Below are 60,948 nucleotides of genomic sequence, written 5' to 3'. Positions count from 1 at the left end.
AATGCAGACACCTGCCTGTGGTCTTATTCAAGCAAAAGGTAATGGCTCTTCTACAGTTCTCCAGGCCACACACTTCTCAGAATCCAATATCGACACTTATTTAGGGGACAGAAGCGAGTCCTCCACCTTTGGCAGAGTTTTCGTGTTTCCCCTGCAGTTAATTTAATACTGGGCCGGTTCTGCAAGGAAGAAGGGCAGTGGTAGGGGCATCCACTTTGCAAACAGAAAGCCTCAGGTTTAATCCCATCCCAACGAGATCTACAGTTTGAGAGCAGGCGATGTGGAAGTTGCAAAATTGTTCTGGGGGTGTGTGGGAAGGAGGAGGTGGGTTCACAGGCACCGGCCAAAGAGTGGATCTTCCACATTCAAGCTCCACAGAGTTTAAAGTTTACATAGCAGAATGTATTGCACATTAGAGCTTGCCCGAGAACAGACAAGCGACGTCTCTTTGCAAAAAGCAAGGCTGGCTACACCACTTTCACAGCACAATGTATTTGTACGTACGCAAATTCAACCAGTGCTGGAGGCAACATTGCAGCTCCTTTGCTCCTCACTGGCCATTCTGCTGCTCCATCACACTGAGAGCTAAGCCATGGATTGCTTGCACATGTTGCTTGAACCCAGGCTTGTGGTATAGCTCTTCCACACAACCCGTAAGCTGTAAACCACAGAACAGACCTTAGGGTACAGCTTGTGGTTAGTCTGGACCAACCATAGGCAAACTCAGCGCTCCAGATGTTTTGGGACTACAAGTCCCATCATCCCTGACCACTGGGTCCTGTTAGCTAGGGATGATGGGAGTTGTAGTCTCAAAACATCTGGAGGGCAGAGTTTGCCTATGCCTGGTCTGGACAGAGCTTAGCCATAAGACTAGGTTTGGAAGACATGCTAATCCAAACTATGGTTTAGTTCAGCACAGCAGCTGAATGACTCCGGAGGAGCAATGCAGCTGCGATATCCGCTCCCACACCCAAGCATTCATGCTAAGCCAGTTTGGGCTCAGTGTGACATGTGAACTTGGGCAATGTATTGGAGAGAGATTGAGAGAAACAGCAACAGCAGGCCTCTAGAAAATACGCAGGGCCGATGTGATGTGGCACAGCAACCAGAATCTCCACCATTTGCTCTTCTTCGTGTTTGTTGTTTTACCAGCAATCACAACAGGCCCACTGTTCTGCTGGAGCCTTTCCAAATTTCTGAGAACCAGGCTTTTCGAACAAAAGAGCAAGCAGACCCTTAAGCAGTAACAAAAAAGGAGTTAAGTCTACTTTTGCCATCAACTCCCCCCCTTTAAATCTCTACAAAGTACAAACACTTCACATTGCATATCGGGTTGGCTGCAAAGCTTTTCAGAGGTAGAAAATGGTGTGGTGTGTACATTTTACATTGATTTTCATTTTATCTTAAAGGATAAAGGGCTATGCCCTTGTAAGCTACCGATTCTAAAAATGTCTTCGGTATAAATATCTATTGTAAACAAAACCCAGAGCGGGAAGTAGTTCAACAGCTTCAGCCTAATCATGGTGTTTTAATTTCTCTAGGCTTTGAAACCAGAGACATTTCAAACAAAACAAATTTGAATTTCCTAAGCAGAATAAGGATTCTCCCCAGTTGCTTGCACTCAGATTCTTACAAAGCATCATATATTTACAGTGTTTACACATTTATCAGTTCAGTTGGAAGGCCATATTCTCAAAAAGAGTTCAATGCCACTGAATAATGACTCCCTTCGCCTCCTAAAATCCTCTTGTCCTCTTGACTCAGGAACTCCAAAGCCGTAATATTTACACACATTATACAGGTTGAGCGGGCCTGTTCGGCAGTATAAAGTGTCCCATCAGAATAGCAAAATATTTACACAGTGAAATTACTTGGGGATTCAAAATCTGAACAAGTTGATGAAGTCCTGGGGTGAAAGAGAAGTCAAGCAGCCCTCTGGGTTGTTAGCCGTGCATGGATGATCGGTGCCCTGAAAAGGAAGAAAATCTGGTTGTATAGAGATGGTACCAATGTTGATGGCATATCTGTAAGGTAGCTTAGCGACAATAAAACAGATTACTTGCAGTAAGGGGAGTTTTGCTGCTGCTGCTGGAGCACAAGCTGCAAGCTCACCCAAGTCACTCATGCCGTCAACGTAGTACAAGTGGCTGTTGGTCCACATGCATCAGAGATGGGGAACTAGGACCCTTGTACCTACGGGACCACCTCTCCTGGTATGCCCCGCGGAGGACCATAAGGTCCATAAATACCACCACTTTGGAGATCCTGAGCCTCAAGGAGGTTAGATTGGTTTCAACTAGGGCCAGGGCCTTTTCAGCACTGGCCCTGACTTGGTGGAACGCTCTGTCACAAGAGACTAGGGCCCTGCAGGATTTGACATCTTTCCGCAGGGCCTGCAAGATGGAGCTGTTCCGCCTGGCCTTCGGCTTAGACTCACTCTGACCCCTTATACGGGATTTGGTATACAAATTTTCCCTTGGCTTTTTTGCTGGCCCATGTAGGACCAGGATGGATAGCTGGCTCAGGTGAATATCTGACGTTTCCTCCCTTTATGGTCTTGATTTATGGGCTACTACTAAAATGAGGCTGCATTTTAAGCTGTATTTGAATTAACTGGTTGTTGTTGTTTTTCTATTACGTTTTATTATAATTTATATTTGGTGTTAGCCGTCCTGAGCCCGGCCCTGGCCAGGGAGGGCGGGGTATAAATAAAAATTAATTAATTAATTAATTAATTATCATCATCATCATCCCAGACCATTGGCCATGCTGGCTGGGGCTGATGGGACTTGGAGTCCAACAACAGCTGCATGCCCACAGCTTCCCTTTTCCCCACCGTGGTCTTTAAAGTTTTAGGAAGTGCACCAAAACCTGTCATTGTGGGCTATTCCGCCCACATCACAGCAACAAACGTGGGCTTAAGGATGCTGAGAGGAGTCAGGAAACCCCTCGCAGAGCTACAATTCCCAGCACCCCTAATAAACTACAGTTCTCAAGATTCTTTGGAGGGTGCCATGACTGTTAAAGTGATATAAGACTGCTTAAATGTATGGTGGGGACTGTCAGTTTAGTGCAGAAAGTATTGATTTGATGTGTAGCAATCTTTCCTATTCTACTTCATTCAAGAGGGTTCTGGAAGCTTCTCTGTGTGAAAGAAACAAGCAGACGGTTCATGATGTTTGGGTTATTCCTTCAGAGAAGCTCAGTACAGCTGCCTTAAACTACAGTCATTCCTCATGTTAACGTCTGCTTTAGGTTGCGTGTTTTCATCTTGCACCCTGCGGCAACCCGGAAGTACCGAAACGGGTTACTTCTGGGTTTGCCGCATGCGCAGAAGCGCCAAATTGCGCCGCATGCCTGCGCAGATGCGGCACTTTGAGTTGCGGGCTTTTCATGTTACGGGCAGGCCTCTGGAACAGATCCTGTCCGTAACATGAGGTACCGCTGTAGTTCTCTTATCTCTTTCTGTCAAGGTCATGCTGACTATCAAAGTAAGGCCAGAAGGAGCCTGGGTTTCACTTTCCTTTTCTATCTCTTCTTTCTGGTGTGGTGTTCTGTACATAGTATGCTTAGTGCTAAGGTTTAGACGTACTGTAAGTTATTGTAAGTTTAACTTAATTCTGCTGCAAGTGGATTTCTTACGGACAGTGGCAATCCTGAATGTATTGGGTTTGTGCTACTCATTTGCCTTCAGTAGCAATAAAGCTCTGCTGGATGAAATATTAATTGTCTATTTTTGGGGAATCCTGCAACGTGTTTAAGTTTTTACTCTGTTAACTATACATTGGAATCTACTCTGGATCAATATGGAGTAGAATTTCACGGCAGGGATTGCCAGCTCACACTGATCTGTCTAGCGTTCAGTTTATTGTGTGGCTGAGATCTCCAGCCGACAGAAATGCTTCCACCATTGTAACACCGTGAAAGCGATCAACATCTTGCGGACTAGGCAAAGAAAGCAGAGGACAGGAGTCACCTAACCAGCCCCTGCGCAAGGACTTATGCTCATGCAATGGGGTTCTTGCACCTCCATGAAACTGGCTCTGGTTGAAGTCAGGAGAACAATGCATTGAGGAGAGGGGAGATTGTGTCATCTAGCAAGCAGAACAGCTGGGAGAGTGCAGCACTGAATTCCACCCAGAGTCCAAGAGCTCAAGCTTTAAGACCCTTCAAGCGAGATGCTGCAATTGCAGTCCATGCAACATATCCTCTGCCCCAAGCTTAAATCTCCAGCCGTCAAGAGGATTTGGGACTGGCCACCTACCTTCCAAGACAAGATATGGCAGTGTCTACAGAGCTGCAAAGAATCGCCGTACTGCTCCTTCCTTGGGTAGCACCTCACAAGCTTGAAATACATCTTCTTCCAATCCAAATGCCCCTTCTCCGACATGATTAGCCGTTTACGAATCTGAAACGTAAGAAAGTCCCACAATGGAATCACAGGCCTGGGAAATTTGTCCAAGGACTGGCTAGTTTAGGGCAGCTGCCACAGCTCAGTGAGAGAGCCCCTGCTATGCATGCGGAAAGTCCCAGGTTCAAATCCTTGGCATCTCCAGATTTGGCTAGGGGGAGACCCTGAATGAAGCCCCAAAGAGCTGTCGGCAATCCTCACAGGCAATCCTCAGCTGGGTGGATCCCAATGATCTGACTCTGTATATGGCAGCTTCCTATTCTCCTATGAGCCACACAACAGTGAAATGAGGATCTGGCAAATCCAAGACCCCCCCAGAGAGAATATACGCCACAACCAAGCAAATTAAACACCCAAGTGTGGCATAAGTAGGAGACAGTAATAGTAGTAACATTTACACAAATTCATATTGATAAAACTAGGACTGCTGCCTGCTCAATAGTGAGAATTGTTCAGCATAGGATACGAACTAGGATCTGAAGCAGATCCTACGCAGGAGGGGGGAAATTCAGGAGCTTTTCGTGGTGAGTTTTGCAGCAAGCCGCTTTTTCAAATGGGGGGGGGTCTTGTCTCTTTGGGGGCAGAAAATGCAGATATCTTGTTTCTTTGGATCCCCACCGTAGGACTTAAGAATGGTACAGGCATGCTCTCAGGAATTTTGCAGAAAGCTGGCAAGTACCTTCAAGACCCAAGACTGGTCTGGGCAGTATGGATGGACTAATCTCTCAAGTTAGGTTGCTCATATTTCCAGTCTTAAATTTAGTTATTCACATTAAAGTTTACTCGTGTGTGTGTGTGTGTGTGTGTGTGTGTGTGTGTGTTTTAAAGTCCTCCTGAAAATCCATCAGCATGTAAGTGCTAATTTCGCCTAACACACACACTTTTATCTGCAATTTTGACTCATTGACACTTTTTTTGCAAATCAGTTTTTTACTAATGCAATGCAACTCTGCATGTTACCATCACTAACACATTCATTTCTGCGAACATTTGTTTGGTTGAAGAGCTGCACAGCAAAATTCAGAACAGTGATTTTTGAAAGATGGTTATGCTCTGGTTTGTGTATTGTTTCAGAAACTGAGTGTTACATAGGTTCGGCCTTTAAACGCCTAATTTCTCCTGCTGCACGACTGGGCAGTAAAACTAAACAAAACCATGGTCTTATTTTCAGTATTTCTGCAGCTTCTGTGATCATCACTCTCCCCATAGTTTCAAGATTACAGCAGCCTATTATTATTACCTGTCTGTCTGTGAAATGGTAGTGGCAAAGCTTTTTCCACAGCAGCCGGTCCTCACTGAGCACCTGAAGACTTGGAGCTACTTGCCCAAGGCTCACCAGGTCTCTGCCATCTGTCAGGCGTTGCATGATGTTCAGTTGCAAACACAAGGGCAAGTCTGTAAAAGTCAAGCCCTTAAAGGCAGGCTGGGAGGGAAAAGACAGAGCGTGCAAAAAAATAAGGGTGAAAAGAGCTTCGAGAAAGAGCAAAGAAGCAACGTTTTCAACAAGAAAACAAACAAGGCAGGATACTCCACTCACCCTGGTGATTTGGATATTGTTCAGCTGCTGCTGCCAGTGAAGAATCGTCTCCATCCTATGGACCCACATGTTGATGTTGCCAACCAGGACAGACTTGCCAACGCTTTGGACCAAAGTGCACAGAGACAGATACAGAGTCTGCAGCAATTCCCTGATTAGCCGGATATTCTGCTGATCCTCCAAGACTTTTTGAATAGGAAAAGAAAAGAGGAGCGAAATGAGACACAAAGATGACAAAAAATACTAAAGAAGCATGCATTCTATTCTTAGCAGTGAGACCATGTTTGCTTATTGCAGGGGTAGGCAACCTAAGGCCCGTGGGCAGAAGCGGCCCACGAAGACCGTTTAACCAGCCATGAGCCGCCCGCTTGGTGAGTCCCCGCGCGCTGCGCTAAACCAGCACAGCACAGCACAGGGACTCTCTTCCGCGGCTCTGGACATTGCTTCTGCACATGCCCAGATACTGGAAATCACATCTGTGCATGTCCGCGGTGCTGGAAATTGCTTCTGCGAATGCCCAGACACCCAAAATTGCTTCTGCACAGGCGAGATTTTTGGCATCTGGGCATGTGCAAAAGCAATTTGCGGCGCCACAGACATGCACAGACGTGATTTCTGGCATTGCGCTGCGCTGGTCCGGCCCACGGAGGATCTCTGCAGGAGTGATCCACCCCATGCCCAGTAAGCCTTGCCGATCCTTGGCTTATTGTCCTTTGACTCCAGCAAGATGTGGCTCCACCTCAGACAGCAGGGGATAGCTATTCCAAAGCCATTCCTCCTAAACTCTCTTGTCCATGAAAAACACGAGTTGTGCATCCCACACTTCTGGCCCTGAACATCCTAAGTGAGCCTGTAGTGCAGGTACCAGCACTAAGTAAGGGCCCAATCTGCACTATACATTTAAAGCGCTAGCATAGCGCTTTAAACCGTCATGGCTTCCCCCAGAGAATCCTGGGAACTGTGGTTTAATGGTACTGAGAGCTGTTAAAAGGTAAAGGGACCCCTGACTGTTAGGTCCAATTGCGGACGACTGTGGGGTTGCGGCGCTCATCTCGCTTTATTGGCCAAGGGAGCCGGTGTACAACTTCCGGGTCATGTGGCCAGCCTGACAAAGGCGCTTCTGGCGAACCAGAGCAGCCATTTACCTTCCCGCCGGAGCGGTACCTATTTATCTACTTGCACTTTGACGTGCTTTCGAACTGCTAGGTGGGCAGGAGCTGGGATGGAGCAATGGGAGCTCACCCTGTCGCAGGGATTCGAACCGCCGACCTTCTGATCGGCAAGTCCTAGGTTCTGTGGTTTTAACCCACATTAAAACATCAAACAAAACCAGACAAAACAAACTCAAGCTTCAAGGAAAATATTTCAGATCTCTCTCTGACATTTTGCTTTCCCCAGTCGCCAACCAGGCATCCCGAGATCTCCACATGGTCGCAAACTGGACCTGCGCCAGTTGTAAAACACGCCTGGCTCCTGGCTAATTTCTAACACTGGCAATGGGGATTTGAACCGTGGTCTCTCAGGTCATCATCCAACACTCTGGCTCTGCGGAAATGCGCTGAGAAGTGTGGGATGAATAAGGGAAGACATAGCCATCGCACAACAAACCAGGACGAATGTTCATCATTGAATGACCTCTATTTGAACAAATCAAATGTTCAACAAACAGCTTATCTGGAGGAACCCACAGCCTATTGCTTGCGAAGTTGGTAACCTTAGGTTTTCACCTCCCCGCCTTTTGCCTTTACCTTTCTGCACTACTTTTTCCAAGATGTTCATAAAGTTTTTCTGGGCAATTCCGCTCAGTGACGTTAGCTGAGACTTTGCTATCAGCTCCAACAGCTGTGGATAAAAATAAAGACATTCAGCCTTAAAGAGCACAAAGGCACTTTTCTAATCTTAGCTTCCTGGTCATGTGATGCACAGTAAAACAGTTCAGATGCTTGTTTGTTGCTTGACACACTCTCTCTCTCTCTCTCTCTCTTTTTGGAGGAGGGAGGGAGGGAATGGATAGACAAGAGAGCCAGAAAGGAAAGACAGATGCAGCAGCTTAAGCGATAGCAATCTTTCTGCCTCTTCTCGTTGGCTTAATTACTAAGCCAAGTCATTAAAACTGACAGCAGAGGAGAAAAATAGATTGTGGTCATCTAAGCTGCTTTGCTGAACATGGGAGCATCTTAACCACAAAGAGCGATGTGGGCAATTGCTTTTGCTACAGCAAGCAACTATATTTTGAGGTTCAGCTGCAGCCACCAAGGGCAGCTACATTAAAAAAAACTTGGGGGACACACTCGTTTCCAAAACATCCTTTCATATTTGCTATAGCACTAAGCATAACTTCATGCACACCAGGGTCCCTGCCCCCTGGGAGCTTGCAATCTGAATTTCACAGTAGGAAATGCAACAGGATGTGGAGGGAGTGACACGTGTAGCAATGGATTGTTATGAGCAAATGCGGTGAGATAACATGTAAACTCAGTTGGAGGACCAAGGGTCAGGCTTCCAAGGCAATGGAAGATATTGGTCCTGATTCAGTAGGGCATGCACACATTGCCAGCACGGATCAGATGCAGATACGTTGCTGGTGTCTGCCGTCCCCATTCAGGTCTGCACAACATAGATGGTGATAGGTCCTCTCATTTGTCTTGTGACACAGGGAGTGTGCAATAATGTGTGTATTGGCCCAAACTGCATTAAAAAGTGTGCCCATTGGGAGAAATCCACAACGTTAACAACAACATTTATACACCACCTTTTAATAAAATATTTCAGGGTGGTGTACAACATTAAAAATATTTTATGGAACATAACAAAAACATAAAACAAAGCATAGTAATGGACAGCAATATGATAAATAAAATAAAATAATAAAAAAATAAAAAATAAAATAATAATAATAATAATAATAATAATAATAATAATAATTTATACCCCACCCATCTGGCTGGGTTTCCTCAGCCACTCTGGGTGGCTTCCAACAGAACACTAAAATACAATAACCTATTAAACATTAAAAGCTTCCCTAAACAGGGCTGCCTTCAGATGTCTTCTAAAAGTTTGGTAGTTATTTTTCTCTTTGACATCTGATGGGAGAGTGTTCCACAGGGTGGGTGCCACTACCGAGAAGGCCCTCTGCCTGGTTCCCTGTAACTTCGCTTCTCGTAGTGAGGGAACCACCAGAAGGCCCTCGGAGCTGGACCTCAGTGTCCGGGCAGAACGATGGAGGTGGAGACGCTCCTTCAGGTATACTGGGCTGAGGCCGTTTAGGGCTTTAAAGGTCAGCACCAACACTTTGAATAATCAAAATAACAGCCCCTCCCAACACCTTCAACCTGGCCATAGGTTATTCAATCGCTAAAGGCCTAGGTAGAGAGAAATGTTTTTGCCTGGCACCTAAATACATGTAACGATGTAACCAGGCGAGCCTCTCTGGGGAGAGCATTCCTCTGATGGGGAGCCACCACCGAAAAGGCCCATTCTCATGTTGCCACCCTCTGAACCCCTCAGGGAGGGGCCTCGGATGAGAAGAGCAGGGTCTGGGTCAGTTTATATAGAGAGAGGCAGTCCTTAAGGTATTGAGATCCTGAGCCGTGTGAGGCACTACAAATGCTGTTGAATTTCCACAAGGACCTTTTAAAGGAAAAAAATCCAAAACTCGCTGTGGTGATCACACAGGGTCCCCGGAAGTTTCACCGCCTATTGAACCCTGTGCCACCACTTTATTTCTCGCTGCCACCACCCAGGCTCTACCTGGTACAATACTGAGTCCAGTCAGGGTTAAATTGGAACATAAACTTCTGTTTATTTATTGCAGTTTAACAAGCGTGTGATTTCATAAACTGTATCGGTCAATTACAATCATGGGGTGCCTATCCAGACCTATAACTTCCGCTACCTGCTCTCACTCACTAAACCACCTCTCAGATATTTACTTGTCTTCCTACCTCCTAACTGTTCCTGACTCAGCTTATTTCACTACACTAACACAACCTACCCACAGACTCTATCCCAATTCACTCCCACTGCAACCAAACACCCAACTCCCAACGAACTCCTCTTTCACCCCTCCCAGAGCTTGTTTTATAGTCCCTCTGACTCCACCCCCCTGGGTTCTGATTGGGTAACATGTTTAACTATTTCACCTCCAGCACTCTCATATGTTAATGTCACACTTGCAAACTGGTTTGGAAGTGTGGAGATATGAACCTACGATTAGAAAAATGAGAAAATGTACTTGACCGATTCACTTATCCCTAGTGAGAAGGGATTTCCCCTCTTTTCTAACCCTCTAGAGATGCTACTGCAGGCACAGGTAGTTGCAGTGGAAAACAGAGAACAGGTAAGTTTCCTTCCTTGAACCTCCCCAGGATTTGACTCAGGATTTGAGCCAGTGTCAAACATGCAAGATCTCTGCTGAAAGAGCTAAAAGGAACCTGCATGTACAGATACAATATACCTTCACGCCCCCCAAAACCCCATGTCCTGTTCATGAATTGTCACCTTGCTCTCCGTCGCTGGAACAACAACAAGAACGCCAGGCAGTTTGGACTTGTCATGAACCCGGCCAGAAAATTCTGACCATGTTATAATGATAAAACACATCAAGTCATGGGTTGAAAAGTGCTTTGCCCAGTAGGAAGAATGATAAGAATTTGTTTGCACTTATCAACGCCTTTCTATAAAGCCAGAACACATGCGACAAGGAGGAAAAGGGGGGGCGTGGAGGCGAAGAACAGGAGAAGGAGATCGCTTCAGCTGCTCTCTCCTCTTACACAGCGCTGTCACCACCGTGTGACTATCAGCTCAAGGCGGGGAAGTGGCCGAGGGTGACTGATCCACCCGTCTGTTTATCTCCCCAGCCAACTTTGAACGCCAACAGATGGCTCTCCTACGTGAGCGTTCTATTAATACCTTGCGTGTGGCCACATGACTGGTAGAAAAACCAAGGGAGACCAGGGTGGGGAAGGAGCCCTGGCTAATTTGCTAAGCCGTCTAACCCTGGCTAATCGCCTTCATTTCTATGACTCACAATTCAGGGGAAGTTAAAAATAAAAAAACACATGAATACGCACACAGGTGTGCATTTTTCAAATAGCTCCCGATGTGCTAACTAATCGCGCACACAGACACGACAAGCGGAGTGATACACAAGCACATGACATCGAGATGCTTTCAAACACAAAATCACATTTCCGTGTGGTACAGCCCTTCACAACTTGGGGCCTGTATACCTGTGAGACTGCCTCACCCCATGCACGCCCAATCAAATTCCTTGATCAGAGGAATCAGCACTATTACAGGTGCCACATAACACCTGTTCTGCATCTGTAAGGACCTATTGATATCATTTGTATTGCCTTCATTTGTATGCACTGCCTAAAAACATTTTTGAAAACACAAGACTACCTGGATGTTTAGAAAGCTGATGAGAGTCTTGATCTGTTTCTTAGGTCTATTGCCATTTTTACTTTTCAAACGTTTTAAATTGTTGTTAATTTTGCTTAGCCGTTAATTTTATTGCTTGGCCTTTTTTTGGGGAAACTGAGGATTTTTGACAATCCGGCGGTGTATACGTTTTATGAAATCAACAAAAAGTCCTGGGGAACTGTGGTACATGACCTGCTTGGGATTTGAAGCTGCTCCAAGAATGGTGGTGTTGTGGTGGTGTTTTTTAATTAAGCTTTTAGACCTTAAGATTGTGGGGTGGGGAAATGTCCTGTATGGCTTGGTACCAGGATATCCTGACCCCACACAAACATGCCTGGGTTTCTAAGAGCTTATTCACACTTACATTTTCCCCGCTCTTTCCAGGCCTAGTCCACTTTCCTCGTCCCAAGTGCCCACTCTTTTTGTTTTTGCTCCAGAGCTTCCCCTGTGAAAATCCCCTCTTTACAGCTGAATAGGGAGGAAATGTCAAGTCGTGGAAAAAACCTAATTGCTGTTTGCTCCGATTCAGCTTTAAAGAGCAGGTTTTTGTGGGGAAAGCTCCGGAGCAAAAAAGGGGGGGGCAATGGGGTGGTGCTCAGACAAGGATATTTAAAGCCCAGACCTGTGCCTAGAAAGATTAGTGCAAAAGGTAGGTGTAGATAAGCCCCAAGATCACCACCTGAGGTCCTTTTCCAGATACGCAGCTATCAGAAATTAGGTGAGCAGTAAAACAAGAAAGAGCCATGGCAGCCTGCCTTTGAAGGGGAGCCTCCCCAATTACTTTTGCATATCACACAAAGATCTCTAAATTTGCTCAGACCTTTTCATGTTCTTTCTGCTGCTACTCACTGATATTTTACTAGTAAATTTTATAGGTTTATTTTTTTAAAAAAATGTTTACTTTCTTAAGACACCAAGACTTCCAAGTTCACCGAATCCCAAGAGAGGATAAAGGGGTACCTTAAACAAAAGTCAGTAGAGCATGAGTCTCTTAATCACAGGGTTGTGAGTTCGAGTTCCACACTGGGCAAATGATTCCTGCATTGCAGGGGGGGGGTTGTACTAGATGACCTTCGTGGTCCCTTCCAACTATCATTCTTTGATTCTATGAAAACAACATTTTTATTCCATCTTATATCCTGTATGGGGACGTGGGTGGCGCTGTGGGTTAAACCACAGAGCCTAGGACTTGTCGATCAGAAGGTTGGCGGTACGAATCCCTGTGACGGGGTGAGCTCCCGTTGCTCGGTCCCTGCTCCTGCCAACCTAGCAGTTTGAAAGCAGACAGTGCAAGTAGATAAATAGGTACCGCTCCAGCGGGAAGGAAAACGGCGTTTCCGTGCGCTGCTCTGGCTCGCCAGAAGCGGCTTAGTCATGCTGGCCACATGACCCGGAAGCTGTATGTCGGCTCCCTCAGCCAATAAAGCGAGATGAGTGCCGCAACCCCAGAGTCGGCCACAACTGGACCTAATGGTCAGAGGTCCCTTTACCTTTTTATATCCTGTATGATCATTGCAGCAAATATTGTGTTCTGCTAGATAAAGACCCCATACATTGTCTTCTTTTGCCTCTGGCCCCACCCATCACTCTTACACGGTGCCCAGAAAGTTGTCCAAATGGGAATGTGAGCCTTGTTATGGAAAAGGCTCTCTGCCCCTGTTGTCCTAAAACTGTAGAAGCCAATTTGGCCCACAGGATCCTGGGGTATGTGACTGGAGCCTCCAGCGAATGGTGTTAGCCTGCATGTAAACAAAAAGTGAGCCAAGACCTTCTCCCCGTAACACAACACCTCTGGAATAAGTTCTGTTGGATTTCCCCTTGTAAATTAAGACACACATTCTTTCTCCTGCGGTGCGGGTGAGTGAGTGCTTGCAGAACATTGATTAAGAGCGTATCACACGGCAAATTCTTCTGGAGTAAGGAATCTGTCACTGTCATCTGCCTGTACATAACACCCCAGACAGCGAGCAAAGCTGTCTGAAACGGGACAGTTTTGCAGGGCAGCGGGAAGAAGAAAAGAAAAGGATACACTCGGGCTCAGGTTCAAATAAAGTGGCCTCCATTCTAGCTAACTGGCTTTATTTCTAGGACTCAAAACAGGAGAGGTACCTATGCGTGCACACGCATGGAGGTGTGATTACCTTGCCCAACAGGCTTTCATCTTTGAGTCTGGCCTGTTAAGTATAATTGCTCAATTCACACTGAAATGGAGCATGACTGTGTGTATTACTGAAGGTTTCAACATGTGGATTTTCCATTAAGTCCTCCGAGCTCCTAGATGGTTTGATAATTAACTACTGTTGTTCTCTGCTAGCTAACACGTGAGTGTTTAACCTTAGATCACATGAGAGGTACTGAATTGCAAATCACCATCTTGGGGAGCTGGTCTTTGTCTTTTGTTCCCGGGCTGCGTGGGAGAAGGAGGTGCAAATGAATCACTCCAGGAGCTCAACAGCCTTGGGGCTGGAATGCAGGCTAATGGCACCTGTGTGAAAGAGAGCTATGTTTCTCAGCTCTGATTATACGTTATTTTATTCCTAGGAAGATGCTGAACCTGTGCCTTGGAAGGCATGTGTCCGATGGAATTATTTGTAAATATCTTTGATTGCTTTTGTTCTCTTTTGAAGAAAGTTCAGCAAGTAAAGCTTTTAATAATATCTAGTGGGTCTGGACAAAGTTTTATTCCAAAAGGAGTCAGTTTACATGCATCCAGCTGCTTCAAGCTGCACAATATTAACGCCTGCAATATGGCCTTTTAAGTTATACATTTGCTATTAATGCACAGGGAAATTGTGTAAGAATGCTTTTAAGCATGCAACTTGATGGACACATGTTTGAAGTGGTAAAATCTTGCATGGACTGTTCTCTATTGCCCTGCTCAACAAACATGAACTCTAAGTATGCAGATATAGAAACAGATACAGATATAGATATATAGAAGCAGCTTTTAGTTGTGGGGTGGGTGGGGAATGTATTTATTTCATAAAATTTATACATTACTTGATTGTTTAAAAAGAGAGAGAGAAACTTCAAAGTGGTTTGCAAAAAGATAAAACCATCAACTATTTGCAACCATTTGCATTCCTCCAAATCATACTCCTTATTCAAATTGCACCAGAAGCACCGGAAAAGTGCCAGAACTTTGCTTCTTTTAAAACTATGCCTCCCCCCCCGCCAAACCCCGCCCCCTCTGGCCCAACAGCTAAAGACAGCCCGGTAGTCCCATAGACACGGCTTGAGCCAAAGGAGGGTCACTAGTCACAAAATAGCAGTCATTTGCTTCTTCTTCTGACTTGGAAGTGAATGACTCCAGGCATAGCAGAGGTTTTCCAGACACACACACACACACACACACACACACACCCTGCTCAGCCATTAATGTGGTATCTATGACGTGAGCTATTATTCACCAGGGACTTGGCTGATAGGATCAATTCATTTTTAACACAGTGTTCTTGTTTGAGTTGCGGTGCTTGGATGGAAGGTTTCGTTTTCTCCCTGCCAAACCGACAGCCAGTTTGAATTAAAGAGTTTTTAACTTCTAGGTACCACTCAGTATCCGAGGCTCCAGAAAGTTAGAGGATTGGCTGGAGAAACACACGCTTTTATGAATTCTTAAATGGTGCAATTTCTACATGTATTAATCTTAGTGCGGAGAAAAATAAAGGACTTCGGAAATGGCCTAAACGAAGATCCATTCCACACATTACATGCCGCTAATCTTGTCCTCAATTTTATTTTTTAATGTTGCTTGAACTTTCCCCTGCAGCTTAATTTTTATCTATTGCTATATTATTCTGTTTCTTATGACTGCTGCTGTTTTAATATTTTTTAAAAATTGTTTTCTAAGCCATTTTGAGGGCTCTTTGGGGCAGCCTATACATTTGAAAACAGTGGCACCTTGGTACTCGAACGGCTTGGCTCCCGAACACCGCAAACCCGAAAGTAAGTGTTCCAGTTTGCGAATGTTTTTCGGAAGCCAAACTTTGGACGCTGCTTCCACTTGTGTGCAGGAAGCTCCTGCAGCTAATTGGAAGCCGCACCTTGGTTTTCGAATGGTTTCGGGAGTTGAATGGACTCCTGGAACAGATTAAGTTCAAGAACCAAGGTGCCACTGTACAGAGAAATTAATCTTCTGGAGAATTAAGAAACTGGATTTCTGGACGGTACCTTTTCAAACCGCAGTGGAAGTAGTGTGTGTGTGTGTGTGTGTGTGTGTGTGTGTGTGTGAGAGAGAGAGAGAGAGAGAGAGAGAGAGAGAGAGAGAGGGGGAGAGAGAGTTGGTGCTGACCTTTAAAGCCCTAAACGGCCTCGGTCCTGTATACCTGAAGGAGCGTCTCCACCCCCACCGTTCTGCCCGGACACTGAGGTCCAGCGCCAAGGGCCTTCTAGCGGTACCCTTGCTGTGAGAAGTGAGGTTACAGGGAAGCAGGCAGAGGGCCTTCTCGGTAGTGGCGCCTGCCCTGTGGAACGCTCCCCCACCAGATAGATGTCAAGGAGATAAACAACTATTTTACTTTTAAAAGACAACTGAAGGCAGCCCTGTTTAGGAGTTTTTAATGTCTGACGCTGTATTGTTTTTAATATTCGGTTGGAAGCCGCCCAGAGTGGCTGAGGAAACTCAGCCAGATAGGCGGGGTATAAATAAAATAATAATAATAATAATAATAATAATAATAATAATAATAATAGCAGAGACAGAGATGTAAGGCAGGATTATTGCTTTGCTGGCTGATAGGAGTTGCAGTCCAACACATCCAGAGGGCACTAGATTGGGAAAGGCTGGTGTATTCCCTTATTACACCAAAGCCAATCTTCTCTGCTCAATTCTGATCTGAAAAGCAGGTGGCGGGCAAGCTGTTTCCTAAAACGCCATGCCCTTCCTGTTGTTCTGCCAACTCAATTTTTAAAAAGATCACATGTCAGTGAAAAAGGGCAGTAGTTGAACTGAAGAGTTAGGAGTCAGAGTGACACCAAGATGGATCATGGCAAGTTTCCAGTCAGACAAGGGGGGAGCAAATTGCCTGCTTGGTATATATTGTGCAGTTCTCCACTGTAAGCAACTTTGTTGTGTTCACGCAACACACAAAAAGAAAGGAATATTTTTTTAAAATTCCAGGGGGTAGCCATGTTAAGTTTTTTGCAGCAAAAGGCAAGAGAGAGTCTTGTGGACCTTAAGGACTAACACAGTTTCTTACGGGCAAAAGCTTTTGTTAACTAGAACCCACTTCATGAGATGCATGGAGTTTGACCCTCAGCTACTAGGTACATACTAAAGGTAAAGGTAAAGGGACCCCTGACCATTAGGTCCTGTCGCGGACGACTCTGGGTACATACTACAAATGGGTAAAAAAGCAGTGGAGGGGTTATAAAGGATGGAGTTAAGTGGCAATGGATTTTTTTTTAATTGTAAGGTAAAGGTAAAGGGACCCCTGACCATTAGGTCCAGTCACGGACGACTCTGGGGTTGTGGCGCTCATCTCGCTTTATTGGCCGAGGGAGCCGACGTACAGCTTCCGGGTCATGTGGCCAGCATGACTAAGCCGCTTCTGGAGAACCAGAGCAGCGCATGGAAACGCTGTTTACCTTTCCACTGGAGCGGTACCTATTTATCTACTTGCACTTTGATGTGCTTTTGAACTGCTAGGTTGGCAGGAGCAGGGACCGAGCCACGGGAGCTCACCCCGTCGTGGGAATTCGAACCGCCAACCTTTTGATTGGCAAGTCCTAGGCTCTGTGGTTTAACCCACAGCGCTACCCGCGTCCCTTTTTTAATTGTAGCCTGTGGCAATTCAGTTAAGACTCAACACATGCAAAGTTTGTCTCAAGCGCACACTGGTGATCTTAAATCGAGGATGGTGTCCACAAAAATCAAAGAGACTACTCTTAAAAAGAAAAACACAATTTAAAAGGCTATGCTATGCAGACACAGGTTTTTTTCTGTCTCGCCCCTGGATTACCTGAAAGCCGCAGTTAGATTTAACAATTCAGCGGTGCAAGCCGTTGGTGAACACTCACCCGGACAACGTAGTTGAATCTCCTTGAGTCCAAGATGGCACTTGAGAAATCCAGCCTATTGAACGCTTCTCCAAGAGTGCAATAGCCATGTCGCTGAGAGGAGGGAGGGTGGGAAAAGAGAGGAATACCACAAGTGATTCATTTGTACTCAGGATCTGGAACAGAGGCAGTAGCGGCATGCTCTTAAAACTAACACTACAGGCCGAGTTTGGATTCCAAAGGAATTGGATTCCTTGCTTGGCCTCACCAGAGACTGACCAAGTGCTTGCGCCCGCCTCCCAACACCTTAATATGGTCCAAGAATTCCTAGGGCAGAGATATTCTTTCAAGCTCCACATCTGGAGAATTGGATATAAACTTATCTTCTCTCTGAGTCAAACCAGAAATAGAAGCTACCTTATAGCGGGTGACATTATTTGTCCTCTTAGCCCAGTATCTTTCATTCCGACTGGAAACGGCCCTCCAGGATCTCAGATACTGAATGATCTTATGCATAACCTTCTACACATTCATTTAACTGGAGACTTCAGGATTTGAACCCATGGCCTTCTGCAAGCAGATCACGCGGCTCTTCAACTGAGCTATGGTGCCATCGCATCAGCCTCTAGTGTCCATTAACTTAAGGCATATCCACACTTCCTCTTGTTCCTCTGCTCCCTTCCTAGGGAAAACCACTCTTTAGTGCTCAACTGGAGCAAACAGCAATTTGGGGTTTCTCTGGACTGACAATTGCTCCGATATAGAGCTCCAAGAGTGGGTTTTCGCTGGGAAAGGAGCAGGACAAGGAGGAAACCCCTCGCACGGGGGTCAAGCAGGAGTGCAGATGAACCCTTAAACAGATGATCTATAATTTTAGCGAATAGGATAAAAAAAGGCAATCCAGAAGCACCAAAAGAATAATGCATTTCTGGGCTGAACTGGTAAAGTTGCGATCTCCTTGCAGTGGGTAGTTCTCTAGATATGCCAAGTCAAAAGTCAAAATATGATGCAACAGGCCACAGTCGCTTCTACCTTTACTCATACTTAGGTTTGTTGAGAAATGACCCAGAACATGCCAAGAATGATTGTTGACTCAGCCCTAAGCCATTTTGGTTATGGTAAATGGGCTATTTTAGGCAGTTTTAAATAACAATTTTGAGCAAAACTACTATGTTTCATGTAATAAGGGATACTCACCTCTTTTGTGCTTCCTTTGTGCACATAAATCCACTTTTCTTGGTGAAAATCTGTGGAAATGAAACCACATTTTCTTGATTTAAAGCCATGCAAATTATGACCCTCGCCTCAATTTGCTTCAGTCTGTCATTGGTTGCCAACAGTCACCACCACCCTGGTTTACATCAGGCCTCATGGACGAATGAGTTTAATAAATGGATCAGATTGGAAGCATATCTGAAACACCACCACATCCTTCCACACAGACCCTCTGGGGTGTTTAGATTGGCAGAGAGGGCCTTCTTGATAGTTCCCCTGCCCTCAAAATTTGGAGAGGAGGAGTGGCCTAGAAGAGGGCATTCCCTGTGGCAACACCTTGGCTGCAGAATTCCCATTGGTGCTTACATTTTAACAAGAACAAAATAATAATAATAAACAGGAGAGGTGGCGGGGCTTTGGGATTCCTCAAAGGCAGACCATGAGCCTTTGGAAGCACTTTTTCTTTGGGCATGGTGTGTTGGGAAACCACTCTGGGTTGTAGGCGCAAAAGCTTTGACCTCCATGGTGAGTCAACCCTCCCTAAGCCAAGCTCAAAGCTGGAAGATATTTAGCTCTCTCAGGAATTGCAGAAACACTGGCACATATCCAACACAGCACTAAATAATCATACTGCCAGCACAAGGATTCCTTCCACAAGGGGCCATCTCCTCTCTTCTCCTCAAATACATCCCCAATGTATTTTCTGGAATTCCCCCAACCCCTGGGAGATTTGGGGAGGATGTGGGGGCAAGGAGAGTGGGGGGAAAGTCCCATTGCGCAAGTGGGGATCCTTGCACAGCACTGCAACTGGATAAGAGGCATTAAATAAGACTCCAGGCCAGCGGTTCTCAACCTGCGGGTCCCCAGATGTTGTTGGACTACAACTCCCATCATCCCTGAGCTCTGGCCTTGCTAGCTAGGGGTGATGGGAGTTGTAGTTCAACAACATCTGGGGACCCACAGGTTGAGAAAGGCTGCTCTGGGCAGTCTGATTAGAAAGGGAGTCCCCCACTTTGAAAGGGTTCAAGTGAATGGTTTTATTCCCTCTCCCCCATCTGGTTTTAGACACCATCTTGTGGTTGGGAGGTGCATGTTTAAAGAACAGTGGGGAAGGGGACTGGTTCAAGCTGTGGGGTTATGTACCTGCCAAGTGGGCTGGGGGGAGAAGAAGTTGGAAACAGATTGCTCCCCCCCACACCAAATACAAGTGATAAACACAGAGGAAAGATCCCAGGCATAAGATTCCACATTGCAACGGATCCAAGTTCTCCGGCTAAGGGTCAAAGCAAAAGTGCAAAGCCTATCCAGGGTCAGAGGTCAATTCACTGAGTGAGAAATTTGGGTTTTCTCCCACCCCCTCTCCAAACACAGCTGTTTATTGTTATTAAAATAAAAAAATCTCCCCAGCCTTACACTGAATCTTTGTCTTGTTGTTCAGCTGGTCCTTCTTTCTCTTCTTCACAGCAACATCACAGTTCATGCTATTCAAAATATTCTCCTTATTGTAGTCCTCTTTTCGGCAGTAACTAGGGATGAGACCAGAAAATGAAGGAAAAAGGTTTAATCTCTTCTGCAATCTGACTAATCTCTTCCCCAGCTCCATTAAGAGGAGTCTGGAGTACAAACACCAACAGTTAAGTCAATATATGATACAAGATTGCCTCAGCAGCCTATTAACTTTTGGGTCTGGTTCAAAGAGATCTAGTTTCTAAAAGCAGGGTTGGGGAACCTGTGCTAGGGATGGAAGAGAAATTTGATCCAGTTCACATTGAAAGCTGGCTCTACCTAATTCACATTTTCTGAAACAATACGAGAAGCACTGCAGAACCAGTTTCTAAGATTCACAGTTCTCTGAATTTTGCAGCGTGTATAAAGCAATGACAAACCTAGACAGCATCTTAAAAAGCAGAGACATCACCTTGCCAACAAAGGTCCGTATAGTTCAAGCTATGGTTTTCCCAGTACTGATGTATGAAAGTGAGAGCTGGACCATAAAGAAGGCTGATCACCGAAGAATTGATGCTTTTCAATTATGGAGCTGGAGGAGACTCTTTAGACTCCCATGGACAGCAAGAAGATCAAACCTATCCATTCTGAAGGAAATCAGCCCTGAGTGCTCACTGGAAGGACAGATCCTGAAGCTGAGGCCCCAATACTTTGACCACCTCATGAGAAGAGAAGACTCCCTGGAAAAGACCCTGATGTTGGGAAAGATGGAGGGCACAAGGAGAAGGAGACGACAGAGGATGACATGGTTGGACAGTGTTCTCGAAGCTACCAGCATGAGTTTGACCAAACTGCAGGAGGCAGTGGAAGATAGGAGGGCCTGGCGTGCTCTGGTCCATGGGGTCACGAAGAGTCGGACACGACTAAACAACAAAATGTGTGCAAAAATGAATATGCTGGGGGGGAAAGTGTGCGTCAAAATGCACACATAAGTGAAATTTAACATACAAAAATGTATTACGTTCAGGGAAATGGCTTTTGCCAAAATGTGTCTAGTAGGCAAAATTGCACACAAACCTGCCTATGTGAAGGAGAGAGTCACTCTAAAATGCTGAATTTTCAAACAGATTAATTTTTTTAAAAAAAATGCAAGTTGATGCAGAAATGTGAAGAACCGAATTTAAGACTGGGGGAAATGAGGAAACCCAGAGAAACCAAAATGGACAAATTTGACCATCTCTCCAGGTAGCCGTCCAGAAATTTCTGGACCACTGCTCCTATATTGCTGGTGGGAGTTGCAGTCCAGCAACACCAGGAAGGACAGATCCCTTCCCTAAAATTTGGGTTTTGAATACTCGAGGAAACATCTCCTCCTTCTCCCACACCTTAAGAATATCATGTGAGGCTCTGGTTTGTGGTCCAGTCACTTATGTGGGTGAGATCATCAAAGGCAGTGAGCAGCAGCAGCCTTGCAATGACTGACGTCAACTGCTCTCTGGGAATTCCCCACCTAGAGCACCCAGAGAGGTTACCTTCCCCTATGCTTCCTTCTGCCAGTTTGATATTATTATTATTATCAATTATTGAGTTTATATACCGCCCTATACCCGGAGATCTCAGGGCAGTTCACAGAAAAGATCACAACATATATAATCAGAATAACAACAACAAGAACCCAATAACACCCACCCACCCCAGAAAAGAGCCACATTTTAAAAGGGTATAGGATGTAGGAATCAAGCCTAGTCAGAGGAATTGGCCACTCTCCAGGCACCCGGCTTGAGTTCCTTGTTGACCTCCCCGTCTGCGACTCCCGGCAAAATCAGGCGAGATCTCAATCGGCGATCCTCCTCTAACGTGAGAAGAACACACCACTCCTCCCCTCTTCCCTGCCATCCCCAGGGAGGGGAAAGAGACAGACAGAAATGTATTTACATGCCTTTATTTCTGTCTTTCCAGCAGTACAGAGAAACGTGTCTGCACTCTCTTAACACCAACAGCAGAGAGAGAGACCTCCTCCCCTGTACTTCCAGTACAGGTCAGATGACACTCTGAGCTAACATCCGGTGCTCAGTACAGTGAATAGACTGTTCCTTTGTTCCCACGGTACAGCCCCAAGCATCAACATCCTGTTTGGCTTTCCAGCCATCTGGAGCTCGCTGCTGCATTGCCAAACAAATCAACCAAAGGCCTGGTTAAAAAGGAACGTTTTTGCCTGGCGCCTAAAGGTGTATAATGAAGGCGCCTGGCGAACTTCCCTGGGGAGAGCATTCCACAGACAGGGAGCCACTGCACAGAAGGGCCGCTCTCGTGTTGTCACCCTTCGCACCTCTCAAGGAGGAGGCACACGAAGGAGGGCCTCAGAAGATGATCTCAGGGTCCGGGGAGGTTCATATGGAAAGAGGTGGTCCATGAGGTATTGTGGTCCTGAGCCATTATCCTGAGATAATGGATTGGACCCCGTCCAAGTTAACTGAACTTCTGTCCTTCTGAAATCAGTAGGTTGAGTTAACCATAACTTAGGCCACTAACTTCTTAAGGAGTTCTACTCCTGTGTTAAAGCAACATGCAAATAGGGAGAAAGGCAAGGAGGACACTCTGCGCTGCTCTCCGCTCCCTCCCCCTAAAAGGTTCAGTCTCTCTGTCTGATTTAGGTCTAGGTCCTTCAAGGGTTCACTCCAATGGGGCCTCCGCTGAGTACAAGAGGCTCCCCACTTCAGAAGATCACCCTCCAATTCAAGGAAGCTTCCCACCAAATGTTTAGAAGTTGTTGCTGCTGCTGCTGACATTTATCCATCCCTCACCCTACGCTCATAGCATTAAAACACAGTACTAAAAGCAGTTTAAAACAACTTACAATCATAGAAATAAGGTGGGTCCTAATATATACACATTGAGGGTCGGGGGGAAAAAAGAGGGTCTGGGTAAATTACTGGGTAAAGTACTGAAGATACTGGCTGAATCTGTTGGAAGAGCTTTCCACAAGACTGGGCCACAAGGCAGAAGGCTCAATTTTGTACTGCCATTAGGCAAGTCTCACCAATCCAGGAAGACACCCAAAGATGCTCCTATATATTATCTCAGAAACTTAGTGTTAGAATTCCTGCTCCGTGATTGCAGTCATGGGATTGTTGTCTATCACATGATGGTGTATGTTTTGACTCCACAGAGTGGGAAGTGACGGAGACAGGATGTTTGTGTTACTGTGTTCCGTGAAGTGGGACTATTGTCCTTTGTTCTCACTCTTTGCTGTCTGATGCTAGAGAGAGAGGGAGCCATGTTGCAGTGCTCCGTGTGGGTTTATATGTAAATAAAGTAGATTAGCCAAAATGCTGAGTTGCTGAGTTCTGTTACGCGAACTACAGATCCCTGAGTGTGCCAATGTCTGTTGGCATCGGTTGCTGTGATGTTCGGGCAGAAGAAAGCTTGTGAAGCTCCCGAATGAATGACCAGGAGGGAGAGAACATGCCAGTCAGGCATGTGTCTCTGCCAGGGTCCTACTCTGCCAGGGTCCTACTCTAAGCTAACACTTAGTTGGTAAGTAAATATTATTGGGGTAGAATGGGAAGAAGAGAAATGGCTTCTGGGCAGCTACTGCAATATACAGTAGAACCTCATGTTACGGACGGGATCCGTTCCGGAGGCCCGTCCATAACAAGGAACTGACGCAAGCTGAAGCGCTGCGTCTGCACACACATGCAACACGATTTATCGCTTCTCGCATGCGTGAGCAGCGAAACCCAGAAGTAACCCATTCTGGTGCTTCTGGGTTGCCACGGGACACAACACGAAAACACATAACCTGAAGCGGACGCAACATGTACACAGTTTTTAAGTTGGTACATTGGACCCTAAGGGACCAAACAGATTTCTATAGGAAATTAAGTCTGCTCCAAATCTGTTTCAGTCTGCTAGATGTTGGCACCAACCTTGTCCTACACATCTGAAAGAATTTTATTTAAATGCTCTTTTATATAAACAAGATGAACCGTAGAGCAAACTTCCTTTCCTGTACACACCCTTGCACGTTCAGGAAATGTACCAGGAACGGTCACTTTCAGGACTAGCTCAGTGACACTTTTATAGGCTGTCTTGATGAAAAATGGAACGTGGAGGCAATTACACCCATAATTAAGTGGCAGTTGCATAACAAACCTCGTGACCTGGGTGCAACATCAGTGCCCTTTCTTTAGCCTTCTCCTGCTCACCTGATGTCATTGCTTCCTGCTTGTGTCATGAGATGTCCTCAGGCAGGGACACACTCAGGTTACAGGCATCTGTCTATTGTCAGACATATTTTGCAAGGCCTGCAAATAATACTGTGTCGGGAGAGGAGCTTCAGCAGGTCAAGGATGGCTAAGGAGAGCAATGTGGGAATGTGAAAAGTTCTATACACTGCAAAGCATATGAAGATAATAAATGATCAATGCCCAAACGGAACTTGGATGCGAGGAAGTAATGTTCTGGTGTAGTCTTCTACCCTCCGTGCTACTTTTTTCTAATCGCAGGGAGTTTATTCCCTATGGGAAACACTAAAAACATACTATTCCCATTTTCAGCCTAAAGTGATTCTGACAGAGATCTCTGTACTACAAGCTGAACTGCACTTGTAGAACGGCTTTAAGGCTGCAGTTTCCAAACCATTTTTCTATAGAGGTCTGTCTCACTTGGCCACAAGGCAATTTAAGAATGGTCCTCACCATTCACAAGTCTGTTGTGGGGTTGAATTGCCTCTCTGAATCTAGCCTAGCATGGTTGTCTTAAACATCCTGCCAAGCTCACACCCTGCGGGCCAACGCGAGTAAGGAGCAAAAGCAAGGTTGTAGACAGGTGAGCCAAATCCAAAATGGAGGTTCACAGTACAAATCTACATCTGGGAGACTACAGATAAGGATTTCCAGCAATTGTTTCCCAGACGGTTGTGGGGCAGGAAGATTTTGTTTGTTGCTGCTAAACGTTGAACAATTGGGAGTCAGAAATCTTTCCCAATCTGTGGCTGATCATCTATCGGGGGGGGGGGATTATTGATCAGTAGATCTCAATCTAATGTCCTTTTCTTAGACCACCATACCCTTCGGATCAGGCATAGGCAAACTCAGCCCTCCAGATGTTTTGGGACTACAACTCCCATCATCCCTGACCACTGGTCCTGTTAGCTAGGGATGATGGGAGTTGTAGTCCCAAAACATCTGGAGGGCCGAGTTTGACTATGCCTGCCGTAGATTAACATTACAAGGGGGTAGGCATAGGCAAACTCAGCACTCCAGATGTTTTGGGACTACAACTCCCATCATCCATAGTTTGCATGGCTTTTCCATTACACTTTATTACTTTATACTACAAAGGCAGTGAAGAATTGCTCTGAAATGGAGGTTGGGTTCAGCCAATAAAGTGACAGAACTGAAGGTTTCAACACAGCCTTGACTGCAGTGTTGCTCCCAAAGATTTCAGTTAACCACCTGCAAAATGTGTGCCCATGTACACACACACACACACACACACACACACACACAGAATAATTGTGTCAGGGTAACCACATTGCAGTTCTATCTACAATTTTACAGCTTCATGCACAAGTTGTACTTATTTACATAGCGATCTGTTTCATTACCCCATGCTTAATGCTTGGGTCGTAAACTATTTTAAAAACTTGTCTAAACGGAGAGGGGGGCAGGCGGGCAGTACAACAAAATAATGCTCTGCTGCAGAAAGATATCACATTCCTTCTTGTATTTGTAACAAGATCCTGTTCAGAGTCATCTTTAGACAGCTGCCTCTACTGCAGAATCTCCTGGCCAGAGCTGGAGTTTTATATTAAATTTCATTCTTGACTGCCTCAAAGTAATACAAACAAATACCCAAAGAAAATGACTTGGTCCTTTACTAACGTACAGCATGGCAGAGATCGGTCAGCTCATACTGAAGATCTTGCTTGTTTGGGCAACAACTGAATAATCTTAATTTCACATAAGCGCTCATGGGGTCTGAAGTGTCCAGCGACTCACCAGGAACAAGACCTCGGGGTCGTAGTAGTGAATATATTGACCCAGTGTGTGGCAGCTGTGAAAAAGGTGAATGCTCTTGCTAGGGATCAATAGGAAGGAAACTGTAAATAAAGCTACCAATTTCATAATGCCGTTATACAAATCTATGGCGCAACTAGATTTTCACCCACGCTCTTTAAGGCAGAGGTGCGCAACCTGTGGCTGTGCAGATTTTGTGGACTTCAACTCCCACCATTCCGGAGTACTGGCCATTCTGGCTGGGGCTGACCGAAGTTGGGGTCCAACAATATCGAGAAGGCCACAGGTTGTCCACTTCTGCATTAAGCTAGTGAAGCTCTGAACTGCATGGGATCAGCACTTTTAGTACTGGCTTCCAGTGAAGCAAGGGATTCAAACTTGTGTTGATGCAGCCATGTGCATATTAAAATGACACTGTGGAACACAATGTGGTCAGCAGGATGCCTTGAAGCTCCGTAACTGTAAGGTGTAAATTCAGAAGCAGGTATACTCTGTGTAAAATCCAGCTCCTCACCCCCATCCTGCCCAGTTTCTTCTAGTCCTTAAGGCTGAAGAAGAAAAAAGGAATGAAATGTAAATATCAGATGACATTCCTGGTTGGGAAGGAGGGCTGAGCTGGATTTCTAGCGGTCAGGAAAAACGTTTTGGCTCCTGAACGCTGCAAACCCGGAAGTGACTGTTCTGGTTTGTGAACTATTTTTGGAAGCTGAACGTCCGATGGGGCTTCCGATTGGCTGCAGGAGCTTGCTGCAGCCAATCAGAAGCCACACTTTGGTTTCCAGACATTTTGGAAGTGGAGCGGAATTCCGGAACGGATTCCGTTCGACTTCCAAGGTACGACTTTATATAATTTGGTTGTAGCTCAACTGTTCTGCTGGAAGGCGGAATTGTGGATTTATAGCAGCGATCCCTGACCCTTGGACACAACTAGATGTGCACCTCTGTTCTTAGGAGCCAGAGTCCAATATATTTACATGGGCTCCAATTCCACAAAAGTTTATGTCCCAATAAACCCATTGGTCTTTCAAATCAAGACTCTGTTATTCTTGTAGTAACAGACTTAAGACGGCTTCCTTACTAGAAAGAGCCTGATCTGCAAATCACAGTACAGTGGTACCTTGGTTTAAGAACAGCTTAGTTTATGAATTAACTTGGATTAAGAATGCTGCAAATCCGGAAGTAGGTGTTTTAGTTTGTGAAATTTGCCTTGGAAGCAGAACATGTTTCACTTCCTGTTGAGTATGTTCCATTTGTAAATTGAGTCCCTTGCTGCTATGGGGAAGAAAGCCTTGGTTTAAGAACGGACTTCAGGAACGGATTAAGTGCATAAACCAAGGTACCACTGTATAAAGTGTTTAGGGTTATTTCCAGCCCTTCGTTTAGGCAATCACAGGAGGAATCAAATTATCCGATCAAATACAGAACAGAAAATACCTAACACTACAGGTGTGGGGAACTGACCAGGTCTATGCGTATGCACAGGGAAATTCCTAACACCACAGGTGTGAGGAATAGATTCTGGCTAATCCAGAAAGGCACTGTTTTCAGACAGCTCCTCAGAAAATGCCCAGAAAGCAGAGGTATTTCTGGAAGTGTCCAGTAATATACTCTTTAAAGGTAAAGGTAAAGGGACCCCTGACCATTAGGTCCAGTCGTGACCCGCTCTGGGGTTGCGACACTCATCTCGCTTTATTGGCCAAGGGAGCTGGCATACAGCTTCCGGGTCATGACAAAGCCACTTCTGGCAAACCAGAGCAGCACACGGAAATGCTGTTTACCTTCCCGCCGGAGCGGTACCTATTTATCTATTTGCACTTTGACGTGCTTTCAAACTGCTAGGTTGGCAGGAGCAGAGACTGAGGAACGGGAGCTCACCCCATTGCGGAGATTCGAACTGCCGACCTTCTGCTTAGCAAGTCCTAGGCTCCGTGGTTTAACCCACAGAAGCTTAGCTTATAAACTGCATGCTCTTGATTGTGCAGCAACAGAGAACAACTGAAGAGAACAGGTGCTATTTGAAACCTAAAGGAGCTACAGCTCTGCTGTGTTGTCTAAGGAACCCTCACCCTTCCCCCATCCCCTTCTCATCTCTTTGTGTTTTCCCCAAAGCAAGCATCACCCAATCCTTATCTTCAGTAGAAACTGTATCTCTGTTTACTGGGCTACGTTACTAGGACATAGAAATGTCACCGGATCAGATGATTCAACAGCGCTTTATTGCCCAATGTCATGTGATGTGACCTGGAACTTGTTAACAGTCCCATCTTGAGGTGCCAAGGGCAAATTTATGCCGCAGAGGTTACTGAGAAGGTTTCTACCGAGATTTCAATGCGCAGGGAAGCAACGTGAATCACGAGAAGCAGACTGAGTAGCATCTATCAATTACCCCAGGGTTGCTTACTTGGGTTTGCAGCAACTCTGGAGAGCTCTTTCCCAATAAATGCCACCTGATTCCTTGAGCTGCAGATGCCAGGCTTTGAAACTGTGGTTTTCTGCATGTAGTATGTGCTCGACCCACCACACAAGCTACAGTTCCTTCCCCTATATTTCCAAAGAGGAAATCCTGCCTCTCAGGGCCAGGCGGGCGAGGAAGACCCCCCTCCAGGGGCACAGGCAAAGAGGGGGGCGTAATATCTGCTGAAAATATTTCCCTAAATATGTCTATAAATAAAAATATCAATTATTGCCTCATAAGAAAAAGGTTTTAAATAGAGGGTCTTCCCAGTGTATGTTGGGACGTGGGTGGCACTGTGGGTTAAACCACAGAGCCTAGGACTTGCCAATCAGAAGGTCGGCGGTTCGAATCCCCATGATGGGGTGAGCTCCTGTTGCTCGGTCCCTGCTCCTGCCAACCTAGCAGTTCAAAAGCACCTCAAAATGCAAGTAGATAAATAGGTACCTCTCTGGCGGGAAGGCAAACGGCGTTTCCGTGCGCTGCTCTGGTTCGCCAGAAGCGGCTTAGTCATGCTGGCCACATGACCCAGAAGCTGTACGCCGGCTCCCTCGGCCAATAAAGCGAGATGAGCGCCGCAACCCCAGAGTCGGTCATGACTGGACCTAATCATCAGGGGTCCCTTTACCTTACAGTATATGTTATGAAGGGGCCCTGTTTTTCCCTATTTTTTTTCTGTGCCACATTCCCTAGGGGGTGCAATCTGGACGGTTCTGCTAGGGGCGCAAGATCACCTAGCTACAGTTCTGGTTAGAACCAGGGGCAAGCAGTGGTCTCTCCAAACAGCCAGCCATAATTCCTTCCTCATCCCTAGCAATGCCGCCACAATGTACTCTAACTTTGATATAGAGATTTAATACTTTGGCAGCTGTGCACCTAACTTCTCTTGTTGTGCAAGAGCCCACATCTAGCCAGTTTTCTTTTTCTAACTGTGAAAATCAGCACAGCCCCAAGGCAAGGCTTTTCCTTCCAGTCTATTTCATATGGATGAGCTACTGTTGCACAAGGAGTCGGTGGAGCATCACACAAGGGCTCAAAGGCTGGTGTGTCAAGGCATGCTTTGACAGATGGCATGTTTAAGCAGTGAGAGATGCCAAGCGAATGACAAAGAAATGATCAGGGCACCGTTCCCATGTGCTATGTCATACTGTTGCCACTCACGTCTAATCCAAAAGTGGTTGCATTTAGTTTTGCCTTTGCAGTTTCAAAAGCCAGGAATTAAAAACAAAGCGAAACAAAAAACCTGGGTTCACTTTCTCAGTAGAGGTAGTAATATTTAGCAATGCAAACTTTTAGCAAAATGAGCAGCCTAGACAAAAAAAGCTTGGGCTACAGCTTACTGACAGTAGAATTGTTTTTAATTTGGTTGTGAAATCCCCTGCGTGCTGCACAAGCAAACTGAAAGATCCTGAAACCAGTAGTTGGTCCAACCAAATCTATCATGTAACTTGTTTACAGTTGCCACTAGTTTCGTGGGAGAATGTAAACAGGCTGCTCTGTGGCATTTCAGTATCGGTCCCTGCTGAAGACAGGATAGCGGAACTTGATGGCCCATTGCTTAACAACATTTCATTTGGGGGGGGGGAAGAAGCCTTTAATATGCAACGAATACAGGCCTCTGCTTAAGTGGCCAACATTCTGTTAGATGCCAAGCAAAATAAACCAGAATGCCCTGCCATACCCGAGGCTTTTGTTAACTAAACACAGTAAACCAAGAGAGCTCTGAGTTTAAAAATAGACTCAGCCCATTTTGTTAAGTTCCACATCTCAACTACTGCATGTTCTGAAGCCACTTGAACTGTCAGTATTGATTTCTTGTAATTAAACAGATACCCGTCTGAGCGAAAGTTTTGAAGCACAACTCCGCTAATGGGGACGCAGTGTTCCCGTTGCCACAAATTTATGTTTCAACCAAAGAACCACCCACCGAGGATTTTGCAAAACTAACCCATACATTACTCAAACTGATGTTTTCCTGGAAAGCATAAACAGAAGTTACAAGAAACAAGCCTTCCAAAATTATCAGGCAGGAGTCTCAATCTATATTTGCTTGTTAGATCTGACATACTTCCTTCCCAGATAACGTAATGCTAATTTAAAAGCCCCACTAAATTCAGGGCTTGCATTTAGTTTTGCAACTCCGTTTCCAAAAAGCAGGTATTCCAAAATAAATTCAGCAAGCCTAGCTACCCGAATGAGCAACTTTGGCAGTCCAATTCTATCCCTTACTCAGAAGTAAACTCCACTGTGTTCAGTGGGATCTACAGGCATGTTGGCGTGCAAAGGATTGCAACCCCATTAAATGGAAGGGGATTTGTGTCAGTTTAAATCCAAACATTGTGGCCTAACTAGGCTGCAGACTGGGTTGAATCTGTTTTCTCTTCATTTTCTTGCTTGCTCAGCGAACGCATCCAAGAAGCTCCAAAACCCTAATAACAAAAAATCTGGCTCTCATACAGAAACCATCCATCTAAAATCCTGGTTTGCTGAGCATTTTAGGCAGAAGCAGGGGGGAAATATCTGTGCGCCAAGCAAAATCCTCACCGTGAACTGCATAATGTAACATGCACATGCTTCCATCAAAAGAATCCTCACTATGCGGGCTGGTGGGTGTTTTAATTCATGAATAAACTTCATACAAATCGTAGAATTTTAGAGTTGGAAGGCACCACGAGGGTCATCTAGTCCAACCCCCTACATTGCAGAAATCTTGTGCCCAATGTGGGGCTCGAACCCAGGAACCTGAGATTCCTGAGAGTCTAATGCTTTGCCAACTGAGCTATCCAGCATTCATGCTTAGCAGATAACCTGCTTCCTCAGTAGCTGACATACTATCTGTTGCTGTTCCAACTCCTCTGTTCTTTGGTGTGCCAATTTATTATTTAAGTTTCTCATTAAGTGCTAGGAGGAGTTGGTTTTCGAGGAAAACAATTTGCAGGATTGCCCGCTTCCCTGAACCAAAGCAACAACATTTTGAGAATATTAGACTTTCAAGCACTTTTGCCCAGCTGTACGCTGTGACTGAGGGAATCTGGGTAGGGATGGAGGCAGAGCAGCACAAACTCTGTGTGTGTGTGTGTTTGTTTGTGTGTGTGTGTGTGCGTGTGTGTGTGTGTTGCATCAGACCAAACAGTCTCCAGGAACATGGAGAGATTTAGCAGCATCCTGGACAAAACCTGGGGGAGAAGACAAAGGTTGGATAGAGTATGAGAGGTGGGGAAATGGGTGGAGGTGGGACAGAATTGGTACTTATTTTTAAAAGGTACTTTATGGCTGAGTGTCTCTGAGCATGCACAGAATTATTTTCCCAAAGGGAATGCTTCCTTGCCTATTCAGAAACAGTCTGTCCTGCTATGCTTTGGAATCTGGTGTCACACCATCTTCTGGTAGTGGTCCCATGAGATCCCTGTTGCAAAGCAGCCTGAAAACCTCCAGGTGTTATTGGACACCAACTCCCATCAGCCCCAGCCAGCCTTGCCAATGGTCAGGCATGATGTGAGTTGTAGTCCGGCAACATCCAGAGACCAGCAGATTGGGGATGCCTGCTCTAGGTCATCTCAAACTCGGCCCTCCAGATTTTTGGGACTACAACTCCCATCATCGCTAGCTAATAGGACCAGTGGGAATTGTAGTCCCAAAACATCTGGAGGGGTGAGTTTGGGGATGCCTGACCTAGTGCACAAGGGCAAGCAGGTGGTGTCTGATACCCACTGCGACTGATAGGGTGGAGGGAAGGGAGATGAACATTAGGTGGCGCCAGAGCCAATGAGTGGCAATGTAGTTCACTCTAGTTCTTCTGTCCCCATCCTCCTCCCTGCTGAGTTCTGCAAGGACAACCTGAGGCTGAGGAGGAGGAAATTGATGAGCACTAGAACCCCCTGGGTTGGATGCTCGTAAGAAGGTGGGCAGATGAGGGCTGGCAGAAGGCCATGGGGGAGAGAGGCCGAGGTTCTGGGGTGGCTGGTGTGTCTGCACAGCAGCTAGGAGAATCACACACACACAATGACAGAGCCATAGCATGCAAACCAACTGCAATCAACCACCTCCATCATCCTCTTATCAAGGGGCAGAGTTTGAAACAGCAACAGAGCACATATGCATGCACTTAGGTTCACAACACACCTGCTTTGGAAGGCACAAAAGTTGCAACATGGTGCCAAAGATACGACCAGAACAGGTGACACCTAAGATCACTAACAACAATAACTGTCCGGCAAGGGCTTATTGTCCAGCTTTGAGTCTCACATTTCCGATGATCAAATTCAAACTGGCCCAATAAAAATTCTGGGTGGGTGGCAACCTCATGGAAAGAATGGGAGAAGATGAGAGAAGAGGGCCCAAACAGAACTGATGAAGGTTTATGCCTGCTTTTTAAAGAGCCATTGTTGCTTTTGCCAGAATATGCCTCTAGGACAACTGAAGATTTCTGGAGACTTTTTTTTAGGGCTCGGGATTTTTGGAAACACCAGGTCCTACTGCTTATCACTTAATGTCAAATTGTTCTTGGGGCCATATATGAACAACCCTTACACACACACACACACACACACACACACACACACACACAGTTCCATCCAACTATACTCAGAGAAGCCCAATGAAGTTAATGGACCCAAGGTTAGTAATGCCCATTATTTTTAATAGGTCTGCTCCGAGTAGGACCAACCTTAAGATACAGCCCTCCACTCCCTCCATATCGCGATAATAAAATGGTGGTTCTCCGACCCACAATCCCACAGATTTGCTTCCACTCTCCAACCAACCCCAAATATAATAGACGGGTGGGCAAGACGGACATTTCGCTTTTAAGAAATCCGGAGCAAATGCGCGAACGCATTTAACGGGCCGAGAGTCACATCTGGAGAGCTGGAAGCGGCACGTTCCTGGTAGCGCCGCAGGAGGTGGGCGCTGCGCTCTCGCTCCTGCCTCCGCCTCCGGGTTCCTGGAGAGGGTTTAGCTCGCCAGATGATCCTCCTTCCCGCAATGACGCCACAACCCCAAGAACAACACAAACCGAGGCGTTGCAGTCTCGCACGGGCAGAGATGCACTCGGGGAAACAACGGCCTCGTTAAGAAAACAACCGCCATGTCTGCGCGTTCTTTGCAAAAAGCAAGGCTTGCCAATTTTTTATTTTTTATTTTGCAAAGATGCAAACTGGTGTGTGTGTTTGATCCGCCACGTATCTCTCTGCCTGCTACCACTCGGCAGCCCCAACAACAGCTACAACAACAGCATTTGCTAGCAACTATGTCCGGGGTTGGGGGGACGACACCCCACCTGCAAGTGGGGCAAGCCTCTCCAAAGGCGCACGCAGCGCGCAAGGCACCCGGCTCTCTCCGCGCCGGTCTCACCTGTTCCGCTCGCTGGCGAAGCTGCCGCTGCTGTTCTCCCTCTCGGCCAGAAACCTCGTCCAACCATCCGCCGTCTTCACCCAGTTCTGCCCCGGGGAGCGCCAGTCCTGGCCCAGAAAAGGCATCCTCGCCAGCCAAAGAAATCCAGCAACCAAAGTTGTCCTTGCGCTCCCTTGCGCCTTCTTCTCCCAAGCGAAGATACCTATAAGAAGCGAAATGTCCCTAGCCAAAGGACTACACAGAAATTATTACTATTATTCTTTGCTCTCCTCTACTATGATCTCCTTCGCCCTTGCTCCTCCACTCCGATCCTTGTCTCTGCCCTCGCTCCGGCCGCCTCCGTATTTATCTGCGGGCTGCAGGGGCTCTTTGTTGCCGGAAGAGCGCCTGCAAGCTCCGCCTCTCGCCCGGGGAGGGAGGAGAGACACGTGGCTTTGTTTATTGCTGCGCTCTTTCCTCGGGAGGAGCGGCGGTTGTTGCTCGGGCTGCTCCTTGCCTGTTGCGCAATCCCTGGAAATGGAAACTTGTGCCCTGGCGTCGGGGTCCCCTCTCTCAGCTGCCCGGCTTCGGTTTATTTATAGGGTCCCCGAGCCAAGTAAAAAAAACAAAACCCCACAGAACAACAGCAAAGGCCCCCAGCAGAAGTAAAGGGTAGGAATATGCATTAATTGTGCTTGTTGTGTTCCACCTTTTTCCTCCAACGAGGGCAAGGCAGGGGCTCTGTTCCACCTCGTTTTTGGTCCTGCACAACAACCCTGCGAGGTAGGGTAGGCCGAGAGGCTGGCCCAAGGCCACCCAGTGAGCTTCATGGCTCAGGGGGGATTTGAACCCAGAGCTCCCAGGTATCCAGTAAGACACTCCGGCACAGGCTGAGTTGTTTGTGCAGCTGTTACTCAACTGTAACTAAGGGGTGGGTAACCTGAGGCCTGGGAGCCAAATGCGGCCCTCAAAGCCTTTCTGTCTGGCCCTTGTAGGTCTTCCCAGGCCGCACCTGCTACTGACCTTGCTTTTCTCCCGCCTGGAGTGTTTTTGACTGTCTGGAGTGTGTCCTTCAGCTCTGATAAATGCCTCTTGCTTCCCTGGAAGGAGATTTGGGTGTGTGGGAGGGAGTGAATGCAGAGCAGCAAATTTAAAATTTGCTTTTGTAGGATAATTTCTACATGTGCTCATAAACTCCTCTCTACCCTCCATTGGAGCAAGCAATAGCCAGGAACACACTCCAGGAACACATAGAATCATAGAATTGTAAGGGACCGCGAGGGCCATCTAGTCCAACCCTCTGCAATTCAGGAATCTTCTGCCCAGTATGGGGCATGAACCCTTAACCCTGAGATTAAGAGTATCATGCTCTACCGCGCGCATAGGCAAACTCGGCCCTCCAGATGTTTTGGGACTACAACTCCCATGATCCCTGACCACTGGTCCTGTTAACTAGGGATGATGGGAGTTGTAGTCCCAAAACACCTGGAGGGCCGAGTTTCCCTATGCCTGCTCTACCAACTGAACTATCAGCCACACATCTGTGAAAATAGCTACTGAGATTTCCCCACAGTGGACACAGATGGAGGGACCTGAAAACTACTTCTAAGTAAGGCATAGGCAAACTCGGCCCTCCAGATGTTTTGGGACTACAATTTCCACCACCTCTGACCACTGGTCCTATTAGCTAGGGATGATGGGAGCTGTAGTCCCAAAACTTCTAGAGGGCCAAGTTTGCCTATGCCTGTCCTAAACATAAGTAAAAATGTAAAGGTACCCCTGACCATTATGTCCCGTCGTGACTGACTCTGGGGTTGCGGCGCTCATCTCGCTTTATTGAGAGAAAATCCAGCCTAGGAAATACAGGTGTTCCAATCATAGACTCGTAGATTTGGGACCATGAGGATCATCTTGTCCAGGGGTCTTTTGCCCAACATTGGTCTAGAACCCACAACCCTGAGTTTCATGCTCTGAGCATGAATTTTGCGCTTAAGCACCTGCACATTACCCACGTAAACTAAAAGGGCAAATTAGCCCCTGCTCCTTTAATTTGCTTTCCATTGATTATTTACCAAGGACCGTATGAAACTAAGTTAGAGTAGACCTGCTGAGCCTAGTTTAGTCACGTTCATTCATTTCACTGGGTCTGTTCTGAGTAAAACTTAGTTGAATGCCTCCCTTCACCCCCCCCAAATAATTAAAATGTATACCCATGTTTTTCTCTTCCACAAAGGGCTTGCTCAAAGGAACTTACAAATAAAAAGCAAACATAAAAACAGTTCTACACGCAGGCCATGGGGTGTCTGCATGTCACAACAGGACACCCCCTCGACATGCGTGAGTGATGTTGGCATGCCCTGGGCACCCTCTGTTGCAGGGGCAAGGCAGCGCTCCAGCACACAGTCGTTCTAGAGTCTAGAACATCCCTCAGGATCCCCTGCTATGCATAGGCAATATGCAGCAGGCGCTCAAATTCTTTGGCAGGCAACCAATGTGGAAAGAATTTCCTGAAGGTAGAAAGTCTGCAAATCACTGTCTTAGGGCGAGTGATCGTGTAACAACAGACCTTCTTATCCTCTCCCAACTCGCTTCACAGGGCTGCTGAGAAGGTTAGCTGAGGTAAGGTTAATCAGTCACATTGCACCCTGAAAAACATCTAACAATAACACCACCATAACTTTTGAAATACCTAACAATGTAAGTGCTTCTAATGTTTATAATTTCCCTTTGTCCTTTCTGTTTCTTAACGCTTTAGGTATGCAAGAAGGAACCCGGTCTGTATTTCTCAAAACTTTCAAAGATCACACACTTTTGGGTTCTCTCCCCTAAGCAGTCACCAACCGCTTATATTTATTTCTGTCAATCAAGCGTCTTGCTTTTGTTTGAGCTAGCTGTCAAAATGAGAGCTTGGTTTTGTACACGCTGTGCAGCAAAGCATAAATCAGCTACAAAGTCCTCAAGTGCCTGCTCAGAGCATTCCTGGAGCAAACCTTTACTTGCCACAGAGTTGAACTATGCGTTATAGGCATATGTGTGCAACAAAATCCCATCAGGCATTTGGAATCCCTTGGTGGCTGGGCATAAGAACATAGGAAGAGGCCTGCTAGATCAGTCCAAAGGTCCATCTAAGGTAAAGGACCCCTGGACAATTAAGTCCAGTCAAAGGCGACTATGGGGTTGCGGCACTCATCTCGCTTTCAGGCCGAGGGAGCTGGCGTTTCTCCACAGACAGCTTTCTGGGCCATGTGGCCAGCATGACTTAAACCGCTTCTGGTGCAACGGGACACTGTGACGAGTGCAATAGCGCACAGAAACACCATTTACCTTCCCGCTGCAGTGGCACCTATTTATCTACTTGCACTGGTGTGCTTTCAAACTGCTAGGTTGGCAGAAGCTGAGACAGAGCAACGGGCGTTCACCCCATCGCACGGATTTGAACCGCCGACCTTCCGATCAGCAAGCCCAAGAGGTTCAGTGGTTTAGACCACAGCGCCACCCACTCCTCTGAAAGGTCCATCTACTCTCATGGTGGCCAATCAATATGTCCATGGGAAGCTTGCAAGCAGGAACTGGGCACAACACCACTCTGTCCAGCTGTGATTCTCAGTGATTGGCATTCAGAGGCATGCTGCCCGTGACACGGTTAGTAGCCATGGGTAGCCTTCCATGAATTTGTCTAACCCTCTTCTCAAGCCATCCAAGTTGGTGGCCATCACTGCCTCCTGTGGGGGCCTGTTCCATAATTTAGTTATGCCTTGTCCTGGCCGTCCTGAATCTTTTTTTTTATAATAAATTTTTATTAATTTTACCACAAAAACATAAATTAAATTCACATCCAATTTTCACAAATTATTTCTTCTCTGGACTTGCTTCAGCTTTTCCGTAAATCTTCCATAATAATTACTTAAGTTACACATTCCTTAGATTTATATTGTCATTATTTATATCTTTGTTTTCTATTCTCTTTAAACAATACTTCTTAATTTTTTCACAGTGCTTCTTTAAACCCCTCTAGCGTTATCTGTCCCTCACTAATGCTTTCCAGATACTCCACAAACTTCACCCAGTCCTCGATGAACTTTTGGTCTCTTAAATATCTGATCTTCCCTGTCAATTTGTCCAGCTCAGCATAGTCCAACAGCTTCATTCTCCATTCTTCTACTCTTGGTATTTCTTCTTGTTTCCATTTCTGGGCCAGTAACACTCTTGCTGCTGTCACTGCATATTGGAGAAATTTACAGTCCTTCCTCTTTATCTCATTTCCTGTTATTCCTAGCAGAAAGACTTCTGGTTTCTTTATAAATGTATATTTTAAAATCTTCTTCAGTTCATTATATATCTTTTCCCAGAAGTCTTTCACTTTCTTACATTCCCACCACATATGGTAAAAAGAGCCTTCTTTATCTCCTGGCCGTCCTGAATCTTCCAACATTCAGGTTCATCAGATGTCCTCAAGTCCCCGTATTATGAGAGAGGGAGAAAAACTTTCCTCTTTCCACTTTCTCCAACCCATGTATAGTTTTATTCTATTGTGTCTTCTCTTGCTTGCCCATCTTCTAAATCAGGCATAGGCAAACTCGGCCCTCCAGATGTTTTGAGACTACAACTCCCATCATCCCTAGCTAACAGGACCAGTAGTCAGGGATGATGGGAGTTGTAATCCCAAAGCATCTGGAGGGCTGAGTTTGCCTATGCCTGCTCTAAATGAAAAAGCCCCAAATGTATTCCTCATAGGGAAGTTACTCTAATCCAGCAGTTTTCAACCTTCAACCTTTTTGAGTCCATTGCTCCCTTGAACAAGCACATTCTTTCTGTGGCCCCCCTGTTCTGCCCCTGCTCCATTCCACCCTGCCCCTTTTTTGGGTGGGTTCAAGGAAGAAAGTGTGCCAGAGAGAGAGAAAGAGAGAGAGAGAGATATGCAGGAAGATATTGGACTGCAGGTTAAAGCCACAGGCTCCCCTTAATGAGGAGAGAAAGAGAGAGAGATAAAGTAGAAAGATTTGGGCCGCAAGTTATTGAAAGATGGCTCCCTGGGGTTCCCATGAATGTTTCTCAAGTCCTCCCAAGGTACCACAACATCCTGGTTGACAACCAAGGCTCTAGTCCCTTGAGTAATTGGGCACTGGAAAGGGTTAGGCAACCCCTAACAACAACACGATGGACGCGGGTGGCACTGTGGTCTAAACCACAGAGCCTAGGGCTTGCTGATCAGAAGGTCGGTGGTTTGAATCCCTGCAATGGGGTGAGCTCTCGTTTGGGCAGCTCCTGCCCACATAGCAGTTCGAAAGCACGTCAAAGTGCAAGTAGGTAAATAGGTACCGCTCCGGCGGGAAGGTAAACGGTGTTTCCGTGCCCTGCTCTGGTTCGCCAGAAGCGGCTTAGTCATGCTGGCCACATGACCCGGAAGCTGTACGCCGGCTCCCTCAGCCTATAGAGCGAGATGAGCGCCGCAACCCCAGAGTCATCCACGACTGGACCAAACGGTCAGGGGTTCCTTTACCTTTAACAACAACACACCCACATGGCTTTCAGTTGCATTTTTTTCTCCTCCCAAACCTGCCTTTCCCCTAGAAGAAGCAGGTGCTGGGCTATTGCAACCTGAATATGCATGTATAGTTAGCTCTTTAGCATCATTCCCAAGCCCTGTGGGCGGGTTTGGGAGGATTGCCTGCGTGAGAATCTAAGCAAATGTAATTTTGATTGTGTGATTAGCAGCTACACCTGCTTTTTAAAAGAAGTCAACACTAGAGACATAGTAGATGGAGGGGGCCTGGCGGGATGGTTAACCCTTCCTTCTCCAGCCATGATCCCAGCACAAATGTGCCTCCTGCTTATTAGCAAAGAGAGACCAATGGGAGCTTCCCCCCTTAAGCTTAACTGCAATGTGAGGGACAGGATCCCAAGTGAGGAGGGAAGGGGTCACAGCTTCCCACACGCAGAGGTCCTGATAATGGGAGGAGAAGGGGAAAACCTATTATTGAATAGTTCCTTTATAACCCAAGCATGGTTGCCAATCATGCAATTAAAATACTAATCATGCAATTAAAGAATCCCAAGAACAAAAGGCAAAACGCAGTTTGGTGAGGAGTTTGGATTTGATATCCCGCTTTATCACTACCCAGAGGAGTCTCAAAGCGGCTAACAATCTCCTTTCCCTTCCTCCCCCACAACAAACACTCTGTGAGGTGAGTGGGGCTGAGAGACTTCAGAGAAGTGTGACTGGCCCAAGGTCACCCAGCAGCTGCAAGTGGAGGAGCGGGGAAGTGAACCCTGTTCCCCAGATTACAAGTCTACCACTCTTAACCACACTGGCTCTCTGGTAAGCCTGAAGTTGGCTGCGCATGGTGTTGGTTGGCCTTGGAGGAATGTAAGGCTCTTCTGCAGCAGACCACAGATACCTCATGCCCAGCTATCTATTCTCATGGTGGCCAATCAGGTGCCTATAGGAAGCCCTACTGGCCATTACCAGCAACAGAGGCATTCTGCCTTCAACAGCAGAGGCAAGACATAGCCATTGTGGCTACTAGCCATTGACAGTGGCATAGTGTGGAGAGCGGCACAGGGTGGTTGCCCCGGGTGCAAAATTCTTAGCGGAGTAAAATTTCAACACCTGGTGCTGCCTCAATATAACTGCATGCTTCTGTTGCTGGGCTCTGTGGGAAATGACTTCTCCGTGTGAAACAGGAAGTGACCTCTCTAGACAATGGAATGACTCTTCTCTTCTTATTTCTGTGGTTGCAATCTCCTGGGTGACGCAGATGCCATTAGGCAGTTGAATGCACATACGTACTCTGTCCGTTTCCTTTATTCTGTGCAGCCCCGGCTGCTTGCAACCCACGCTACACCACTGGCCATTGATACTCTTTATCCTTCATGAAACCTCCCTCTTTCAATTGCTAGAACAATCTCGCTCTTCTTCTTTTTTAAAAAAAAGTCCCATGGTTACCCTTTTAAAAACAGCAAGGCAGCAAAGAAACAGGTATGTGCCTTTTTAAAATTAAAAAATGAAGAGCAGACAGCTTACATGAAACGTAGGACTTTCATTTTCTCATATTCTGGGGTGTGTGTGTTTTGGAATCACACAATGTTCATGTTGTCAGCTGCCTTAGGTGCTTAACTGAAGAAAAGCAAGGTATAAAATGAACGGAACAAGGCTGATTCCCAGGCATCGATTTGCTGTTATTTATGTCTGTCCTTTTTACTTGCAATGCTGGGCCCACACCACAGTTATAGAGGACCTGCTGTGAGGTATCTGCAATTCTTGTTGTCGTCTTTGCCTTCCGTGTTTCTCCTGAGGATGCTGGCTTTACACAACTGGTCTAAATAGACAAGCCCTCCCTTTGCTACTAATGGAGGAAGAGGAGGAAAGGTGGCCTGAGTTTGCTTATATAAGAGTGCTTGAGAGATAAACACCCCCACAGAAGTCTCGCTGCCCTAATCCCAGTCACGCTGTCACCTCTTCTCCTGGGGGTTGATAGATCTGCTGACTTGCAGAGTTACAACAACAGCTGGCATTTGATGTACAAGGTGATATGTGCTCTTCCAAAACAACGTCTGGAAAGCCAAGTGTTCAAGGTTGTAAACATAAATCTCTAGAGTTTTATCTCTCCCTCGGGGTGGGCAGTGGCCTCGTGGGCACCAGCGCCAAGTAATTGAGAATGGGAGAGCAACATCTTGTAGTTGACTAGAACGGACTGTTTAAGTCCTTCAGGCCTGTTGGAATAGACTGGGAACAGAATTATGACTTTGAAGATGGTTTGAAAGAGGGATCGTTGCTTTTGTTGTGTTGTGTTCAGACACCTGAAGGCAGCCCTGTATCAGGAAGTTCTGAATGGCTGGTGTTTTATTAAAGGTAAAGGTACCCCTGCCCGTACGGGCCAGTCTTGCCAGACTCTAGGGTTGTGTGCTCATCTCACTCTATAGGCCGGGAGCCAGCGCTGTCTGGAGACACTTCCGGGTCACGTGGCCAGTGTGACAAAGCTGCATCTGGCAAGCCAGCGCAGCACACGGAACGCCGTTTACCTTCCCGCTGGTAAGCGGTCCCTATTTATCTACTTGCACCCGGAGGTGCTTTCGAACTGCTAGGTTGTTTTATTACCATATTGCAAAATATGCAGCTAATCTGGAATGGGAACAGGACCAACAGGTGTGTCAGCATCAGGGGGCAAGGTTAGAAGTGCATTCATGCTTCCAGCAAACATAGAATCATAGAACCATAAAGTTGGAAGGGACCCTGAGGGTCATCTATTCCAACCCCCTGCAATGCAGGAATCTCAGCTAAAGCATCCATGACAGATGGCCATCCAACCAGTGCTTAAAAACCTTCAAGGAAAGAGAGTCTATGCAAGGGAGAAGCTCTGAACTGGCCTATAGCATACTTGAAAATTTCCTAGTCCTCTGGAATCATCATCATCATGAGATGTCATTATAGATACCACAGCTGTCATTTGACGAACTTTGTTGTTGTTTAGTCGTGTCCAACTCTTCGTGACCCCATGGACCAGAGCACGCCAGGCACTCCTGTCTTCCACTGCCTCCCGCAGTTTGGTCAGACTCATGTTTGTAGCTTCGAGAACACTGCCCAACCATCTCATCCTCTCTCGTCCCCTTCTCCTTCTGCCCTCCATCTTTCCCAACATCAGGGTCTTTTCCAGGGAGTCTTCTCTTCTCATGAGGTGGCCAAAGTATTGGAGTCTCAGCTTCAGGATCTGTCCTTCCAGTGAGCACTCAGGGCTGATTTCCTTCAGAATGGAGAGGTTTGATCTTCTTGCAGTCCATGGAACTCTCAAGAGTCTTCTCCAGCACCAGAATTCAAAAGCATCACTTCTTCGGCGATCAGCCTTCTTTATGGTCCAGCTCTCACTTCCATACATCACTACTGGGAAAACCATAGCTTTAACTATACAGACCTTTGTCGCCAAGGTGATGTCTCTGCTTCTTAAGATGCTGTCTAGGTTTGTCATTGCTTTTCTCCCAAGAACGATGAACTACCTGCCATTTAAACACACACATATGTAGAGAGTTGGGCCATGTTAAGGAGGAACATGACAGGCCTGATTTCTGCAACCCACTCATCCTCTCCCATTCTCTGATTCACGACATGGTGGTTTGTGGCAACACAGGAGAGGCATACCAATTTCATTCAGAAGGTAACCCTAACCCTGCTATAAATAAACACGGCAAGCATGTGTTTGGAGCATGCTATTGCCCACACCTGTTAGCTGCTGAGTCACTGTCTCACTTGCCACCTCTTCTGCCATGTGGTTCATTGACACATAAACCGCTTGGTTCTTTCCAAAAGGTTGCTGACTAAATCCTCATCTGAGCTATTCCCCTGCAGTCAAAGTCAATCTTCATCAAAGCTATTCCCCTGTACCAGAGGTACCATGGGAAATACAGGAAGCCTTGAAATATCTGCACCCGAAAGAATCTAAGGTTGAAATAGAGACAGCAGAATCTGTCAGTTTTGGTTTCTTTCTTCTTCCCTGTTTAGGGAAGTTTTTAATGTTTGATGTTTTAACGTGTTTTTAATATTCTGTTGGGAGCTGCTCAGAGTGGCTGGGGCAACCCAGTCAGATGGACGGCTTACAAATATAATACAGTGGTACCTCGGGTTAAGTACTTAATTCGTTCCGGAGGTCCGTTCTTAACCTGAAACTGTTCTTAACCTGAAGCACCACTTTAGCTAATGGGGCCTCCTGCTGCTGCCGCGCCGCCGGAGCACGATTTCTGTTCTCATCCTGAAGCAAAGTTCTTAACCCGAGGTACTATTTCTGGGTTAGCGGAGTCTGTAACCTGAAGCGTATGTTACCTGAAGTGTATGTAACCTGAGGTACCACTGTAATAACAATAACAATAACAAGAATAATAACAAGAATATCCTCATTTTTCTGATCTCCACATTTCTGCATCAAGTTTGTGATTTTTTAAAAATAAAAATAAAAAAAGGCTTCATGAAAATTCACCAGCATTTTAGTGTGAATTTCTTCTGAGGCACGCATTTGTCTGTACAATTTCCCCCGACATTTCTGCATGCAATTTCCCTCACATAGTGCATTTTTACCATGTTATTTTCGCTGTGTTATGGACCTATGGCTTTTTGTCCGATATACGGGCACACCACGATAAATGTCATTCGTGGCAGTGGGCGTGCTGTAACCCAGCAATGAACATCAACATTGGACAGCTTTGCTTTTGTTTCCACTGTGAGTATAGCAGGGGAAAACTGTGTGCCAGAAGAGCACCTCACAGGCATCTGGTTGATGACCAGAACAATGGACCAGGTGGGCTGTTGACCTGATCTAGCAGGCCCTTCTTGTGTTCCTGCCAGTGGGTTTGCACCACACATCTTCATCATCATCATCATCATTTATTTATACCCCGCCCATCTGGCTGGGCTTCCCCAGCCACTCTGGGCGGCTTCCAAAAAAATATTAAAATACTGTAATACATCAAACATTAAAAGCTTCCCTAAACAGGGCTGCCTTCAGATGTCTTCTAAAAGTCTGGTAGCTGTTGTTCTCTTTGACATCTGATGGGAGGGCGTTCCACAGGGCAGTTGCCACTACCGAGAAGGCCCTCTGCCTGGTTCCCTGTAACTTGGCTTCTCGCAGTGAGGGAACCACCAGAAGGCCCTCGGTGCTGGACCTCAGTGTCCGGGTAGAATGATGGGGGTGGAGATGCTCCTTCAGATATACTGGACCGAGGCCATTTAGGGCTTTAAAGGTCAGCACCAACACTTTGAATTGTGCTCGGAAATGTATTGGGAGCCAATGTAGGTCTTTCAAGACCGGTGTTATGTGGTCTCGGTGGCCACTCCCAGTCCCAGTCTAGCTGCTGTGTTCTGGATTACTTGTAGTTTCTGGGTCACCTTCAAAGGTAGCCCCACGTAGAGCGCATTGCAGTAGTCCAAGCGGGAGATAACTAGAGCATGCACCACTCTAGCGAGGCAGCCCACAGGCAGATAAGGTCTCAGCCTGCGTACCAGATGGAGCTGGTAAACAGCTGCCCTGGACACGGATTTGACCTGTGCCTCCATGGACAGCTGTGAGTCCAAAATGACTCCCAGGCTGCGTACCTGGTCCTTCAGGGGCACAGTTACCCCATTCAGGACCAGGGAATCCTCCACACCTGCCCACCTCCTGTCCCCCCGAAACAGTACTTCTGTCTTGTCAGGATTCAACCTCAATCTGTTAGCTGCCATCCATCCTCCAACCGCCTCTAGGCACTCACACAGGACCTTCACCGCCTTCAATGGTTCTGATTTGAAAGAGAGGTAGAGCTGGGTATCATCCGCATACCTTCCCTGCTGCCTTGCCTCCTCCTTCTGGTAAGATGCAGCAATGCTAGTCAGGTGAGCGCTGCTGCCTGATTCCTGCCTTATCTTTCCAGATAATCAAAGCTGGGTAAACCATATCACAGGTACACATCCTGGATACTTCCCAGTAATCATAATTCAGCATTACTTGAATCATAAATCTGCCCGGCTGTGATGGAAGCAGAAAACATACCGTAATTGAATCTGGGGACAATCCAGCCTCTGTTGAGCATTTGATCTCCCCAGAGGTAAGCCCATTCCCAATGCTCTCTCTCTCTCCAGCTGAAATCAGCAGGTCTTTAAAATGGCCCATGGGTCTTAAGCATGACCAATAGTCAAGTAGTGATGGATCTTTCAGTCCAACAATGTCTAGAGGGCACTATGTAGACATAGGATGTTCTAGAGCAGTGTTTCCCAGACTTGGGTCTCCAGCTGTTTTTGGACTACAACTCCCATCATCCCTACCTAGCAAGACCAGTGGTCAGGGATGATGGGAACTGTAGCCTGAAAAACAGTGGAGGCCCAAGTTTGGGGAACACTGTTCTAGAGCTACATGTGCACTGCGATATGAGTTATCTGTGACAGAAAGAGCTCCCTGCCAAGAACAGGCACGTCCCAACAATGTGCCTCACTCAGAACGTCTTTCTTCCTCAACAATACGGTGAGCTTACCGTCGGCTTCACTTCCAGGTGCTTGCAAGGTGATGTCATTATAGTCACAATTCTTGGAAGTGTGCAGGTGAACCTGTCCGTACAGGTTATACACACGGGCTGTTGAAACACTGCAGCCCGGAGGGTAGGTGAAGTCATCTCATATCCTCCCTCCATCACTCTGTGATCTTTGTGTTGCAGTGGAATGCACACATGCAGATTATTGCAAGCCAAGAAAAGTGAGGATATGGCTTGACCTTTCATTGTTTTCACCCAGGAAGGCAGCCCCTGTGTATTATAGGGGTGGAATCCCATTCCTCTTGTCTGTCTCTCCTCTGTCAAATTTGGAGCTGGCGTCTTGAGGTCAGTATTGCTTAGGCACCTGGCAAGTCCCACACCCCAGCAGGGGTTCTGCTGCTGATCCCTGGGCCAGTTCCTCCTCCTTGTTGCTGCCTGTTCTCCCATCACCTTCAAGTGATGACTGGTGAGAAGTATTGTCCACTTAGCTTGCTTATTCCTCCTTGGCAGTGGTGAGATTGGGCATAGAGGGCAATGGACAGACAGTGGTGACAGTAGCAAGGAGGTGGGCTGCTTAGATCTGGGAGCTAATACTGGTCAGTTTATAAATTATAAGACCTTTGTGGGCAGGTGCCATCAAGCCACAATCCAGGCACAGATTAGGAAGCTGCACAGGAACCAGCTAAGAACCCAGATCAAGTTTAGGGCTCTGAACTGATTGTTGCAGACCAGAAAGTCAGTGTTCTCGAGACTGGCAGACTGGAACCCTCCCAAAATCACGCCAGGCCACCAGGGCCTCATGGACCCCCACAGACACCTTCCCCTGAGGAACCAGGTGCCTCTAATCACACATCACCTATCCAGTAGCATGGAGAGTACACCAGGAAGGAGTCTATGGAATGGAGGAAGGTTGGGGCGTTGGCACTTTAAGACTCTGAAGTTCATCACAAGAGGGTGGAGCCTGGAGGGGGAAGTCTGGAGACAGCAGCTTAAAAGGCTGTAGACTGCTCCTGGCCTCTGCTAGAGCAAGTGGCTCACTTGGAGGTGTCTGTGGTCGTGCAACTTCTAGCCAGCCTTTGCCTTGCTTCCATGGGATCCAGCATTGGACCAGAACATGAGGTCAGGTTACTGTCTACATGTTCACTTTGATGCACCATGTTCACGGGTGGCGCTATCACACCCTCTAATAGTGAACTCGGTGCCTGCTGTGCCAACATGGCTGGAGCCAGACTGGGGCCACCAACAAGTAGGAAGGAGGGTATCATTATCAATCCCTACTTTGTAGCAGAAGTACAAAACTGCCTGCCCTTCAAATCGAACAAACCTAAAAGAGGGCACTCTCCCCAAAATGGAAAAGAATAGGTATACTACACATGCACGTGCATTTTCAGTTTTGTATTTTGTTATATGTCCTTGACATCGCTGTAACTGAAATTTTTGAGGTCTGCATGACATAAATCAGGGTATAAGACTTCTAAAGAAGCAATCAACAAGAATGCATGGCCAAGCTGGAACCTGTATAGTGCTGTTGGGAGGGAAAATATGCTGCAACATTTTGCTGCAGGTTCCACTTGTAATAGAAGCAGTAACTAGGCTGCTGCAGCTGCTGACAACACAGTCACAGCTCTTCTAGACAAGGCCTTTTTTTCTGGAACCCTATCAAAAAGAGGCTGTTGTCCCTTTAAAAGGAATCCATCCATTTCAGTCTTTGTTGAAGAGCCTAGAATCAATATTTCAGGAGGCAGAGCTAGTCAGGGTTACCTGCACTTTGCCCAGCCTCAGGTAATTGACTTCCTCCAGACCCTGTGTAGTCCTGCCAACATCAGAGCATCCTTTTGATGCTATACAAGTGAAAAATACTCCAGTAACATCTGTGAGTGTAACTCTCTGTGTTAGCTGTGCCTACTCACAGGTGAACACAGACTGCTTAATCACAGAGGTCCCTGTACCTTTTGTGTAACTCTGAGGCTTACAAACAATTTGGGCACGAATTAATCAGCTCCAAACTCACTTTAGGAAGGTGAGGGAGAGTCACCCTCTTCATTCCACAGAGAGAGAATGAATGAGAATGAATACCTGCCCAAACTATGATTCAGTGCCCTCAAAATAAATGGAATGCAGGACATACATGCATTGACTCACCATGTGGCTTAGCTCATGAACCAATTAAAAATTACAGGAGGACATTATGGGGAAGCACCATAACTCTGTGGTAGACCATCTGCCAGTTTGAAGTTTGCAAACAGTCATGGTTTTCCAACCAAGACACCCTGAGAAATGTAGTTCTGAAGGGACTTCAAAGGCAAGACAGAACTATCAAAACTACAACTCACAAAGTCCACCAAGAGTGGTGAATGGAGTCCCCGTGTTTTGAAACTGGTTTAACTTTGCAATATATTAGGTATATATCCAGTTTGAAAAGTTTTCAGAGCGTGTTTGACACTGCTGAATCTAAAACATTCCACAATTATCAGCTAATTAGTATTAGCGGGTTCCGATTCTCGATGCGGTCAGAATGTTTTGGCTTTTGCAAATATTTTCCAGCCAGTTTGCATTCCCAAAATATACATTCTTTGCTTGCATAGCTGACAAAAAGCTGGGCCAGGAATGTGACATCAAAGTGGAGTTTATGAGGCTTTTTGCTAACCAACCACAGTGCAGCTTGCAAAGTTTGCCTTCAAGTAAAAGAAAGGGAAACTCTAGTCAGGGGTTGACAGTGGTGACATTTTTAAGATTTTATCCATTCTTGATTTCGCCCCCAGCCCCAATCTGTTGCTTTAAATATTACTCATCTGCTGCCAATTTCACGATTCGTATGCTTTAAATTCCAAACCACAATGCACACATGCATAAATATATATGTAGAGGAACTGCAAAACAATGCAGTGGGTTATTACTGCATAACTTTGTAATATGCATATTATGGAGACAAACAAGCACGTATATAAATGCCGGGTGGGGAGGTTTCAATTTTGCAAGCGAGGAAATCCACCCTTCTTCATTCAGAGATCATTAAAGGAGGAAGTTCCACAGCCCCTTATTATGTTCTTGCCACGAGCTTGTTTTGTGTTGGAATGCTTGTGGTTGTTTCGAAGCAATCTTCATGTTCCTTTGCTAAGCCCTTCTAAGTCTCCCTTTTGTAAAGCAAAGTGAGGAATCTTCCCTGAGGATTCTAGAAGGCTTCTTTCACCATTCACTCCTCTCTCTGGAACAGGGCGGCCGAACTTTTCATACCGAGTGGACCGCACGAATACTTCGATGTGGAAGCCGCGAGCTGCACACTACCTTGTCTCACGGAGGGGCAGGGGCGGGGAGGCCAAAATTTGACGCCCCTCCAGCTCTCATGCTGCCTTCCCAAAGCTGGCTAAGCAAGGCATTGGGCTTTGGAAAGCCAGTGTGGTGTAGTGGTTAAGAGCGGTAGTCTCGTAATCTGGGGAACTGGGTTTGCGTCTCCGCTCCTCCACATGCAGCTGCTGGGTGACCTTGGGCCAGTCACACTTCTCTGAGGTCTCTCAGCCTCACTCACCTCACAGAGTGTTTGTTGTGGGGGAGGAAGGGAAAGGAGAATGTTAGCCGCTTTGAGACTCCTTCGGGTAGTGATAAAGCAGGATATCAAATCCAAACTCTTCAAACTCTTTGGAAAGGAGGTGTAATAATAAAAATAAAATAATAATAAAATTTTATTTATATCCCGCCCTCCCCAGCCGAAGCCGGGCTCAGAGCAGCTAACAACAATAAAATGATACACATTCCAAAATCATTTCATTATAAAATTAATTCAAATCAGATTAATGGCAACCAATTGGCTAGGGTTCTGTGAGGATTGCCAAAGGAGGGAGTCAGGATGTGCCCTGGCCAAAGGCCCGGTGGAACAGTTCTGTCTTGCAGGCCCTGCGGAAAGATGTCAAGTCCCGCAGGGCCCTAGTCTCTTGTGACAGAGCGTTCCACCAGATCGGAGCCACAGCCCAAAAAGCCCTGGCTCTGGTTGAGGCCAGCCTAACTTCTCTGTGGCCTGGGACCTTCAAGATGTTTTTGTTTGAAGACCGTAAGTTCCTTTGTGTGACATACCAGCATAGGCGGTCCAGTAGGTACGAGGGTCCTAAGCCGTATAGGGCTTTAAAGGTTAAAACCAGCACCTTAAACCTGATCCTGTACTCCACCGGGAGCCAGTGCAGCTGGTATAACACTGGGTGAATGTGATCTCGCAGCGAGGACCCCGTAAGGAGTCTCACCATGGCATTCTGCACCCGCTGGAGTTTCTGGGTCAGTCTCAAGGGCGGCCCCACATAGAGCGAGTTACAATAATCCAGTCTGGAGGTGACCGTCGCGTGGATCACAGTGTAAGGCTCTGGCCAGGCCCTAGATCCCTCCTACCTCCTTCCCAAAGCCAGGAAAGCGCTAACTAGGCTTTAGGAAGAAGGGAGGAAGACTCTAGGACCCTGTCAGAGCCCTCCTGCCTCCTTTCCAAAGCCCAGCGCCTTGTTTACCCGTCTTTGGGAAGGCAGCACGAGGGCTGGTGGGGTGGTGGCTTGAAATGTTGCTGAGGGCCACCAAAAAGATATTGAGGGCCGCATTCATGTGTGTTGGACCACCCTCTCTGGAACATGGGAAAGCGGCTTATGATCAGCCAGAGCATCACTTCATCTAGCTGAGTGCTGTCTACTTTGGCCGGCTTAATATCTCAAGGGTTTCAGGCAGGAGAACGTTTTGAACCTTACGTGGAGATAACAGGGATTGAACTTGCGACCTTCTGCATGCAAGGCAGATGTTCTGCCACTGAGCTATGGCCCTGACCTTAAGCTATGGTGCTTTCCCATCTCTCTCCACTTGGCTCCATATCTGAAAACTAGCCATAGAAGTAGGTTGGAGCATGGATTTGTTCTGCTTTACAGGGCCCACAAGTTGCCTCTGATCATTTCCTATCTCATTTCGGGGAAACTTATAGAAATTTTTAATGTTGTCAGTGTTTGTGCAATGTCTATTAGATGTACTAACCCATTGCCTATCCTGAGAGTAAACATTGATTAATGCATTTGTGTGTCGAGGTCCCCAAGCCACCCCAATAAAACACAATTCACACAGAATTTTTGTTTAAGGTTTTTGGCATAATTTTGGCCACAATTTTATTAAAATACAAAAAAATGTGAGTGGTTGCTTAGGCATTGGTTGCGACTATCTGTCTCCACCCGGGGAAAGACTGACATTCCACGCCCACGAAAGAAAGGGAAAACATTTTGGGGAGAAAGATTGAGCTGGGCACCATGCCCTCACCTCTCCCCAAATGCTCCCAGGGGCTCTAGCGTGGCCCTAGCCCCTTGACAGGGGTTCGGACAAAAGCATGGCAAGCCCCTGGATTCCTTTAACGGAATACCCTTGCAGCAGCAGCATTGGAGGGGCAGGCACAGCCAATCCATGCCCCTCCACCAACCAATTCATAAAACCAATGCCTAACCGCAACCCTACAAGTTGTGACGATTTGCTACGCAGTAGGCAAAAACCAAATGGCACTAGCCAATCAGCCAAATGGACAAAATTCCTACCAGGCCCTTGCCCCAAGAGCAGATGACCCCATGACAGGCATAGCAAGGTCAAAGCGAACAACCCTAAATATAGGGAGGGTGGGCTGGTAATCCGATGCGCGCAGCGAAAAGAGGAAGCTCAACGCTGCGCGCAGGGAATATAAAACTTCTTGGCTGTCAATCAAAAAAATGGCAACATCAAATTCTCCCCAACGACAAGGGGAGCCCAATCGCAATGGTGGCCAACTACCTTTACCCGCCCAGCAACAGTGGGATGTCTTGTAAGACCCCACCGCAACACGTGCTCTCCGTGAAGGAGAACACGCTTTCATAGAATCAAAGAATCATTGAGTTGGAAGGGACCCCAAGGGTCATCTAGTCCAACCCCCTCTCAACTAAAGCCTCCATGGCTATTTTATAGTGCAACCAGATCCATTGTGAGATTGGCAAAGTATGTGGGACCTCACATACACTGACTTCATATCTGCTGCTAGTCTATGCCGCCCCCTAACACTGATCAGATGGCCTAATGGCAGAATAGAATTGTGTCCTAAACATCTACTTAACCTTCTTTGTTTACACTGTGACGTTGGTTTATTAACACACCTGTTTTGACAGCTGATACAAGACAGGCTGCTGTTTAGAAAAAACTGAATTTGGGGTGAATTAGGCACAGTGAATCTCTAGCAAAGTTTTATTAGATGTTATAAGAATCCGAAGTTCAGTTTTCCACATTTCCACACAAGTTTGCTAATCTTTTCAAAGTAATGAACATTCACCAGGATTTTGTGCAAATTTCTTCTAATACAAATATTTTTTTAAAATGCAATGCTCCCTAATACAAAACATTTTTGTATGTTCTTTTCACAAATATATTCATTTAATGCACACTTCATCTAGTATATGCATTTTTTGGGGGAGGGGGTATACATTACTTAGAGAACTGCGCTGCAAAATTCAGAAAAGTGCACATTTTGAAGGATGGCTGTGTGTTGGTCCTCATTTTTGCAAAGCACAAATTAGGGAGCTTTGCCTTTAAATGCAAACTGAATTGAATTAATTCCCCCATCCCCATGCTAAACGCAAACCCTCCCCTTACTTAAGGGCATCTGCAAATTTTGTGAATTGCTGCACAAGATAATTAGTCCCAGATAAACAGAGCTCATCTTTTGTGCACTGGAAAGTTGGGAGGGGTGGGTGGGATCCTGTTCCAGGAAATTCAACCCAAAGCTTTGGTAGGGTGGGGGATGAATGGTGTCAATCAGAAGAGGCTTAAATGAAGCTCTGGCACATATGTTTGCGGAAAATAACTCTCAACCAAGGTAACACTTGAGAATTACGAAACCACAAATAGATTGCAGCTGAGCGAACAGCTGAATTGTTAAGCTCCCGAGTTCATGGTAACAGCAGATAGGTGTCACAACACAGCAGTGTGGCTTACAACTGTGGAAGCCGTGTGTATTTTGTCTCTGAGCTTGTGTAACAGCTTGTTGCCCGTTTAGTTCATACGGTTCCATTTCAGTCCTGGTTCGAGAAACTCCAAGCTCTGATTCCCAGAGGTGTTGGCTCCTAAAAGTCTGTTTCAATAGCTGCCCTTCCACGGGATGGTTGAGAACATTTGTAGAATGAATGCTCCTTAATATCAAGGCAAGAGGTTTAGTGGGCAGAGCCCACCCTTTGCATGTAAAAGGTTCCAGGTTCAGTCTTCTCCATCATCCTCCAGGAGAACTGGGAAATGCTTCTACCTGAAACCTTGGACAGCTGCCAATAGTCAGTTTGGACCTGATGCTCTTGGACTCCAAATCCCATGATCCTCAGCTGGCATACTAGATGGTCAGGGATGATGGGAGTTGCATGAAACATCTGTCGGGTCACAGATGCCCTATTCCGCACCAACAAGAACTAAGCACTGTGCATAAACCCAACGCAAAGCATGGTCCAAATATGACCGGGCACACAAGGGAAGGGAATGGGTGGGGGAAAGTAATAATAATGGTCCGAGGGCACATTTTGCAGCCACCTTGCTGAAGCTAAATCCTCATGGAGGCTGTCATCCATCTCAGGTTCCTCATCCCCAGTGTAGACAGTACTGAGCTAGAGGGATTGGTATTTCTGACTCTCTGCAAGGGAGCTTTGGGAAAGATGGAGGGCACAAGGAGAAGGGGACGACAGGACGAGATGGTTGGACAGTGTTCTTGAAGCTACCAGCATGAGTTTGACCAAACTGCGGGAGGCAGTGGAAGACAGAAGTGCCTGGCGTGCTCTTGTCCATGGGGTCACGAAGAGTCGGACACGACTAAATGACTAAAACAACAACAACAAGGGAGCTTCCTGTGTCCATTTGCTTGGAATATAGTCTCTCTTTCTCTCTCTCTCACACACACAGCTGATTTGCAAAGTTAATCTCCATAGTGCAGAATCATATCTCAAGGGCTGTCACATGGAAGGGGGAACATGATTGTTTTCTCCTGCTCTGGAGGGTAAGACTCAAACCAATGGCTTCGAGTTGCAAGAAAGGAGATTCCGACTGAACATCAGGAAGAACTTTCTGATGGTAAGAGCTGTTAGACAGTGGAACTGTCTCCCTCGGGAGGTTGTGGACTCTCCTTCCTTGGAGGTTTTTAAGCAGAGGTTGGATGGCCACCTGTCATGGATGCTTTAGCTCAGGCTTCCTCAACCTCAGTCCTCCAGATGTTTTTGGCCTACAACTCCCATGATCCCTAGCTAGCAGGACCAGTGGTCAGGGATGATGGGAACTGTAGTCTGTAAACATCTGGAGGGCCAAGTTTGAGGAAGCCTGCTTTAGCTGCACATTCACCGCATTCATCACTGCCACCGCAGCAGTGGCAGCAGCGATAGATAATGCATTCCTTGGAGTCCGGATCTGCTGTCCCTGTGGATTCTGCCACCTGAGGTGGTCTCTTAACCTTGCCTCAAGTGTGGGCCGGCACTAGCTTTGCCTGCATGCAATTATCCACACAACAGACTTAACTGGGCACAGTTGTTCCCCCGTTCCAAAGCATTGTAAGTTAGATCTGAATCATTGTTGTGAATCAAAGATGTAACTGATAGCTTGTGCAAGCAAGCCACTCCTCCGCTCTCCATTGATCTATCAAGAAGATCCGCAAACCTGCTTTCCATTCAGGACACTTATCCACAATGGAAAATATGCAATTTTCATTCACTCTTTGGCTAGGGATGAATACAGAACATTATCTAAATGTGGGTGCAACACATTGCTGCAACTACAGATGGGAAGGTATAGATTTTTGCAGAGGGCAGGTATTCTGGTATGTAGCTCCTCGCCCCCCATCCCTGCTTGTCTGCCCGGCCCATGTAAAGTGTAATGTTGTCTGGTCCGCTGAGAACACGGGTGACAATAAAACGCTCAGAGCATTGACACCTAAATACCAAGTACAGCTGCAGATCTCTCTATCCAGTTCCTCTTGTGGTCCTCAAGATTTGTGCAAGAACGCTGTGTTCCAGACCAAGAAAGACACCTGGCAATGTCTTTCTTGGAGGAAGATAAGAGGAGTCCATTACAATTAGCAATAAGACCAGACATCAAAGCTCCCATCTGAGCCGAGCTGCCCCCAAATGTCAGGGGTACTTGGATCTTGGGTGGTTATTCTAAATGCCATGGATTGCTCCTGCCTATCATGTCCCATGTGTGCTGTTCCAAACACTGAAGGCTTGATTAACATCTAAACAAAATATGGAGAAGAATGGGTGTGCCCCCCAGTGCGACGATACTTCATCCAACTATATTTCTGTTGGATTCATGTCGGATTTTGGGGGAAGGGCTGTAGGTCAGTGGTAGAGAATCTGCTCTGCATGCAGGAGGTATAAGGTTCAATACCCGACATCTCTAGGCAGGGCTAGGAGAGACCATGGAAAAGCCACTGAAGCCTTGGACAGTCACTGCCAGTCAGTGTAGACAATATTGAGCTACACCAGCCTTTCTCAACCTGTAGGTCCCCAGATGTTGTTGAACTACAACTCCCATCACCCCTAGCTAGCAAGGCCAGAGCTCAGGGATGGTGGGAGTTGTAGTCCAACAACATCTGGGGACCCACAGGTTGAGAACCGCTGAGCTAGACGGACCAATCCTGTGACTCAGACTAAGGCACTGTCCTGTGCTGCCATGCCTTCTCTAACTGGCAGCTCGCCTCCAAGGTCTCAGCCAGAGATCATTCCCAGTTCTGATTTCTGAAACTCTTTAACTGGAGATGCCAGGAATGAGCTTGGGACCTTTTGCATGCAGAGCACGTACTTCCCCACTGAGCTATGGCCCCCCCCTCCTTTGCACAGATGTATCATGGGGTTAAATTCTGCATCCAAGAGGTACCTTGCAATGGGAGCGCTGTACTAAATCCCGCTTTCTTTCGGCCAAGCCACAATGTTGTCCCAAGCATCCAAACCAAGTGATGCGAATCTAGTGGAAAAGAATGCTTCCCATATGTAGAAAGGGAATGACTCCCCCCCCCACCAACCCCAGGGTTGTCCATTGTGCTTCTCGGCCAAGGAAAAACAAAAATCTGCAGCAGCTAAAGTGATTTTCCAGGATCAGCTCTACTGATCTCACGGAAGAGCCTGCCTCTGAGTACAGCAAAGCTTTGTAATTTATGCCAGAGGTGATTTCCCAAAATAGAAAGCAAAACGAGAAATCAGAGACTTGTTTTGCTTGCTTCTCCTTGGAGCAGGGGTGCCCAACGCCTGGCACAGGAGCCTGATGCAACCCCCACACGATCTTTTCTGCCCCTCACAGACCCCAACAATTTGAGTGGCAGTGGTCAGATGGGTGGAAGTTTAAACCTCTCTGCGCAGCCCAGTAGCTTGATGGGCATCCAGTTGTCTGATGAGCAGGGAGGTGGTGATTTTGCACCCTCAACTGCACAGCTTAGCTGAGGAGCAAGGGGCTGTGTGTGTCTGTATGTTTGTCCTCTCTCTGTGTGTGACGACCTGTTCATTGAGCATTTTGTCCTGATTTTGCTTGCACCAAGCTTATGTGGTCATCAGATTACAGGCACTTCCAGACTGTTGCAATTTTGGAGTCGGATTCAATCACATACTGGTAGATTCAGATTGCAAGGCTGTAGGTGACTGGGAGGTCCTGTGCTACAAACCCGCTTCTCCAAAAGATTAAGTACCGTATTTTTCGCTCTATAGGACACACTATTTCCTCTCCAAAAATTAAGGGGAAATGTGTGTGCGTCCTATGGAGCGAATGCAGGCTCCTTGGCTTCATCGATAGCAATGCGAAGCCTCCGAAGCACAGAGGAAGTGCTCCCTCCACGCTCCGGAGGCTTTGCGTTGCTTTCGCTGAAGCCTGGAGAGTGAGAGGGGTTGGTGCGCACCGACCTCTCTCGCTCTCCAGGCTTCAGGGATAGCCACCTGAAGCCTTTGGAGCGAAGCGGGAACTTGCGCTGCGCTCCAAAGGCTTCGGGTTCCTTTTGCTGAAGCCGGGAGAGCAAGACTCTCCCGGCTTCAGCAGAGAGGGAGAGCTGTGCAGTGCCCCTTCAGCCAAGCGGGAGGAGAAATGGAAGGGGCTCCGTTTCTCCTGTCGCTTCGCTGAAGGGGCACTGAGCAGAGAGGGGGAGAATCCCCCCCCCCGTTCACCCCCTCCTATGGTTCGGTGTGTCCTATAGAGCGAAAAATACGGTAATTAAGGAAAGGATGAGGAAATGCATTGGAAAATCTGGGATAACATTTGTTTTAATGCAAGGTCATCTGATCTCCCTGCAAACAAATCAGGATGAACGTTTGATAAACAAGGCCTCTGCAGGTATCTGAGCCACCAGTGTGAGAAAAAGATGCAGAACTAGATGGGCTTATCATCTGATCTAGCAGACCTCTTTTTAATTTCTTAGGCTTTGTACACACCATACCTTTAAAGCATCCCCACCCCAGAATTCTGGGAACTGTAGTTTATCTCTCATGGAGCTACAGCTCCAACCTTCCTTAACTAACTCCCTGGATTCTTTGGGGTGGGAAAATAGGCTTTAAAGGTGTGGTGTGTATGTAGAGTTACTTGGGAGTAAGACCCATTGAACTTGTTATGAGAAACAACTGCTCCTTTTCCCTATCCAAGAGCCCACATAGAGTCCCTAAGTGGGTTGCCTATGTCAGGAGCTCGTCCTACTCTCGAGTAGGACCCTGACAGAGACACATGCCCAACTGGCATGTTCCCTCCCTCCTGGTCGATCGCTCGGGAGCTTCAAAAGCTTCCTTCAGCCCAAACATCACAGTGACCAATGCCCTCAGACATTGGCACACTTAGGGATCAGCAGAGTCTTCGCAGCTTGCGTAACAGCAACTCAGCATTTTGGCTAATCTACTTTATTTACATATAAACACACATGGAGCACTGCAACATGGCTCCCTCTCTCTCTCTCTCGCATCAGACAGCAAAGAGAAAAAGAACAATGGACAATAGTCCCACTTCACGGAACACAGTAACAGAAACATCCTGTCTCCATCACTTCCCACTCTGTGGAGTCAAAACATACACCGTCATGTGATAGACAAAAATCCCATGACTGCAATCACGGAGCAGGAATTCTAACAGCCTATTGGTAAGAGAAAATAACAGAGGCCAACCAGAGTATATTGAGAAGCAAAGCGACTAGTAAGCCTGATCTTTATTAACTGTTGCAACAGGGTCCCCACTCACCACATGCAGGAGGGAGGAGAACCCTGAACAACGGTGCACAAGCCCTTATATAGACTTCTGAAATTGTCCATCCTGTAGCCCAAGACCACCCCCTAAAAAACATCATACATACATCACAGAAGGACGAGGTCTACAGCAGAAATCCTGTCTGGCAGAATACCTGATGATGGTCACTGTTTTCATTACCTGGGCAGCCTGGCCATTCTTTTGTGATGGTTAATGCTTTAGTTCCTGAATCCAGGTCACAGGTTCACCCTATTCATACACAAATACACCCTTAAGATAGGATTTGTAGGTGAAAAGACAATGGGAAGGCTTTCCCCATTTTCCTCCCTTACTGCAGAGGAATATTTGAGGTTATTGGGAGAGTTAAAATGGCTTCAGGATTGTTCTCCTGTACTATTTTAGACACATGGTTTATATACTTATGTGTGTGTCTGAACTCAACAGGACTTGCATTTCAATAGACTATCAGATTCCTTTATGAGTCAATTAAATAACTTCCATGTTTCAAAACCTCAATGAAAGAACATATTTCTAGCAGCAAAAATAAGCACCAAGTAAATTTATAAATAAAAGCTGAAGCAAAGGCCATATTCCATAGAGACTTTGGAAATATTCTTACATTCAGGAACAGCTCAGCATCAAAATGTTCCCAAAAACTTGAACATTCATTGGCATTGTGGACAATCCAGATTTAAAGGACCTGTTGGCAATCGTTTCACTTTCATATGCCTGCGGTTCTTATTGCTGGAGGGAAAGACATTTCACATTGCACGGCAAATGTTATCTGCTAACTCTGAAACAATCTCTCCTTTCATTTCTGCTTTCACCAGCAGAAGCTGCACGATTGTATCCAACAGCAATTTTCCCTCTGTGAGAGTCGGACACTGGGTTTCAGACCACTATCTCTGCAGGTGTGGTTTCATAAAGAAACTAAAATATATAGATTTGCCTTTGTTTTGGAGAATTGCGCTAAAGGATTTGCTTGTGCTCCACAAGTGAGTGCGACTCGCACACACTACCTTAACGGATGCAGAACTCAAAGTACCGTATTGAATTCTGGTTCAGATGATTTTTGCTGGTAATTCAGAATGCAGCACCTAAGTTGACTTGAATGCCTGTTTGCATTTTGGAGGGCAGTATACATAGCACTCATGAGGCTCAAAGGTAACTTGAAGCTTTGCTCAAGAAGTTGTGTGGCAACAAATGTTCCCACCTTCCAGGTTTATGACCCTTCAGTCTCTAAGGGCAAACTCCTCCTTTCCTTGATTTTTGGTGGCAGGTCAACATGTCTCTGCTCTGCTAGGTCTTTCAGCAGTGGGAGTATACTATTGCTGTCTTATTTTCAGATAGAAGAAATACGTACCGCTACATTATATTGGATGAAGTGCTCTTTCAAACACTTTCGAAGTTATATTAAGTAAATGAAAAACTTGCGGGAAGATGTCATAAATCAGTTGCCCGAGTCTTCATCTTTGCAAAGGGCCATAAGCTGCAATAGCAGATCATGACTTGTTGCCCCTTCAGACAACCTGTTGATTAAGCAGGAGCACCCAAAGCTGCCTCATATCAACTCAGACCATTGGTCCATCTAGCTCAATACTGCCTACACGGACTGGCAGCAGCTCTTTGGAGTTCTGGGCAGGGGACCTCCATACGTGGAGATGTTGGGAGATTGAACCTGCATGGAAGGCAGACACCCTGCCCCTAAGCTGTGGCTCCCCTAGAGGAGCTGTGGCTTTGAGGGCTCAGTCCCAGCCCAGCACTGTGAAGATTTATGATTTCAACGCCACCACCCCACTACTGACACTGACAAAACGGATGGCTGAAAAGCCAAAGTTAGGCAAGTCATTTGCAATGAGCAGCTTCCTTTGTCTAATAAGAAAGGGCTGGGTGAAAACATTGTGTTCCAGACTTTGTTCCTGGATCTGCAGTTGTTTGAAACCCAGATCTGCAACCTCTCATCTCTGTGACTGATGAGAGGCTGAGTGTTTAATTCTAATCTATACGTGAAATTAACTTTCTTTGTGAGTTCTTGTGGGTTCTTCATCTCCAGCCGCTGAGCTTTTTGCAGGCAGCTGTTGGATGAATTCCATGATCTTCGCTGGCCTCTGCTTGCTCATGTCTCAACAGTCATGTGGTCCTGTAACGTTCTGTACTTGAGCGCTGTTTGTGTACAACCAGATTGCTCTTGATGCCCTTTGTTTTCAGATGGTTGCAGATGCAGGATGGAGGGCATTGTTGCTGATATGAAAAGGCTTTTTATACTTTCTGGGTGGATGCGATGCTGATTTCAGATTTACCCTTTTGTGCCTGATTCCAGTGCTTGGTATTTAACGTGTCATAGTCAACACAGGAAGCTGTGTTGTTGTTGTTGTTAACATTTGTTATATAAATAATACACCACTTTATCTTACCCAAGACAACCCAAAGTGACAACCAACCAACCAACCAACCAACCAACCAACCAACCAAAGAAAACAGCCCACATATATATATACACTTAGGGTTGCTGGCAGGAAGGTAAACGGCGTTTCCGTGCACTGCTCTAGTTCGCCAGAAGCAGCTTAGTCATGCTGGCCACATGACCCGGAAGCTGTACTCCGACTCCCTCGGCCAATAAAGCGAGATGAGCGCCGCAACCCCAGAGTCGTCTGTGACTGGACCTAAAGGTCAGGGGTCCCTTAACCTTTACCTAATCTAATCTAGAGGTTACCAGAGCATAGATAGCAGTGGTTAGGCTATCCAGATAGGGGCTCAGCTGGGTCAGAAGCTGAAGCAGATGGAAAATATGCCATGCACCAAGACCACTTGAGCCTCAAGCAACAGCCAGAAGTACCCCCAAGCTGTGTACCTGCTACTTCAGAGAGTGTGTGTAACCCTGCCAAGAACTGGGTTCTGGCAGATCACCCACTAACAGTGCCTCAGC

General features: G+C 46.5%; 1 protein-coding gene across 1 annotated transcript; it reads right to left on the bottom strand.

Moving 5' to 3' along the window:
• Nucleotides 1-1,567: 1,567 nt before the first annotated feature.
• FBXO32 (F-box protein 32) lies at nucleotides 1,568-34,193 on the bottom strand. Its single transcript, XM_053395354.1, has 9 exons — nucleotides 33,861-34,193; nucleotides 20,001-20,113; nucleotides 18,570-18,619; nucleotides 17,394-17,486; nucleotides 7,697-7,790; nucleotides 5,949-6,133; nucleotides 5,652-5,834; nucleotides 4,265-4,408; nucleotides 1,568-1,969 (listed from the first exon to the last, which is right to left on the bottom strand). Exons 1-9 carry the CDS (start codon nucleotides 33,983-33,985, stop codon nucleotides 1,880-1,882), a joined length of 1,077 nt encoding a protein of 358 aa, XP_053251329.1. The 5' UTR covers nucleotides 33,986-34,193; the 3' UTR covers nucleotides 1,568-1,879.
• Between the last annotated feature and the right edge of the window lie 26,755 nt (nucleotides 34,194-60,948).

Source organism: Podarcis raffonei, chromosome 7 (assembly GCF_027172205.1).
Source record: "Podarcis raffonei isolate rPodRaf1 chromosome 7, rPodRaf1.pri, whole genome shotgun sequence".
NCBI classification, from domain to species: Eukaryota; Metazoa; Chordata; class Lepidosauria; order Squamata; family Lacertidae; genus Podarcis; species Podarcis raffonei.
Note: the sequence above shows the minus strand (reverse complement) of the source record. Positions and strands in the feature narration are given on the sequence as shown.

Bases quoted from the DNA above. Each gene is read 5' to 3' on its own strand.
- FBXO32 (XM_053395354.1), bottom strand. From the start codon at position 33,985: ATGCCTTTTCTGGGCCAGGACTGGCGCTCCCCGGGGCAGAACTGGGTG. The intron at 20,114-33,860 runs GTGAGACCGGCG...TCTCATCCCTAG, and splicing joins TTCGCCAGCGAGCGGAACAG to TTACTGCCGAAAAGAGGACT. The intron at 17,487-18,569 runs GTGAGTATCCCT...CCCTCCTCTCAG, and splicing joins ACAAAGGAAGCACAAAAGAG to CGACATGGCTATTGCACTCT.